At 34.7% G+C, this 72,089-nt stretch overlaps 2 protein-coding genes across 2 annotated transcripts; both read right to left on the bottom strand.

The window, feature by feature from the left end:
- Nucleotides 1-45,948: 45,948 nt before the first annotated feature.
- Nucleotides 45,949-53,270, bottom strand: LOC140888273 (uncharacterized). Its single transcript, XM_073295959.1, has 6 exons — nt 52,781-53,270; nt 49,025-49,564; nt 48,422-48,571; nt 47,606-47,710; nt 46,070-46,227; nt 45,949-46,014 (listed from the first exon to the last, which is right to left on the bottom strand). The coding sequence occupies exons 1-6, from the start codon at nt 53,268-53,270 to the stop codon at nt 45,949-45,951; spliced, it is 1,509 nt and encodes a 502-aa protein (XP_073152060.1).
- A 5,323-nt stretch (nt 53,271-58,593) lies between these two features.
- Nucleotides 58,594-59,508, bottom strand: LOC140888272 (uncharacterized). The gene is made up of 2 exons (XM_073295958.1): nt 59,059-59,508; nt 58,594-58,977 (listed from the first exon to the last, which is right to left on the bottom strand). The coding sequence occupies exons 1-2, from the start codon at nt 59,506-59,508 to the stop codon at nt 58,594-58,596; spliced, it is 834 nt and encodes a 277-aa protein (XP_073152059.1).
- Nucleotides 59,509-72,089: the final 12,581 nt, after the last annotated feature.

The following is a 72,089-nucleotide window of genomic DNA, read 5'->3' as shown; positions in this document are numbered from 1 at the left end:
GATGTACCAGGACCAAAGCCAAGATCACAATGGACAGCCGAGGAGAATACTGCGGCTATTTATAACGCTAATGCTCTTAATGCTATGTTTGTTTCTGTTGATATGAATATGTTTAATATAATTGGTACTTGTACTTGTGCTAGGGATGCTTGGGAGAAACTGCAAACCCACTGTGAAGGCTCGGCAAGTGTTAAGAAAACAAGGATGCGACTCATAACTTGAAAATTTGAGAAAATGAGAATGGAGGAATCTGAGACCATTATGGAATATAATGGTAGATTGAAGAGTCTTGCAAATGAAGCATCTTTTCTTGGTGATCCTATTTAAAACGAGAGACTTGTATCCAAAGTGCTTCGTTTTGTCCCCAAAAGATTTCACACCAAGGTTTGTGCTATAGATGAATCAAAAGATACATCTATAATGGGTTTGGATGAGTTAATTAGTTCTCTTCGCACCTATGAGATGGAGTTGGAAGCCGAAGATTACTCAAAAGGTAAGTCTATTGCCTTTCAAGTATCTAATGATGTTTACAATGATTTTTCAGAAGTTTAACAGGAAGTAAAGGAATCTGATCTTGAAGAGAATTCAATTGCTTTGATCTCGAAGAAGTTCACTGATTATCTCAAGGTAATGAAAGAAAAGAAGGATGTGAAAGGTACACAACCTTCAAAATTCCCTAAACTGCCTACTTCAGAGAAGCCTCAAAAACTTGATGCTACTCGGGGATCTCGACAAAGGTATGAAGGTAAGGTTCAGTCCCCAAGTAAAAATTTTGATAATGTTCAATGCAGGGAATATAAGGGATATGGCCACTATGCTTATGAATGCGCAAATCGCTTTCGGAAAGGTATGAATGTGTCTCTAAGTGATGATGATTCAGAAGAAGAACAAGAAAAGGTTGAACAGGCAGATCTCATATCTTTTACTGCTTTACTGGAAAGTAAGAAAAATTTTCAGATCAATCCACTCGGTTTTGGCTCCGGTGTTGCAACATTTGGATGCGACACAGTTCAAAAATCTATTTGTTTTGTTGCTTCTAACCTTGATAATTCCAGTAATCATGAAGAACAGGTAGCTGATCCTTATACTCTGGAAGGTATTTAAAAACTCTATGAAGAGTTATACTGTGATTGGAACAAGAGGAATCAGTTGAACACAACCCTCACAAAAGAGAATACTGAATTGAAAGCTGCTGTGACTAGATTGGAAGTTCTCATGAGTAAGAAAGATCTGAAATTAGGGTTGCTGAATTCTGAACTTGAAAGAGCAAAAACAACACTTGATAAATTTAATTCCAGTTCAGGAAAACTTGATTCCATTTTGACTATGAGTAAAAATGATAAGTTTGGTCTTGGTTTTAAAAAATTGTTTTTGAAACTGGTGAATCTTCCGAAACACCAGTGTTTGTGAAGGAAGGTAATGATTCCTTGAACCATCCTTCAACTGCTTCGAAAGGTAAGAAACCCATTGTTGAAAAGAATGTTTCTGTCCCTAAGCCAAAACAATGGAAGCTTCCTTTTGTATGTCACTATTGTCTCAAATCTGGTCATATCATGCCTTTTTGTCGAAAGCTGAAGAATGACTATGTGTTGTGGGAATCTAAGCAGGTGTTGCCCAACACCAAGAGCAACACTGATAGAAAGAGGCCCACTGTGAAGAAAGTTTGGATACAAAAGTCTTATGTTAGATGTTTTGTTATTTATACTTCCTTGAAAGCTAACACTGCAGGTAATTGGTATTTTGATAGTGGAAGCTTTCGGCACATGACAGGCTTGAAAAATCACCTCACTGATTACGTTGAACAAAATGGTGGTAGAGTGACCTATGGAGGTGGTGCAAAGGGAAGAATTGTTGGAAAAGGAACACTCAATGTGGAAGGGTTTCCAAAGCATCATAACGTCTTACATGTTGAAGGACTTAATGCAAACTTAATTTCAATAAGTCAACTGTGTGATGACGACTTGCATGTGAAGTTTAATAAGAATACTTGTGAAGTTTTTGATAATACTAATCGTTGTGTTATAACAAGTACAAGATCAGTGGATAATTGCTACCAACTTGGTGAGGAATTGACATGTAGACACTCAAAGGTTGATGGGTTTAGTCTATGGCACCAAAATCTTGGACATGTGAATTTCAAAACTTTAAAAAATCTGAGTAGGTTTGAAGCTGTCAAAGGTCTTCCAAATCTAAAGTCTGGTGTTCCATATGTGTAACGCCCCGTTTTTATCTTAAATGAGTTTATTTGAGTTAATCGGAGATTGCAGAGTTCTCGAGCCGGTTTGATTTTGATCAGGGTCCTTTTTGCAAATTTTGGAAATTTCAGGGACCAAAACGCAAATATTGATTTTTATATATTATCTACACTTAGAAATTGATTGGGAAATCTTCATCTTCCTCCCCAAACCGTGAAGCACCATTGAAGCTTGGGGAAACGCCTTTCATGCTTTTCCAATCTCGGTTTCCGGTCGATCCGTCCGTTAGAAATTATTTCTGAAGACAGATTATCGATCACGGCAACGAGAACTTTGTTATATCGTAAGTTCTCCTTCGATCCGACGCATTCTAGTTTTTGGATGTTGTTAGAATCATTCTAGATTCGAGTATGTTGTTCTCTACACTGTTCCGATCATTTATTATCTGTCGGTTTTGAAATAGAGCGACGTTCGGAATTGCTATTATTTTTGGAAGCCATTTTCAAAAGTTTGAGTTTTGAGATTTGTTGGGATGGCCTTGTTGTTGTGGTATTAGCATTGTTATGAGATTATATCGCTATTGAACTGCTGTCTGCGTTGTCGGTTTGTTCAGTTATAGCCGTTATGCTGCCGGTTTGAGTTTTAGAGATTTGAACCATTTTTGGGTTGTTGGACTTTTGCTTGAGTTGAACGTTGTTGTTGATCACTTTTTGTCTCCGTACAGATTCGTTTGGAGTTTGTGAAGCCAGTGTTAATCAGCCTTTTGATCGTCAAGAGATTGGACGAAAAACGGTAAAGAGATTCGCCTTGAACCATTGTTGTTGTTTAGATTGTATAGCTTTTGATACAAGCTTTTGTTGTAGCTTAGCCAGAGTTGGAGCTACTGCATTGAAAGGTAAAAGAAGTCATCGTGGCGGGATAGCATACTTGGGACTGTTGGTTCTCGAGTTTCCCTTTTTAAATCACATATTGTATCGATACTTGTTCTAGCATGTGGAACTTGTATTTGGTTGATTGATCGAGTTTTGTTATGTGGCTTATGTTTATGTTTCTGTTATGCATTCATCTTGAGCCTACTTTGATTTCAGCGGGCAGAACCGCCCTTTTTGTTTAGACGTTTGGGAACTATGATTGAGTGGCCTAGGTTGTAGTATTTCGCCTAGTGCTAGCATACTCATTATGGTTGCTCAAAGTCTAGAGGAGTGGGATATGTGGCACCAACTCGATTGGGAGAGTCGATGAGTCGTTACGTGATCTCATCCTCGGGATCCCAAAAGCAGAGCAGTACTCCCTTGTTTATCAGAATTGATATCCTTGTTTTAAAGACATGCATATCATTAGCTTCGACTTGAATATGTTGTTTGATAGCATGTTGTATATTCATTACTTGTTATGTTGTTTTTACTGGGAATGTCATTCTCACCGGTTTATCCGGCTGTTGCTTTATTTTGTATGTGTACTTGGCAACAGGTGGGGCAGGACCAAGTCAGTGAAGGCCTGGTTAGCAACAAGAGGGAGAGCTAGTAGTGAGACTCGGTTTAAAAGTCGTGTCAGCATGTCTACCTAGTTGTATTTGAACATGTTTAGATATCGAACTTCATTATGTTTATGTTGTATCGATTATGCGAGCTCCTCGATTTCATGTTATTTCCATATGCGTAGTTGATCGACTCTAGAACTTCATGTATTAATTGGAGATAGTATGTTTTGATGCATGATTGTATATTGAATGAGTGAGATTGAGTTTCAGCTAGCTTCTGCTGTTCTTTTTTTGCCCTTTTTCTGTCCTCGCTCAATCTACAAGATCTTGCGGATCGAGCGAGAGAAAACGTTCAGTCCTCTGTTTTAGGATTTTTGTGGCTCGCTCGATCCACAAGATCTTGCGGATCGAGCGAGGGCTGTTTTGCCTCGGACAGAGGCTTGAGATTTTTGGCTCGCTCGATCTGCAAGATCTTGCAGATCGAGCGGAGCACTGTTCATTTAAAAAAAAATTTATTGCTTTTAATCTTGGTTCTTGATTGCCTAATTGTTGTGTAATACCGAAATTAGTTGTTTAGAACCGAGGTCTCACATTAAGTGGTATCAGAGAGTTAAGATTCTTGGTCGAACTAGAGTGAGTGGGTAGATCGAGTCTGCGTGTATTGGCTCCTCGCATGTGTTTGAATTATTTTAACTGTGTACTTAATTCCATGCAAGCATGCTTTATTATTGAGAATTATTGAATTACATGGTTATGTGATTTAATTTATAAAGCATGATCTACTTGAGATATAACTGTTTCTGTTATCGATTGGTATCTGGTATTTCAAGCGGTTGTAAGGGCACTGATTGTAGCGATTGAGATATCTCGTGTCCTAACCTTTGATTATCAGATGGGTCCTCGTCGAGTGATAAACAGAAACACACCTCCAGTTATCCCTGCAACTAAGCAAGCTAGCAGTGAAGTTGATCAGTTGGATGCTTTAGCAACGCCTATGGAAACCTTGCTGAAGAGGTTTCAGTCTTTCAATCCGCCGTTGTTGTTAGGTTCAGAAAATCCAGTTGACTGTGAAAGTTGGTTGGATAATATTGATCAGCTGTTTGATTCCATTGATTACACAGATGACCGCAGAATCAGGTTAGTCATTCATCAGCTACGTGGGGTTGCTAAGAGCTGGTGGATCATGACAAAGAAAGCAATAGAGAATAGAGGTACGGAAGTTACTTGGACTCTTTTTAAATCTGAATTTTATAAGCGGTTTTTCCCTATCTCGTACCGTAAGGACAAGGGAGCAGAATTTGCCAATTTGAGACAAGGGAATCTGAACATCGAAGAGTACGTTGCCAAGTTTGATAGTCTGTTGCGTTTTGCACCACTAATTGCCGGAGATGAAGAAGCTAAGGCAGATCACTTCATAAATGGCTTGAATCCTGACATCTTCACTTTGGTGAACACTGCTAGGCCAGACAACTTTGCGGACGCCATGAATCACGCAAAGGGAGCAGAAGCAGGCTTGTGGAGGCAAAGAGGTAATCAGGTAGCACCTCAGCAGCAGAGGCAGTATCAGAACCAACCATCTCAGTATCAAAATCAGCCACCGGAGCATCAGAACCAGCAGCAAAGGTATGAAGGTGGAAACAGTGGGGGAAACAGAAAGGATCAGTACAAGGCAAGAGGTAAACAGTTCAAAAGTCAGGGGAACAGTTCGTCCAATTTCAGTGGTTCGAAGCAATTCGGTTCAGGACCGAGTTCTGGGTCATCATCCTTGTACTGCAGCAAGTGTGGAGGAAGACACTCACCGGATCAGTGTGTGGGAGTCTTTGGTAATTGTAACACCTGTCAGCAACCGGGACACTTCTCTAAAGTGTGCCCATAGCATAACAGAGATAGAGCTCAGAGTGGGAGTTTGTCTAGACCTGCAGCTCAGCCTGAGAGGCAGTCTTCTGCAGTGCACTCTTTCCAGCCTCAGCAACAGAATAGACAGGGAGGTAACTCTAGTGCAAATCAGCCTCCGAGACAGCAGGCACGAGTTTTTGCATTGACATAGGATCAGGCTCAGGCAGCACCTGACGATGTTATAGCAGGTAACTGTTCGATTTTTGGTTATTCTGCTCATGTCTTGATAGATACAGGTGCTTCCCATTCCTTTATCTCTGAGAAATTTGTGTTATTGCATGCTTTGCCTACTGAGTTGTTGCCTACAGTAGTAGCTGTTACTTCACCTTTGGGTGGAGGAATTGTTTCTGTCAGATTAGTCAGGAACTGTGAACTGTGTTTTGAAGGAAATTTGTTAGAATTCGACTGTATTGTACTTGGACTGTCAGATTTTGATTGTATTGTCGGTATAGATGCTATGACCAAGTACAGGGCAACAATCGATTGCTTTCTGAAGGTTGTCAGGTTCAGACCTGAAATGGCAGACGAGTGGAAATTCTTTGGTAAGGGTTCTCGATCTAGAATTCCTTTGATTTCAGTGTTATCTATGACTCGTTTGCTATAGAAAGGTGCAGAAGGATTTTTGGTGTATGCAGTTGATGTACTAAAATCTAGCCCAACTTTGGTAGATTTACCGGTGGTTAAAGAATATGCGGATGTATTCCCGGAAGATGTTCCTGGTTTGCCACCTATTCGAGAAATCGAATTCAGCATTGACTTAGTGCCAGGTACTCAACCTATTTCTAAATCTCTTTATCGTATGAAACTTATTGAATTGAGAGAGTTGAAGGAGCATTTTGAGGATTTGATTGCCAAGGGATACATCAGACCTAGTGTATCGCCTTGGGGTGCTCCTGTGCTTTTGTTCGGAAGAAGGATGGTTCTATGCGGCTCTGTATCGACTACCGCCAATTGAATCAGGCTACAGTTAAGAACATGTATCCTTTACCCCGAATAGATGACCTTTTTGATCAGCTGCAGGGTTCTTCTGTCTACTCTAAGATTGATCTGAGTTCAGGTTATCACCAGTTGAGAGTGCGAGAGAAAGACGTTCCTAAGACCGCATTCAGGACGAGGTATGGTCACTTTAAGTTTATAGTCATGCCATTCGGTTTGACTAAAGCTCCAGCAGTTTTTATGGGTTTGATGAACCGTAACTTTCAGTGTTATTTAGATGAGTTCGTCATTATCTTTATCGATGATATTCTTATCTACTCTAAGAACCGTACTGACCATGCAGAGTACTTGAGGACCGTACTGCAGATTTTGCGGGTTGAGCAGTTGTTTGCCAAGCTGTCTAAGTGTGAATTCTGGTTAGATCGAGTTGTCTTTCTCGGTCATATTATTTCTGAAGATGGGATTTCTGTCGATCCCAGCAAGATTGAAGCGGTTATGAATTGGCCTAGACCTACATCAGTACCTGAGATCCGAAGCTTCATGGGTCGATCCCAGCAAGATTGAAGCGGTTATTACCGTCGTTTCATCAAGGGTTTCTCGTCTATTGCCAATCCAATTACCCAGCTAACTCAGAAGAATGCGCCTTTTGTTTGGACTCCAGATTGTGAGGCTAGCTTTGTTGATCTGAAGAGGAGACTGACCAGTGCTCCAATTCTTCCATTCCGAAGGGTACTGGAGGTTTCACAGTCTATTGTGATGCTTCTAACCGAGGATTGGGTTGTGTTCTTATGCAGCATAAGCATGCGATAGCGTATGCATCGAGACAGCTGAAACCGCACGAGACCCGTTATCCGGTTCACGATCTTGAACTAGCTGCGATCGTCCTTGCACTGAAGATCTGGCGTCACTATCTTTATGGTGAGTATTTCGAGATCTTTTCTGACCATAAGAGCCTCAAGTACTTATTTTCGCAGGCAGAGCTGAATATGAGACAGAGAAGATGGTTAGATCTGTTGAAAGATTTTGACTGCGAAATCAAGTATTATCCCGGGAAGTCGAATGCAGTTGCAGATGCCTTGAGCCGAAAGCTTTGTTCTTTATCTCTTTCTACTATTGGTGTTTCTCAGTTGATCGATGATTGTTGCACTTCTGGTTTAGAGTTTGAAACAGATAGGGTGACTATCAGAGTGTTTGCTATTCAAGCCGAACCGGAGTTGTTTGTTGCAATCAGAGAAGCACAGAAGTCTAAGCCGAGCATTCAGGTTTAAGTAGAGAAAGTCAGATCTGGGCATCAGTCTGAATTCCAGGTTAGAGATGACGTCTTGTTTGTGAATAACCATCTTGTTGTGCCAGATATTGCGGAGTTGAGACAGCGTATTCTCCGAGAGGCTCATTGCAGTCGGTTTAGTATTCATCCTGGAGGTCGTAAGATGTACAACGATCTGAAGAGTCAGTTCTGGTGGAAGATAATGAAGAGCAACGTAGCGAAGTTTGTATCTCGGTGTTTGAACTGCCAGCAAGTAAAAGCAGAGCGGAAGCAACCAGGAGGTCTTTTGCACAGCCTATCTGTTCCTGAATGGAAATGGGATCACATTTCTATGGATTTCGTCACGAAGCTACCACGATCCGTTCGAGGATGCGATGCTATTTGGGTAGTGATCGACCGATTGACGAAGTCTTCTTGTTTTATTCCGTACAGGATGACGTATCGTCATGATCAGATGGCTGAGTTGTATGTTAGCAATGTTGTGAGATTGCATGGTGTGCCGAAGTCGATCGTTTCAGACAGAGATCCTAGATTCACTTCGCACTTCTGGCATAGTCTTCAGGAGGCACTTGGTACTCGATTGCATCTGAGTACAGCTTATCATCCTCAGACAGATGGACAGTCAAAGCGGACTATCCAGACGTTAGAGGATATGCTGTGAGCGGTGGTGCTAGAATTTGGCACTAGTTGGCAGGATTCTTTGCCTCTTGTCGAGTTTTCTTACAACAACAGCTTCCAAGCGAGTATCGGTATGACGCCTTTTGAGGCTTTGTACGGCAAGAAGTGCCGATCCCCACTGTTTTGGGATGATTTGTCCGAGTCACCAGATTTGGTGCCGGAAATGCTTCGAGATATGGCAGAGCAGGTTAAGATCATTCAGACCAGAATGAAGTCAGCTCAAGATAGACAGGCGAAGTATGTGAATGTCAGACATAGACCTCTGAGTTTCGAGCAGGGAGACCGTGTTTTTCTTAAGATTTCTCCGTTCAGAGGCACTGTCAGATTCGGTAAGAGAGGGAAGTTATCTCCGAGATTCATCGGTCCGTACGAGATTCTCGAGAAGATAGGCGATCTTGCCTACAGACTTGCACTTCCTCCGTCTTTATCTGGTATTCACGATGTTTTTCACGTCTCTATGCTGCGAAAGTATCATCCAGATCCTTCTCATATTCTTCAGCCTGACGAAGCCGAGTTAGACGAGACTCTGAGCTACTTTGAGCGACCGATTCAGATCCTTGATCGGAAGGAGAAGCAACTCAGAACCAAGTTGATTCTGTTAGTGAAAGTGCAGTGGAGCCATCACGGAGTCGAGGAAGCGACTTGGGAGACAGAGTCTGACATGAGACAGCGTTTTCCAGAGTTATTCGGATGACGTGAGTTCTTCTTACTGTCTTTAGTTCTTTATTCTATCTTATGAGTTGTGGTTCTCGTTGATTTCGAGGATGAAATCTTTTCTTAGTGGGGGAGAATTGTAACGCCCCGTTTTTATCTTAAATGAGTTTATTTGAGTTAATCGGAGATTGCAGAGTTCTCGAGCCGGTTTGATTTTGATCAGGGTCCTTTTTGCAAATTTTGGAAATTTCAGGGAACAAAACACAAATATTGATTTTTATATATTATCTACACTTAGAAATTGATTGGGAAATCTTCATCTTCCTCCCCAAACCGTGAAGCACCATTGAAGCTTGGGGAAACACCTTTCAAGCTTTTCCAATCTCGGTTTCCAGTCGATCCGTCCGTTAGAAATTATTTCTAAAGGCAGATTATCGATCATGGCAACGAGAACTTTGTTATATCGTAAGTTCTCCTTCGATCCGACGCATTCTAGTTTTTGAATGTTGTTAGAATCATTCTAGATTCGAGTATGTTGTTCTCTACAGTGTTCCGATCGTTTATTATCTGTCGGTTTTGAAATAGAGCGACGTTCGGAATTGTTATGATTTTTGGAAGCCATTTTCGAAAGTTTGAATTTTGAGATTTGTTGGGATGGCCTTGTTGTTTTGGTATTAGCATTGTTATGAGATTATATCGTTATTGAACTGCTGTCTGCGTTGTCGGTTTGTTCAGTTATAGCCGTTATGCTGCCGGTTTGAGTTTTAGAGATTTGAACCGTTTTTGGGTTGTTGGACTTTTGCTTGAGTTGAACGTTGTTGTTGATCACTTTTTGTCTCCGTACAGATTCGTTTGGAGTTTGTGAAGCCAGTGTTAATCAGCCTTTTGATCGTCAAGAGATTGGACGAAGAACGGTAAAGAGATTCACCTTGAACCGTTGTTGTTGTTTAGATTGTATAGCTTTTGATAAAATATTTTGTTGTAGCTTAGCCAGAGTTGGAGCTACTGCATTGAAAGGTAAAAGCAGTCATCGTGGCGGGATAGCATACTCGGGACTGTTGGTTCTCGAGTTTCCCTTTTTAAATCACATATTGTATCGATACTTGTTCTAGCATGTGGAACTTGTATTTGGTTGATTGATCGAGTTTTGTTATGTGGATTATGTTTATGTTTCTGTTATGCATTCATCTTGAGCCTACTTTGATTTCAACGGGCAGAACCGCCCTTTTTGTTTAGACGTTTGGGAACTATGATTGAGTGGCCTAGGTTGTAGTATTTCGCCTAGTGCTAGCATACTCATTATGGTTGCTCAAAGTCTAGAGGAGTGGGATACGTGGCACTACCTCGATTGGGAGAGTCGGTGAGTCGTTACGTGATCTCATCTTTGGGATCCCAAAAGCAGAGAAGTACTCCCTTGTTTATCAGAATTGATATCCTGGTTTTAAAGACATGCATATCATTAGCTTCGACTTGAATATGTTGTTTGATAGCATGTTGTATATTCATTACTTGTTATGTTGTTTTTACTGGGAATGTCATTCTCACCGGTTTATCCGGCTGTTGCTTTGTTTTGTATGTGTACTTGGAAACAGGTGGGGCAGGACCAAGTCAGCGAAGGCTTGGTTAGCAACAAGAGGGAGAGCTAGTAGTGAGACTCGGTTTAGAAGTCGTGTCAGCATGTCTACCTAGTTGTATTTGAACATGTTTAGATATTGAACTTCGTTATGTTTATGTTGTATCGATTATGCGAGCTCCTCGATTTCATGTTATTTCCATATAAGTAGTTGATCGACTCTATAACTTCATGTATTAATTGGAGATAGTATGTTTTGATGCATGATTGTATATTGAATGTGTGAGATTGAGTTTCAGCTAGCTTCTGCTATTCTTTTTTTGCCCTGTTTCTGTCCTCGCTCGATCTGCAAGATCTTGCGGATCGAGCGAGAGAAAACGTTCAGTCCTCTATTTTAGGATTTTTGTGGCTCGCTCGTTCCGCAAGATCTTGCGGATCGAGCGAGGGTTGTTTTGCCTCAGACAGAGGCTTGAGATTTTTGGCTCGCTCGATCTGCAAGATCTTGCAGATCGAGCGGAGCACTGTTCATTTTTAAAAAAAAAATTATTGCTTTTAATCTTGGTTCTTGATTGCCTAATTGTTGTGTAATACCGAGATTAGTTGTTTAGAACCGAGGTCTCACAATATGTTTGTGGTGCATGCCAAAAAGGTAAGCAAACCCGTGTTGCGCATCCCGTGTTACAACACTGTGGGACAACACGGTATCTTGAACTTTTGCACATGGATTTGATGGGTCCCATGGAAGTCGAAAGCTATGGAGGTAAAAGGTATTCCTTGGTATGTGTTGATGATTTTTCTCGTTTTACATGGGTAAGATTTCTTAGAGAAAAATCAGATACTTCTCATGTTTTTAAGAATTTTTTTTACCAAGATTACTAACCTACACACTTTGACTGTAGCAAGGATCAGAACTGATCATGGAAAGAAATTTGAGAACTCATCTTTTTCTTCTTCGTGTGATAAGAATGGCATCTCACACGAGTTCTCTGCCCCAAAAACTCCTCAACAAAATGGAATTGCCGAAAGGAAGAATAGAACGTTGCAGGAGATGGCTAGGGTGATGATGAGCTCAAAAAATATCTCCAAGAGATTTTGGGCAGAAGCATTAAACACAGCATGTCATATTTCCAATCGTGTATATCTGAGAAGTGGTTCTTCGATGACTTCCTATGAAATCCTCATGGGAAAGAGGCCAAATCTCACTTATTTTCATATCTTTGGCTGTGTATGCTATGTTTTGAATGATAGAAATCACCTAGCAAAATTTGATTTCAAAAGTGATAAGTGTTTGTTCCTTGGTTATTCTACTAATAGTCGTGCATATAGGATGTATAACCTTAGGACCAGAACAATTATGGAATCTATTAATGTTGTTTTTGATGATGGTGCAGATTACAAAGGAAAAACTGCTGAAGATGATATTGAAGGCTTGCTGGAAATTCCTCTTGAAAAACACAGTGTTGTCCCGGATGTTACAACACCAAACACAACACTGGTTCCTCCAGAAACTGTCCATGAGGAAAATTCCCAAAGTATTGAGGAAGCTGAGATGATTACTGAAAAGGACATTTCAAGAAAGATACAGAAGAATCATCCATCATCACAGATTATTGGAGATGTTCATGGAACAAGGCAAACCCGAGCTAAGGACAAAGTTGACTACCGCAAGTTGGTTGGGTTAGTATGCATGGGTTCCGTGTACTCATAGGTAATGCATTCATGTTTTATTTCCAATATTGAACCCAAGAATGTCAATGATGCTTTAAATGATGAATTTTGGGTAAATGTCATGCATGAAGAACTTGAGCAATTTGTCCGAAATGATGTGTGGTTTTTGGTTTCACCTCCTGATCATGGTAATGTCATTGGTACAAAATGGATTTTTAAAAATAAAACCGATTAATTAGGAAACATCATTAGGAACAAAGCAAGATTGGTTGCTCAAGGGTATACGCAGGTTGAGGGGGTTGATTTTGATAAGACCTTCGCTCCTGTTGCCCGCATTGAGTCAGTCCGACTATTGCTAGCTATTGCATGTCATATGGGTATAAAACTTTACCAAATGGATGTGAAGAGTGCGTTTTTGAATGGTATTTTAAATGAGGAAGTGTATGTGAAGCAACCCTAAGGCTTTGAGGATCCACACCACTTGGATCATGTTTACAAGTTGAAGAAGGCACTCTATGGCTTGAAGCAAGCTCCACGAGCATGGTATGTTAGGTTGACCGAGTATTTGCTCGAAATTGGCTTCAAACGAGGTGAGGTTGACAAAACCCTTATTATTCAAAAGGCCAAAGTGAAAAATTAGGAAAAGACAGTGTTGCGGCTGGTGTTGACAACACCATGTATCACAGCATGATAGGAAGTCTTTTGTACTTGACTGCAAGGCGTCCGGATATCATGTTCAGTGTGTGTTTATGTGCTAGGTACCAATCTAATCCAAAGGTAACCCATTTAAAAGCTGTTACGAGAATTTAGAAATATGTTTCGGGTACATTGGATTTGGGATTGTGGTATACGAGCGAAACCAACACTAATCTTGTAGGTTTTAGTGATGCTGATTGGGCTGGTGATGTGAATGATAGAAAGAGCACTACGGGTGAGTGTTTTTACCTTGGCAATAATTTGGTTTCATGGTATAGTCGTAAGCAAAATTGTGTGTCACTTTCGACTGCTGAATCTGAATATGTGGCTGCCGGAAGTTGTTGTTCACAACTTCTTTGGATGAACCAAATGATTGAAGATTATTGGTTTAAGAGTGAACCCCCCATTGTTTATTGTGATAATTCGAGTGCTATTGATATATCAAAGAATCCAGTTCAACACTCACGCACAAAACACATTGACATTCGTCATCACTTTATTCGAGATTTAGTAGAAAAAGGTATGATTCGAATGGAGTTTGTCGGAACCAATAACCAATTGGCAGACATATTTACTAAAGCATTAGATCATGAGAGATTCTCAACTCTTCGGAGGTCACTTAGCATGTGTGCATTATAATTCATTGCATGCGTTGTCAGCGGTGTTACAACACTACCGACAACACTGTTGTTTTTCTTGTCATGCATTTTTAGGATTTTAGGAATTCTGTACTCACTCTGTTTTGTGTAGTGTTTAAATCTCTGTTTCATTGATTCAATCAATGCCAAGTTTTTCTGCAAATTTTTTATTGAAACACACTGGCCCTTGTAAATCGAACTCTGACTAAACCACTAAGTAGTTGAGGGATGTACGTGTATTCCATGTTCTTGTCCCATGTGAAAAGTTGTTTCGAAAATTCAGTGTTCAGTTTTTTAAAGTTTGATGACCAATGTCATATATACAAGCTTTATAAATAATCGGAAGAAAATGGAAAAAGCTACCTAATTGAGTCCAATGAAGACTGTTCTTTTAGTGTGCAGGCTACCTGTAACGGCCGGAATTATTTAATTTTAATCTTAATCCGAGAATAATTAATTTGGGAATATTTGGAGTTTTGATTTAAATTCTAATATTCTGAAATTATTTAGGATTGAAATTGAATGAAATAAGAAATTGAGGACTGAATTGTAATTATTGATAACTTGAGGGGCCAAAGTGGAAAATCCTTATTTTGAGCTGGACACTTGTTATTCCTAAGCTTATTCACGTGTGATTCATCAACTTCTATCAAAAAATCAGAGGAAGAAAACGAGAGTGCAAGAGCAAAGAAACCAAGTTCATTCTTCATCTTCAAATTGAGATATCTTTTGATCCGGTTATCCGATTTCAATTCCGAAAGATGTTCTGGAATCCTCGCAATGAGACCTTCGAATTGATGTAAGTTTTCTCTTAGTTCATCAGGGTTTGGGAATTCGAAATTGACAAACATCAGATTTGTATATGGAATGGTGTTGATGAGCTTCTATACCTTGTTTTATTGAAGTTGGGTTGAGGAATGATTGTTGTATCATGTTCTTATGATTTCCCAGCTATTATTTGATGTATATGCTTGCTGATATGTTGAGGATTATGCTGTTTTTAATCCTATACAGCTGATGTGAATGTTAGATTGATTATAGTTGCGTTCGGGATTGCCGAGTTATACCGATATGCCGTCGAACTTAGGATTTGAAGTGATTTGCTATTGTTTCTTGGACTAAGATGTTGTTGGGTTATTAGCTGATGATTCCTTGGTTTGTATGCTGTGATTTCAGCGCATAAACAGGGCACGTAAACTCGAGAACGTCGACTTCAAAATCGATAGAAGAAGGAACAAGGTTTGAAGCTATTCTACATTCAAGTTGTATGGTTTTGAGCAGATTTTGAGTTAAGACTTATGGTTGATACTTGTACAGATTTTGACAAGCTAGAAGACATCCTAAACCTCACATTTGAAAGGTAAAAGTGGACTACTACTTGAATGAGATTGTAACTCGAGATGGTTTGTATCGAGTTCCCTAAATCACATACTTATTTGCTTAATTATTTTTCTATGCTCTTCTATGATTTATTGAATGAGTATTAGATGTTAATGAATGCTCTTGTGATGATATATATTGCATTCATCTTGAAAGACTTATTCTTTGATTTTGAAATGAACGGAAGCGTTCGAATAGACGATTTGAGGGATTATATATGTATGGCCTGGGTGGTTGACGTAGCCTAGCGTCTGAAATGCATATGTAGTGGCTTCAAAGTCTAGAGAAGTAAGTTAAGTAGCCCCACCTAGATTGGGAGAGTCGGTGGTTAGCTATGATATCTTCTTTTCGGGATCCCAACCGACGAGATAAGAGATGAACCTTTTTTTAAAACATGCATTGTCTTTATTTATATCATGAGTTTGATATATGTTTTATATGCATGTTTAGTTGCTTTTATTGGGAAATCTATTTCTCACCGGAGTTATCCGGCTATTGTTGTGTTGTATGTGTCATGACAATAGGCGGGAGTGAAACCGGGCAAAAGCGAACATGAAGAACAAGGGGATGAGAGAATAGCGTGATGATTCGAGTATAGATGATTTCTTGTGCTGTCAATGATAGTGTTGAGTCCAAACACATGAACTGGTTATAGCTATTTGTACCAAGACATATTGGCTATGAGTTTGATGTTTTAATATTGTATGCAAGACTTGTGATAATGTAAATAAGTTCTTAGAATTGGACTTGTTGTTGTATACACTATTCCATGTTGTTATGTGAGCCTATTTGGAGTTGATTTTATGGATTTATTATGATTCAATTCTATCCACTTATATCATGTTAGAATTCATGTTAGCTTATGATTTGGGATTGGCTTTGTATGAGTTGATAGTAGATGATAAATGCATGAAAGAACTCGTTTTTTACAGCAAAAGTTCTTCTGTTCTTTTTCTGGAAAATGCTCTCGCTCGATCGGAGAAATGTCACGGATCGAGCGAGGCCATTATTGCAGGGACAGAAAACTTGAAGATTATGGCTCGCTCGATCGGTGAATTGTTGCAGATCGAGCGAGGACACCATTTTGTTGCACTCGAGAGTTGGGCCTTTGTGCTCGCTCGATCGGTAACTTTTTACCGATCGAGCGAGGTGCTCTGTTTTTTTAAAAAAAAAAAAAATTTTACTTTGTTTAGTCTTTGATTCCTTGACTATTAATTATGATAATTTGATTAAATAAGAGATTAGAACTCGGATCTTCACAACAGGTGGTATCAGAGCAAGAAAGTTCTGGACTAAGATAGATAGCGAGTGGGGTAGATCGAGTTTTCTTCTTTACTTGTTTATTATGCTATGATTTATTACATGCTTGAATTACATGTTATAAATGCTAGCATGTTTTACTTTCAAGTATTTTATTACATGATGTTGTATTTATTTTATTTGAAAGTATGATTGATAATGATTAAAGATGCATGCTTATTGCACTATCTGACATGATACAAGCATGTGATCTGTTGTTTACGACATGATACCTGATTATCTGAGTCGATTGGAAGCATGTGCTATCTGAATACCTTGATTAATTATTTACGATTGAATCAGAACCGAGTCTTGATCAGAGGTAAGATGATCAGAGGATGACTGAAATATATTTGATGATTCTGGTATCCTAACCCTTTTGATAATCAGATATGTCTCGACGACCAGGCCGACCTCCTCTTAGACCACAGGTTCCTACTCCTAGGCCAGAGCAGACAGTGCATCCTCTGCCAGAACAAACAGTAGTACCTCTGACAGTGCCTCAAGCTACTGCAATTCCGAGTAATGAACAGGGAAGTACTTCTCGAGATATGACTGATATGTCAGCTACTCCGATGGAAACACTGCTCAAACGTTTTCAATCATACCATCCGCCTACACTGAAGGGTACTGAGAATGCAGTCGAATATGAAGGATGGCTTGATGATATGGAGATGTTGTTTGATTCACTCAACTATGGTGATGAGCGGAGAGTCAGACTGATTGGGCACCAAATGCATGAGGTTGCGAAGAGCTGGTGGTTTACGACTAAGAAGGCTCTGGAGCGTAGAGGAACAGTACTCACCTGGACAGTCTTCAAAACTGAATTTTATCAACGATTCTTTTCGGTGTCTTACCGCAAAGATAAGGGTGTAGAGTTTGCTAGTTTGAAGCAAGGAAATTTGAATATTGAAGACTATGTTGCAAAATTCTCTACATTGCTACGTTTTGCTCCACACGTTGCCGACAGTGATGAGGCTATGGCTGATCAGTTCATTAATGGACTAAATCCAGAGGTATTTACTTTGGTGAACACAAGGCGACCAAATACATTTGCTGATGCCTTGAACAGTGCCAAAGGAGCAGAAGCTGGTTTGATACAACAGCGAGGAGCTTTGTATTCTGTTCAACCTCCGAGACAGCCACAATTTTCAGCTTCAATCTCACAACAACCTCCTCGGTTTGAAAGTGGTGGCAGTAGCAGTGGCAAGAAGAAATTTTGGAAAGCTCGAGGAAAGCAGTTTAAGAGATCTAGGAGCAGTTCTTCGAGTTTGAGTGGGTCAAAACCGAAGTATGGCATGGTTTGTAACAGTTGTGGTGGAAGTTATCCGACTGATCAGTGCCGAGGCGTATTTGGGAGTTGCCATATATGCCATCAGCCAGGACATTTTGCGAGAGTGTGTCCTCAAAGGGGTTCCGGACAGTCACGAGGTACAGAGTCATCACGATCAGTGGCTCAACCTGGGAGGCAAGCCTCATCTGTCCATTTCTTCCAACCACCACACCCACAGCAACAACCAAGGCCAGGAGGGAGTCAGACAGGTAGCCAGACTTCGAGACAACAGGCTCATGTCCTTGCATTGACAGAGGAACAGGCACAGGGAGCACCGGATGATGTTATTGCAGGTAACTGTTCTCTTTATGGTTATCCTGCCTATGTATTGATAGATATAGGTGCATCCCATACATTTATCTCTGAACGATTTGTGTCATTACATGCTTTGCCTGTTGAATCTTTACCTGTTGTTATATCTGTCTCTTCTCCTTTGGGGAGAGGTCTTATATCAATTCAGACAGTTAAGAATTGTTTATTACAGTACGACGATAATGAAATAGAGATAGATTGTATTGTGCTTGGTTTGTCTAATTTTGACTGCATTATCGGAATTGATATGCTAACCAAATACAGAGCTACCGTGGACTATTTTCAGAAAGTGGTGAGGTTCAGACCTGAGATGGCTGGAGAATGGAAGTTTTATGGTAAGGGTTCTCGTGCTAAGATTCCTCTGATTTCTGTATTATCCATGACCCGACTTTTGCAGAAAGGAGCGGAGGGATTTATTGTTTAGGCAGTTGATGTTTTGAAAGCTAGCCCGAACCTGGCTGACTTGCCAGTGGTTAGTGAATTTGCGGACGTTTTTCCTGATGAGATTCCAGGACTACCTCCGTACCGTGGGATTGATTTTAACATAGAACTGATGCTAGGTACAACACCGATTTCGAAATCACCTTATCGAATGGCACCAGTTGAATTGAAAGAGTTGAAAGAGCAGTTGGAAGATTTACTGGCCAAGGGATACATTCGACCCAGTGTTTCTCCTTGGGGTGCTCCAGTGTTGTTTGTCAGAAAGAAAGATGGTTCAATGAGATTGTGCATTGACTACCGGCAACTGAACAAGGCAACGGTAAAGAACAAATACCCTTTGCCTCGTATTGATGATTTATTTGACCAGTTGCAGGGTTCTTTCGTGTATTCCAAGATCGATCTGAGATCTGGATACCATCAGCTGAGAGTTAGGGATTCTGATATTCCGAAAACCGCTTTCAGAACCAGGTATGGCCATTATGAGTTTATAGTTATGCCGTTTGGTCTGACGAATGCTCCAGCTGTGTTTATGGCTTCAATGAACCGTGTGTTTCAGAAATATCTCGATGACTTCGTGATTATTTTTATTGATGATATTCTGATATATTCGAAGAATTTGATTGATCATTCTGAGAATTTGAGAACTGTGTTGAAGACTCTGAGATCTGAGAAACTGTATGCTAAACTGTCGAAATGTGAGTTTTGGCTGAAACAGGTTGTTTTTCTTGGACATATTATATCCGGAAATGGTATAGCTGTTGATCCAAGTAAAGTTGAGGCAGTGATCAGTTGGTCGAGACCAACATCTGTTCCTGAGATACGTAGTTTCATGGGTTTGGCTGGGTATTATCGTCGATTCATTAAAGATTTTTCCAGTATTGCGAAGCCGATTACTCAGTTGACTCAGAAAAATGCTCCATTCATCTGGTCTGAAGCTTGTGAATCTAGTTTTCTTGAGTTGAAGAAACGACTGACCAGTGCACCAGTCTTGACGATTCCTTCAGGTACTGGTGGTTTCACTGTTTATTTTGATGCATCTCATCGAGGTTTGGGGTGTGTTTTGATGCAACGAGGACATGTGATTGCTTATGCCTCGAGACAGTTGAAGCCTCATGAGACCATATATCCGATTCATGATCTTGAATTGACCACCATTGTATTTGCTTTGAAGATTTGGCGATATTATCTGTACGGGGAACAGTTTGAAATCTATTCTGATCACAAGAGTCTGAAATATTTGTTTTCACAGTCAGAATTGAATATGAGACAGCGGAGGTGGCTTGATTTGCTCAAAGACTTTGATTGTGAGATTAAGTACTATCCGGGGAAATCAAATGCAGTAGCTGATGCATTGAGTCGAAAGGTATGTTCTTTGTCCTTATCGACGATTGGTGTATCAAATTTGATTGAAAACTATTGTCTATCTGGATTGGTATTTGATACGAATTATCAGCCTCTGCGACTTTATCAAATTCAAGTTGAACCAGCATTATTGTTGCAAATCAAAGAAGCTCATAAACTTGATCAGAGTGTGCAGAATTCAATTGAGAAAGTCCGGTCAGGGCATGTATCTGAATATCAAGTTCGAGATGATCTTCTTTATGTTCACAATCGCCTTGTAGTGCCTGATATTTCTGATGTGAGACAACAACTACTGAAAGAGGCGCATTGTAGTCGATATAGCATTCATCCTGGAGGGAGGAAGATGTACAATGATCTGAAGACTCGATATTGGTGGAAATCAATGAAGTCTGATATTACTGATTTTGTGTCTCGATGTCTTAATTGCCAATTGGTGAAGGCTGAAAGGAAGAAACCGCCTGGTTTGTTACAGAGTTTATTAGTGCCAGAATGGAAATGGGATCATATTTCCATGGACTTCGTGACGAAGTTACCTCGATCTTCCAGAGGTTGCGATGCTATCTAGGTGATTATCGACAGATTAACGAAGTCAGCGTGTTTTATTCCTTATCGTATGACATATCGACATGATCAGATGGCAGAACTTTATGTCCGAGAAATTGTCAGATTACATGGAGTGCCGAAGTCTATTGTATCAGATCGTGATCCTCGATTTACTTCTCATTTTTGGTACAGCTTACAGAATGCTTTGGGTACTCAGCTAAACTTGAGCACAGCGTATCATCCACAGACAGACGGATAGTCTGAGCATACCATTCAGACATTGGAGGACATGTTGAGAGCTGTAGTGCTTGATTTTGGCACTAGTTGGCAAGAATCACTACCACTTTGTGAATTCTCGTACAACAACAGCTATCAATCGAGTATTGAAATAGCTCCGTTTGAAGCTCTGTATGGTAGAAAATGTCGATCTCCTCTTTATTGGGATGATATCTCTGAAGTACCTGAGGTTGGACCTGATATGATTCGAGATATGACTGAACAAGTGAAGCTTATTCAGAAAAGAATGAAAACAGCTCAGGACAGACAATCGAAGTATGCCCATATTCGACGTCGACCTTTGTCTTTTGAACAGGGGTATCGTGTATTCTGAAGATATCTCCGTTCAGAGGCACCGTACGATTTGGCAAGAGAGAGAAGTTGTCTCCACGCTACATTGGTCCGTATGAAATTCTGGAGAAAATAGGCAATCTTGTCTATCGATTAGCTCTTCCTCCGGCTTTATCTAGAATACATGATGTCTTTCATGTATCGATGCTTCGAAAATATCTTGCTGATGAATCTCATGTGCTTCAATCTGATGAGGCTGAACTCGACGAGAGTTTGAGTTATTTCGAAAAACCAATTCAGATTCTTCATCGTAAGGAGAATCAACTTCGAACGAAGACTATTCCATTTGTGAAAGTTCAGTGGAGTCGTCATGGTATGGAAGAAGCTACTTGGGAGACAGAATCAGATATGCGACAACAATTTCCAGAGATGTTTCAATGATGTGAGTCTCCTTTAGTCTTTCTGTTCTTCCTATTATATGATATGTTGAAACTACTAGAGATTTCGAGGACGAAATCAAGTCTTAGTGGGGGAGAATTGTAACGGCCGAAATTATTTAATTTTAATCTTAATCCGAGAATAATTAATTTGGGAATATTTGGAGTTTTGATTTAAATTCTAATATTCTTAAATTATTTAGGATCGAAATTGAATGAAATAAGAAATTGAGGACTGAATTGCAATTATTGATAACTTGAGGGGCCAAAGTGCAAAATCCTTATTTTGAGATGGACACTTGTTATTCCTAAGCTTATTCACGTGTGATTCATCAACTTCTATCAGAAAATCAGAGGAAGAAAACGAGAGTGAAAGAGCAAAGAAACCAAGTTCATTCTTCATCTTCAAATTGAGATATCTTTTGATCCTGCTATTCGATTTCGATTTCGAAAGATGTTCTGTAATCCTCGCAATGAGACCTTCGAATTGATGTAAGTTTTCTCTTAGTTCATCAGGGTTTGGGAATTCAAAATTGACAGACATCAGATTTGTGTATGGAATGGTGTTGATGAGCTTCTATACCTTGTTTTATTGAAGTTGGGTTGATGAATGATTGTTGTATCATGTTCTTATGATTTCCCAGCTATTATTCGATGTATATGCTTGCTGATATGTTGAGGATTATGCTGTTTTTAATCCTATACAGCTGATGTGAATGTTAGATTGATTATAGTTGCGTTCGGGATTGCCGAGTTATACCGATATGCCGTCGAACTTAGGATTTGAAGTGATTTGCTATTGTTTCTTGAACTAAGATGTTGTTGGGTTATTAGCTGATGATTCCTTGGTTTTTATGTTGTGATTTCAGCGCATAAACAGGGCACGTAAACTCGAGAACGTCGACTTCGAAACCATTCAAGTTGTATGGTTTTGAGCATATTTTGAGTTAAGACTTATGGTTGATACTTGTACAGATTTTGACAAGCTAGAAGACATCCTAAACCTCACATTTGAAAGGTAAAAGTGGACTACTACTTGAATGGGATTGTAACTCAAGATGGTTTGTATCGAGTTCCCTAAATCACATACTTATTTGCTTAATTGCTTTTCTATGCTCTTCTATAATTTATTGAATGAGTATTAGATGTTAATGAATGCTCTTGTCATGATATATATTGCATTCATCTTGAAAGACTTATTCTTTGATTTTGAAATGAACGGAAGCATTCGAATAGACGATTTGAGGGATTATATATGTATGGCCTGGGTGGTTGACGTAGCCTAGCGTCTGAAATGCATATGTAGTGGCTTCAAAGTCTAGAGAAGTAAGTTAAGTAGCCCCATCTCGATTGGGAGAGTCGGTGGTTAGCTATGATATCTTCTTCTAGGGTTCCCAACCGACGAGATAAGAGATGAACCTTGTTTTAAAACATGCATTGTCTTTATTTATATCATGAGTTTGATATATGTTTTATATGCATGTTTAGTTGCTTTTATTGGGAAATCTATTTCTCACCGGAGTTATCCGGCTATTGTTGTGTTGTATGTGTCATGACAATAGGCGGGACTGGAACCTGGCAAAAGCGAACATGAAGAACAAGGGGATGAGAGAATAGCGTGATGATTCGAGTATAGATGGTTTCTTGTGCTGTCAATGATAGTGTTGAGTCCAAACACATGAACTGGTTATAGCTATTTGTACCAAGACATATTGGCTATGAGTTTGATGTTTTAATATTGTATGCAAGACTTGTGATAATGTAAATAAGTTCTTAGAATTGGACTTGTTGTTGTATACATTATTCCATGTTGTTATGTGAGCCTATTTGGAGTTGATTTTAAGGATTTATTATGATTCAATTCTATCCACTTATATCATGTTAGAATGCATGTTAGCTTATGATTTGGGATAGGCTTTGTATGAGTTGATGGTAGATGATAAATGCATGAGGGAACTCGTTTTTTACAGCAAAAGTTCTTCTGTTCTTTTTCTAGAAAATGCTCTCGCTCGATCGGAGAAATGTCACGGATCGAGCGAGGCCATTATTGCAGGGACAGAAAACTTGAAGATTATGGCTTGCTCGATCGGTGAATTGTTGCAGATCGAGCGAGGCCACCATTTTGTTGCACCCGAGAGTTGGGCCTTTGTGCTCGCTCGATCGGTAACTTTTTACCGATCGAGCAAGGTGCTCTGTTTTTTTTTAAAAAAAAATTACTTTGTTTAGTCTTTGATTTCTTGACTATTAATTATGTTTATTTGATTAAATGAGAGATTAGAACTCGGATCGTCACACTACCACTTCTGGAATTTTTCTGAAAACAAGGGTAATCAAGTGTGTAAGTCTCAAATGCTTTTTGAAAAACTATGGTATTGTTGATGATGTTGGCAACATAAGAGGCAACACTACACTTGTCAACATATTGTTTGCTTGTGATTGCATTCTTACTTTATGTTACATTCTGTTTAGGCATAAAATAGGCCATGCATATGCATTTTTGTTAATAGGGTTCTGTTTTTGGGTAAGTTTCGAAATAGTCGAATTTTGATGATTTACCCTATATACTAAAAATTGAATTTTTGTGATTGCCTTTTGTTTAAGTGGAGTTAGGCTGATGTGGAGGTAAGTCTGGATGATTTGATCTGAAATATCTATCTCGGATAATTGCCTTATTTATGGGATTTTATCTCTTAAATCTCGAATTTTAAAATTTTGGCCGTTTAGGAAAGTTACCATTGTAACTTGAGGGAGACCAGGGATCAGGGTAATTATGGGTTTGTTAGGAGAATATTACCGTTTATGATAAGGGTTCTATATATAAGTTTTCGTGATTATCAGGCATTATCATCTTCTCAATTTTCTTTATTCCCGATCAAGTCTTCTGCAAACCCTACATCCTTCTTTCTCTAAAATTTTTATTTGCCATGGCAGGCTTTGATCCATAGGATATTAGAAGCGAGATGGGTCATAAAGAACCCGATGTTACTGCCAGTGTTGCAACACCGGAGAACCCAACTTCCACCCCTTCTCTGCCAATCGTTCCAGTACCCATCCCGTTCCTCTTGTTGTTCTCATGCCAGGAGAACCAGGGAACGCAATTGATTTGAAGAATCCTCCTGATTTCTCCGTTTTGAATAGGGTCAATCCTCCTCCACTGATGGCTCGCCGATCAAAAAGGCAGGCAGGATACAACCCTGATTTAACCCAGTCTAAAAGGTTTTACAAGGGTCCTCGCATCTCCATGGCTAAAGAAGATCGCAGCTCCGGTGACGATTCTGATGATGATAACTACGAATTTGTGGAGAGGAAGAATCCCTCTAGTTTTGCCACTGCCTCTGCCTCTGCTCCTATTGTTGAATCTGCGTCTGAGAGTGATGATTCAAGCACCTCTGGTGATGCTCCGCCTAAGGATGCTCCTGAAAAAGCTGCACCTCAGGAACCTGCTGGTTCCGATGAAGATGCCACCTTGGCACAAATTTTGGAAAGCCTGAAGCAAGGAAAGGCTTCCTCGTCTGGTCCTCCCTTTGCTCATCTCTCCGATGATGAGCCTGATGCTGAGATGATGGAGGAATTTGATGCAAACAAAGCCCATCAAGATAATGATCCTTCTTCCTCTTCGTCTTCTGCCGACTCTGATGCTGACTCTTCCGATAAGAGTGCTGATATTGAAGATGAAGAATTCTCTGAAGATATTTCCAGCATGGATGCTGATGAAGGGCCTCTGGATCAGGAGATTGTGTCTACTGCTGATGCCTGTGTTGCTGTTGGTGCTGACAACACCACAGACAACACTGTTGATGAGGACTATGACATGGATGCTGCTCATTCCCTCATGTTTTATTCTGGTGATGTTGCCGTTGTTTGGCCTCTCCTCGCTCATAGAGGTTTACTGGATGAGAGGAACATTGATGTACTCTCCTAAGATAGGTACAATTTGATTGATTTTTTGAAGCTTCGACAGCTCTATTCTACTGTTGTTGTCATGATACCCTATTGTAAGAGGGTGATTCTGGAATTCTATGCCAACCTGACTGCTAGCATTGAAGATCCAGAATCTGCAAAATATGGCTTGGTGTATCTACGGGGTCGGCTGTTCGAGTTCACTCCAGCCGTGATCAACTCTCTCTATTCCACCCCAGACGTTGATGAAGGCAATCCTTTAGAGATCAATGAAATGATTACTGTTCTCACTGGTGGTATGGTCAAACAATTCTCTGACCATTTTTCTGCAGCTAAGCTCACCTCTTTTTATTTTGTGCTGCATAAGATAGCTGTGAGGAATTGGACTCCTTCATCCAACTCAACAGTCATCACAAGACCACAGGCGGTCATTTTGTATGCCATTGGGACTGGGAGTCCCTTCAATTTTGGGAAGATGGTATTTAAGACAGTGCTCCAGTTTGCTGATGGAGGACTCAAATCAACAAAGCTGCCATTCCCATCCTTGATCTACGGCATTTTGGAATCTCAGGCTTTCATCTGTAATATTACAGAAGATCTCACTGATCAACCTGAGATTTTGAAGTTAGCAGCTGGACTTCTCAAGGAAAATCGAGTTTTAAATTTTCCCTGGACTGCTACTCCTATTCCTGCTGCTGAAGCTGCTGGTGTTTCACCTGGTGTTACCAACACGGGAGACAACACTGAAGAAACAGTGCCTACTCCTACTACCCTGGAATTCACCACTGCCACTATTCAGCTGCTGATGACTCGTGCTGAAGAGAAAATTGCGCAAGCACATGAAGATATTGCGTTCTACAGCATGATCTTGGCTGATTGTCGGAGACAACTTGGCATTTCTGGCCAAACAGGGGGAGATAATAGTGCACAAGATGAAGTTGGTCCATCTGGGACTAAAGATGATGAGGATGAAGCCTCTGATCAAGATGGATCTGACAGTGATCAAATTTAGATTTTGCTTCTTCTCTCATCTTTGCTTTATTTGCTTCATTTCGATTTCAATATAATTGTTTTTGTTCGTTCTAGTTATGTGCTTTAAGTGCTCTTACATGCTTTAACTAGACTAACATCTTCAACCCCAATTATGCTCTGATATATGAATTAAAGAATCCCATGTGTTATTGTCCATGTTATCCACCATGTTACGACACGAGGGACAACACGTCAGGGGGAGACTTTAAAATTCAGGGGGAGAAGATTTTTAAACTCATGGGGAGTTCATGATTATTTCATACTTGTGCAATGTTTTGTCCAGAAAGCAAAAATAAGGAGATTGAAAGGAATTTTATTCCTTGATATTTTCGGCCCTTAATTAATTGGATATTATAAGATTTTGCTTTCTAGACAAGATAAAATATATGGTAAATATCCTATATATATATATCGATTATGTTAAAGATATATTTGCCAAGTTTAAATCATGTCTTGATAAGGTGATTATTTGATATAATATAATTCGATATTATCAAGATTTGATTTGCAAGATTTGATAGAGTTTATTTTCTACTAAAAGATAGTTGCTTATTCTTGTAGGACTCTATCTAAGGAAATCTTCAAGATTTGAATGCTAATCTATAAAAGGAGATTTCACGCACAAGATGAAAGGAAGCTTCAGACGTACAATTCTCTGCGCATACTCTGAAGAATTCTGTTGAAGAATTTGAAGAACTCTGAAGCAAGGTTTGTAGCCATCATTGTTGCATGTCCCCGTGTTGCCGTTCGTGTTGAAGACATCAGAGACAACACTGTGGGAACTGTGTTGTTGAAGATCTTTTCTGTCTCTTCAATTTAGGCTACGAGAGTTGCATCCAATTTCTTTTATACTCTGTTGTATTTTAGGATGCAAGTTTGATTTCTCAACTTGTTGAGAAATTTAGGATTTAATGACTTTTCGTAAAATTACTAGGATTGCTTTGTAAGACTGATCTTACGTTTACTAGTAATATTTAGCCCTAAGGCACCCACACGAGTTTCTATACTCGTGCAAAATTATTTACTTGTGTTTTATTTACGCTTTAAATTTCAACTGCACTGTGTTGTCTGTGGTGTTACAACACAAAGGACAACACTGCCTATTTTACATAACCAACCACGTACACCGTTTCTTTCAGTCATTCATAAAATGACTTTATAATGTTTTTACAATGCATTAACGAAAAAATTCGATCCATAAATGATCAATAACATAGTCTTAATGCAGCGAACAAAAAATGAATCTAATCAGCCTTTTTCTTCAATTCACCAGTCCCAAAACTGAATTTGTTCATCTTCATCTAGTTCTTTCACGTTCTTATCTGAGATGATTTTGGGTGGATGAGTGATATGAGTGTCACTCAATAAATGGAGGAAATTGTGAAGCCACGATTATATGCATGTACTTGAAGGCAAAAGTTGTAACTCTATCAGTCATATACAAGAAAATGTAACTGATGATATAATGATATTGAATTTCGAAATACAAAGGGGCAAGAACCAACTGAACATAAGGAAGGGTAACAGTCACAATGATGGAGAGTAGTGGCTGCTGAAATTGATGGATTATGCTGTCAAATTCGAAATTCATGCTGCTTGTAATAGCCAGAAATTTAACAGCCACAATAATGGAGAATGATGGTTGTTAATATGAGTTATTGGCCATGAATGGGAGGCCCTTCAGCTGCTTCTTACACCTATAAATAGTGGTTGATTCAGAAGGGAAACCACACCATTTTCGAGCAACAAAACTGAGTGCAACTCTGCTGATCTTTTCATTTTCGTGCATCAATTTCTGGTCATTTTTCGAGTGAACCAAGGGCTGCTGAAGTTGGGAGATTTCAGCAGAAACTCGAAGCCAGCAGCAACACTTTGAAGCTTGGATTTCGAGTACAAGGTCTGCCAGAAATCTTGGAATACGGCATCAGTTCAAAGAAAGCTTTCTGTTTTATTTCTGCTCACGTTTGAGGCTTACCATCAACATCAGTTTCTGCACGATTTTCTTACAAACCACTTAAGGTAAGAGGGTTTATATTTATATATGTTTTTAAAAACGTTCATGATCTTTTTTGTGAAAATTCAATCGTACATCGCCTGGTTCATATTTCTTTGAATTTCGTACATGTTTATTCCATGAAACTCCTTGTTATGCACTGTTAGAATTCGACTTATGAAATGGATAAGGAATTCCGAAAACATGATAAGATATGATATGGCCCTGATGCGGTGGGTTATAATAACCGTTTAAGGCCTCGCCCCCTTAGAGGAGTAAAAATTAGGGACTGATTAGTAGCCATGATTAACGAGATGAATAACAATGCTATGTCTAAGTTTATGTTTCAGTCATGATATGTGTTGATGCTCAGTTTCGAGTTTTGCATTGTCTTGATTTATGTTGCGACATGTGTTGGAACATGCTTCCTTTGAACTCCTATATATATGTATATTCGACATTTGCATGTACGATTGGCCCTCTCTTGCTGAGTGTTTCATCTCCCTTACTTCCCTTCCCAGATACCGAAGAGCAGTTAGATGATGATGAGCAACACGCATTCTGGGGTTGGTGATCAAGTCTAAAATTATGGAAATGCTAGCAGTCTTACTAGTTTTTTTATCTTTTATGTTTCTCTTCCGCTATTTTCATGTTTTGATATTGTAAATACATTTCTGGATTTGTAAAAGACTGGTTGAAGGCTATTTTTACACTACATGGCTTTTTGTTTTACGATTTAAAATTGTTAACAACGCCGATGCTGCGTTCCGATCTCGGGGCATGACAGAAATCATCCCATCTTTTAAAAATAATTTTAATAGTAGTCTTATGTACAGAAATATATATATCCAAACAGAATAAAACAGAACGAAAATTCGGTATTCATCAGTAATGATAGAAATCAGTTTTATGCACTAAACTGTATTATGAATCGTGGCTAATTGACATCAGTCCATTATATGTTAACCTCTAAAGGGTGAGGCTAGTATCAGTAATCAGTAATCAGTAATCAGTAATCAGTAATCAGTAATCAGTAATCAATAATTAATCAGTAATCGGTAGTATTTAGAATGTGTATTTCTACCACTAATTCCTACCAACTAATACAAAGTTGGCGACATTAACAGTAGACAGCAATGGATAGTTGGCCATTGGAGATATATGGAACTGATGCAAATCAATGCTGATAAGTTTGGATGGCAATTGTCGTTATTAATTTATCCTTCCTCAGTCGATTCATTAACCATTTTAATGTTTCGTGCGTGATTAACTAAATTGTGTCATCCAATAAGTTAAAATTTACATATATGATTTAGACCTAACAGCACTTCAATCTTTCCTGGCCCTAGCTAGAAATTTATGTATTTATTTATTAGCATTTGATATTCATGTTTTAATTTTTATTTTGGCACTGGAGAAAGGATTTGTTACAATTGGATTTGATCTCGTAGCGGATATATTGTCCTAAACTATCTTGATATCATTGAGTTATAAATTATAATTAGCCATAATTTTGAGGATAATGTCATGTCTAATAGAACGTTACACGCTTTACTAAATTAAGAAGTATCGCAAAACTCTTTTAAAATTTTTTTCTTTTCAACCTACAATTGTGTCTTGCTAAAAAAATATTTTAATGAAAATATTATTTCTTATTTTATTATTTATTGTAAAGTTTTTGGGCTATCAAAATTGAACTCGACCCGAGTCGACCAAATAAATATAGGATTAGGGTTGAGGTTTTTGAGTTCGGGTTAGATCGGGTTGGACATGAAATTTGACCCAAAAATTTTAATCCGCGGGTTGGGTTAGATTTGGGTCAACCCGAGATGACCCAATTCTTTAAAAAAATTATTTATAGAATTAATAAATATTAACTATATTTTCTGTTTGAAGGTAAATCATATATATTGTATCATAGATTTTCATCATATAATAATTATTTTATAAAATTTTAATTTTTAAAAATAATTGTTTATTTTGTGTAGTAATTATATTTTAAAATTATACAATTTAAATTTCAAAATTAAATTATATATAAACGAGATTCTGTTATTATATATTTAAATGAAAATATATTGATTATAGTTATGTGTATTTAATTAATTGTTAAAAAACAAAAAAAAAATAAAAAATCAAATCGAGTTGGTTTTGATTGATCGGGTTAGTTGGGTTAGACTTGGTTATTTTTTGGATTTCCAGGTTGATAAATTTTTTAGCAATACCTTGCCGTCAACCCAAGCTGAACTCATTCGACCCATCCAAATTGACACCTATTTTCACAAGATTTATATTGAGATAATTATACGAGAAAAATTTTTACTTTAGAATAATATTTATGATTTTATAATATTTTTACCTCGAACTTTTTTTGATGTACTTGGACAATCAAGTTGAGTTACATGAAAATAGTAAAATTCAATTTTTTTAAAAAGAATTATATATACCGATGTATGTCATCACTAAGAGATTACAATATTTCTCATCAAATATTTTTAAAAAAATTAAAATTCTTGTTTTCAAAAAACTCAATTTGATTGGCCAAGTATGAAAAAAAAAGTTTAAGTTTTAAATATTAAACTAAAATCATAAAACTTATTGATAAATTTAAAATTTATATAATATAATTAAAACTCGCAAGTGAATCTTGTAAAACTGTACGATAAATAATAAAAAAAGATAAAAAAATTATTTTTTCATTAAAGTAATTTTTAACAAGAGAAGTCATTGTAGTTTGAAAACAAATAATATTTAGAAGAGTTTTAGGATAGTTTTCTAATATAATAGAGCGTGTAACTTCTGTGTAATACTCTAAGTACATATACCATTTCCTAATTGGATTTTAGTTTGTCACAATACTTGTCATGTTTAAGATGTGGTTATGATCACATGTTTTAAATTTTTTATTTATTTAATAAATAACTAAATTAGGGTTTTGAATTATATTATCAATTGAATAAATAATAAAATTTTAATTTAATAATTATGAATGTTATATGTAATTGTTTTTATCTTAATATTATTTGTATGTGTAATGTATTTTAACAGTAATTTAGCAATACTTTGTCGTCAACCCAAGCTGAACTCATTCCACCCATCCGAATTGAGTCAATTGACACCTATTTTAACAGGATTTATATTGAGATAATTATACGAGAGAAATTTTTACTTTTAGAATAATATTTATGATTTTATTTTAATATTTTTACCTCGAACTTTTTTTGTCGTAATTGGCCAATCAAGTTGAGTTACTTGAAAATAGTAAAATTTATTTTTAAAAAAAAATTATATATACGGTTGTATGTCATCACTAAGAGATCAATATTTCTCATCAAATATTTTGAAAAAAAATTAAAATTTCTTGTTTTCAAAAAACTCAATTTGATCGGCCAAGTACGGAAAAAAAGTTTGAATTTAAAATATTAAACTAAAATCATAAATATTATTGAAAAATTGAAATTTTATAGAATATAATTAAGACTAGGGCTGGTATATCGAACCAAAATACCGAATTTTTGGGATATCGTACAGAAATATTTTCGATATATAGACAATTTTTTGGTATATTGAATTTTTTTCGGTATCTATACGGTATTAGTATGAATTTTTTTCATACCAAAATTTCAAAATTTTGATATTTGTATCGGTATGAATTTTTTGCATACTTATATTTTTTATACGGTATACCGAAAACTCACCCCTAATTAAGACTCTCAAGTGAATCTTGTAAAAATGTACAATAAATAATAAAAAAATATTTAAAAAAAATATTTTTTTTCATTAAAGTAATTTAATTTTAATAAGACAAGTCATTGTAGTTTGAAAAGAAATAATGTTTAGAAGAGTTTTAGGATGATTTTCTAATATAATAGAGCATGTAACCTCTAAGTAATGCTCTAAGTACGTATAGAATTTTCCTAATTGGATTTTAGTTTGTCCCAATACTTGTCATGTTTAAAAGGTGGCGTACCTTCTGAGCTAGCTCCACTCCTTATATGCCATAAATGTTTTATGTTATTGGTAACGTATATTATTATAAAATTTGAGGGCTTTATATTTTAATTTGTTTGATAAAAGTAGATATGTTTGTTTTTTAGGTTTTAATTAATATAACACAAATGGGCTTTATACATATTTTTTATTTGGGATATTTGGTTTATAAAAAAATAGATCACACATCAAAGTTATTTACTCTAGATTTTCTCAAACTTAATTATAACGTGTGTGAGAGAGAGAAAGTGAGTCATATCGACTATTGTGAGTTGAGATTTGATGATTTTATCAACAAGAGCTTTCAAGTAATTAACAAATTGAAATTGAAAAACAATATTAAAATGATTGTGCATATTTTATGTTGTTTCCATTTTCCATACGTAACAGATCGATCTAATCCTAGCTGATTTTAAAAAAGACTTTAATTGGCCGACAGTTTTGAATATGCAAGTGGATTACGCCAGTGTAATGATGTAAGAGAAGATGTAATAGGAAATGATTCGATGGAGGTGGAGTTCATATTATAATAAGGGTAGTGTTTGGATCAAGTAGACTTTGGTGTTTTAGCCAAATGGGTTAATTACGTACGTCACTTTTATGAAATTTTGAGATTATTATAAACCCTTTATGAAAAAAAAAAGATCAAATATCTCTTTATATTTTTTTAATTTTAAGCACATACGTCATCATGTTTTCAAATTTTAAGCACACAACCCCTTGTTCGTACGTATTTTTGGTTTTGTACATGCTGCCCATAGAGTACTACCCTATGAGCAACGTGTCCAGGGCGGTCCTAAGAAAAATGAAGCCCTGGGCAAAGTTTAAACTATGGGCGCTTTCATATTAACTTGAAAACTCATATATATATATATATATATATATATATATATATATATATAAATTCAAATAACATAATTAAAATAAACCAAAATACATAAATCAATAAAGTATACAAATGAAAGAAGGTTTACATAATTCTTTAAAATAATTTAATCAACAAAAAATATTATTTAAAATTGGCTCTTCTTATGTTTTTTGAAACAAAATCATCAATTGTGTCGTCATAAGATATATATTCAAATATGTTTTTTTTTTTTTATGCAGAGGATAGCCAAATCATTCAGTTTTTCTTGACTCATTGTGGTTCTCAAATAAGATTTCAATAATTTTAACTTGAAAAAACTTTTCTCAACTGATGCTACAGTCACAAGAATAATCAATAAAATTTGATACGCAACCACGATCATAGGAAAAATATTCATTTTCAGACCTGTAATCCTCAAATTTTCATAATCTATGTGAAATTACAACAAATATTAAAATCTTACCTTAAACCAAAATATGTGAACAAAAACATTAAATTAAAATAAGATTAAACAATATATCAAAATTCGAAAATAAAATAAAATTGAACAAGAGTCTTGTAATTCATACCGTGGATCGTTTTGTTGAATGTGTTTGTGTATTTTCGTAAATTTTGTACTTCTCTATTTTCTGAATTTTTAAACTATTGATAGTCAATTCACGTAATCGCACTCAGTCACAAACTAACAAAAGAGAAAAGTATTATCGAAACTCTCAAAATTAAAAACTCATACCTTTCTTTTATGTGAATCAATTTTATGTGAAAAATTAATATATAATATTTATATATAAATAAATATATATATATATATAATAATTTTTTTAAAAAAAAATTTTGGGCCCCACACATGGGTGGAGCCCTGGGCGCGTGCCCTGGCTGCCCGGGGCCAGGGCCGCCCCTGAACGTGTCCCCCCATGATTGGTCCAAATCAGTGGGTTCCATGTGGTGTCCACTGATTTGGACCAATCAAAACCCGTCACGCTACCCACAGCGCACTACCATGTGGGTAGCATCGACACTACCCGTACTTTTAGAAGTATGTATGCTCAAAATTTGAAAACACAAGGGTTTTTAGTTGTAGGGGGTTTTCAGCAATTTTATAATTTTTTAAGGGTAATGTGTACAATTACCCCTAGACAAATTTAAAGGTAAAAACTAAATTAGTTAAACTAAACTAGTTCAATCGAATTGAAATGACTATATCCACATACTAAACTGTTTTATCTAACAGCAAGACTAGTCAACCGAACCAAATATTGAACTCGACTGAAAATTCCTATGCCACAAAAGTACCAAGTCATATGTTCAAGACTAACTGACATTCTCTGAAAAGACATTAGTTTACCTCAAAATGATAGCTGGATATTGGATAAGGTTTTTCGTACACTACATAAATTCAAGTGCACCACATGTGTACTATTGTCGGATAATGATGACGTGGACAAGAAAAATATAAAGACTACCTTAAATGGAATGGATCTATTTTGAAATTCGTGACCATTGGAATCAGACTGCTATAAATAGATGGAATATCAGTTTTGTAGCTTCCCAGCAATTTACGAAGCAAAACAGTTCAAGTATCCAAGTGATCAAAAGCTAACTGATCAAGCCTTTAAATCACACTTAGTTTTTATACATGATCTTCGAGGATCAGTTGTGATGAGAGAATTCATTGTAAATAAATTGTATTTGTGACAATTAGTGTGAGAACCCAAAATTTCAATAGACTAAACTCGAAGTGGACTGATAGAAAGTGGACTGAATTTGGCAGACTAAATTAGAGGTAGACTGGAATCGAGGTAAACTGAACCGAGGTGAACTGAGTTAACCAGTTGACTAAAATCAGTCCAGTAGGCAGTAGTTAGGCTGAAATCCAGCTGCTCCAGATTTGTAACTTACGCATTAACTTAGAATTATAACAAATAATGGCATTTAAGGGGGAGCTTAACGGTCAGAATATTCCCTATAAATAGCACTCAGAATTTTGATTAAGTGTTACCCAAAAAATTCTGAGCAAATACACATGAAATTAGAGTGAGAGCAGCCTGTGATCAGCATTTGAGCAGAGGAGTCGGTTGGGCAGAGAAGATCAACCGAAATTCAGTTTAGCAATCTACGGTAAGTGGGCTTTCAGTTTTAAAGTTAATATTACGTTTTAAAGTTCTGTTCCAACGAGATTACATTTGTTTTCAAAGAATGAATCTTTGAAATCTGTGATTTTGATGCACTAATGCTTGTGAACTAGTGGTAAGAATATATACTCTGATAATTCTGTTTTGTTTCTGTTCTGTTCTGATTCCTCACCCTTTAGAGGATAAACATATAATAGGTTGATATCAGTTAGCCATGAAACTCATAAGTAAACTGGTGCATAATTTGATTCTGTGTTATGCTAAATATGTGATTTCAGTTCAGTTTTGTTATGTTCTCTATATATGTATAAGTCTGAAATGATTTAAAAGATGAGATATTTCCCCCATTTACTGAGTGACACTCATATCACCCACCCACCTGAACCACCCATCTTAGATAAGAACGAGGATGAGCTAGAAAAAGATGAGCAGAACTAATTCTAAGGCTGGTGAAAACTGATCAAGATCCTGATGTTTAGTTATGTTTAAAATAAGCTATTGCATTAGACTTTGATGTTTCAGTTTAGTTTATTATTTGATCAAGCATTGCAAAAGATGATGTATCTTTAGTTTATGAATGCAAAGACCGGTTATTCTTGAAATCTGTATTCTGAGACTTGTTGTTTAATTCGAAAATGTTAAATAACGTCGATGTCAACTAGACCCAGTTTCGGGACGTGACAATTAGTATACTGTTCCTTGTATAGTTCTTTTTTTTAAAAAAAAAAACCGCCGAAAGCGCGATGGGGTGGGGGGTGTTAGGCAGACCCCTACCTATATATAAACATAAAAAGATGATACAAAGGAAACCTAAAGGAAGAGGGAGACTAGGCCGAGACCTCCTAAAAAAGGCTATACAATGAAACTAAACACATCAAATCAGCTAGGGTATCAAAATAAAATACAAAAAACCGACCATAGAAACTGAATCAGTATATAAATACAAAAAAATCAGTGACAACTAAAATAAAGAGTCACCAAAAGGCATCCTGAGTAGCAAAAAAGATAGCTGGGTCGTTACATGCTATTGTAATTATCAAAATCTTCTAGTTGATATCATTTCAAGAGGAAAAAAGTGTGGGATAAGGTTATTCAAGTCTTCGAACATCTAGAAACAATCGTGTTATTTACATTTTTCATTCACCATTTTTATTTTCAGACTAAAGCCAGTTTAAGTGTGTTATCCGCACAAACCTTTTCTTAGCCAACTGACATTGACTCACGAGAATCATAGAATTCCAGTTTCTAACCCAACTAAATCGATTTAAAGAAAAATTTACTTGAGTGTTTATTCAACCCCCTTTCTAAACACTCATCTCGATCCTAACAAGTAGTATCAGAGCGGGAATGATTCTCGTTCTGAACATTATTTAAACCATGGCTTCATGCAGCAAGATCTTTATGTTCACCAGAGAAGATTTTGATGATTGTAAGAATAGAATACATGATCACTTAACTGCCCAAGATGACGACATGTGTTATGTCATCACAGATAGACCAATGAAGATTGCTAACTCCTCAAATTGTTGAAAAACCAAGATCAAAATGGATAAGTGAGGATAGAAAAAAAATCCAATCTGGACAATGTGGCTAAGGACATTCTTTACAAGACCATGAAAAAAAAATACATTGAGCGAAACAACATGTGAAAAATAGCAAAACAAATGTGGGAGAAACTGGTTCAATGATGCGAAGAAAATGATCAGACCAAGGGAAAAATGTTTATTGCCACACAGAATGTGAGAACCCAAACTTTTCAACCCAAAATTTTTAGCAGCAATACAAGAGGATAATCGATGGAATGTTCAAAAGGCACAGCAGCTAATTGAGGAGAAGTTGTAACAGCCATAGTAACAACCATAGTAATGGAGAATGATGGAGGATTGTAACAGCCACGGTAATGGAGAATAATGGCCATTAAGGAGAATAAATGGCTATGAAGGGGAGGTCTTTTAATTAACTGCCATTTTTCAGCCTGTAAATAAGTGGCCAAAGCTGAAGGGAAACCACACATTTTGAGCACCAAAACCAAGTGAGATTCTGCCCAAATTCGAGCACCAGCACAAGCACCAGCAGTTTAGGCTCAAATTTTTTCTCATTTTCGAGCACAAGTGCTGCCCATAAATCTCGAAGAACTCGGCATCGTTTCAAAGAAAGTTTATGTCCATTTTAGAAGCCTTTGAACAAAATTTCAAGAGCAAGATTCTTTCCATTCTTGAAGCCTTGGAATCTGTCCAAGTTTAGAAGCTAGCACCTGCAACAACCATCGAAGTTTTAGCAGCATATCTTAAGCCAAAATTCTGTCTGAAGTCAAGCAAGAAGAAGCCTGGAATTAAACCAAAGAGACTGCCTTGTTATGCACAAAACCGTGCAGCCTAGCATCTCCTAAGTTCTATCAAATTATGGTCTTTGCCAAATTTGAGATTTGCTTATGTTCGAGGCCTTCCAATAACGTTATTCCTACACGATCTTCTTAGAATCGAATAGAATGTAAGTGGGCTTTTATACCTATATTCTTGATATAAGTCTTTATATTTATATCTATTTTTGTGTGAGTTAAGTTTTACAAAATAAATTACATATGCTTTAGAAAACCCGATCGCCATGATATATTCATTTGACTTGATATGCTACCTTGAATTCGTTGGTTGTTTGATATTAGATATATTTGAAGCATGTTAAAAATATTTGAAATGCACTGTTAAGATTCAAGTTAAAAGTGGCTAAAAAAATTCCGATGATTTTATTTGATTTGGCCCTGATGCGGTGGGAAATAATAACCGTTCCTTTGGCCTCCCCCTAGAGGAGTAACATATAGGGGATTGATCAGTAAACCATGAAAAATTAGATGATTTTCAGTGCTATGTTTGTTTTGTGTTTTTTGTTAGATTCAACATGCTTATCCTATTTCGATATTATGGTTATGATCTGTATATGTATATATGTAAATATATCTTTGGTCTTTATTATGTTCGATCGGCCTCCACTTGCTGAGTATTTTCCAAAACACTCATCCACTTAATCTCCCTCCCCGGATAAGGATGAAGATGAATTAGATGACGAGGAACAAAATATGTTATGAGACTGGTGAGGATGGATCAGCTCAAGATGAAGCATGTCTAAATTTCGTTACTTTAAATTTTAGTTTCGCTTTCGCAATGTCGCACTTGTGTTTTTTTTTTTTTTGTAAAAATGGTTATGGTTTATGAAATAGACTGGTTTTTGACAAGATTTATAATACGAGGTGTAAAGATCAAGAAATTTGCGTGCATGCAATTTCAAATGCATTTACACCAAGAGTTAATTATGAGTAATTAACTAAATTAATGTTGGCATTAACTCAAGAAGTTGGAAAGCCAAAGGAAAAACCATGAAACCCCCACTATCAATGATCATTATGGCCATGATTAAAGACTTTTATGACCATTAAGAGTGTCCTTTCACCTTCTAATCTCCCTCACCTATAAATAGACCTCAAAGTTCATGGAATTAGATACACCAAACACAAGCTTTTCTCTCAATCTCTCCCAAAATTTAGTAGCTATAGTGGTCGAGACTCTGCCCAATTTTCGAAGCTAGAGTAGTTTGTATTCAAGGAAAGTAGTCGAGCAAGAGTGCTGTTGAAAGTCCTGATCGAGGTGTCATTCAATTTCGAGTTAGGGTTCTGAACAAAGATCCAATATACTTCAATTTTCGTGAGAATCAAGTAAATGGGCTTTCGGTTTTTAAGAAAATAAGCTTTTGCATGATAATGTCTGAACTTTTGAAAAACTCTGATTTTTTTTACTGTACTGATACTTGTGAACTAATGGTAGGAGTATATATTCCGAACATATCTGAATTCTGTTATTTCTGATTTCCGGCCTCACCCTTTAGAGGAATACCATATAAAGGACTTATATCAGTTAGCCACGAAATTCAATAAGTTAAATCAGTGCATGTTATGTATTCTATTTTTTGAAAATATAAGGATGTTCAGTTCAGTATGAATGCATAAGTCTGGAATTGTTTTTATGAGGCATATTCCCTCATTTACTGAGTGACACCCATATCACTCACCTACCTTGAACCACCCTCTCAAATAAGAACGAGGAAGAACTTGAGGACGATGAGCAGATCCAGTTTTGGGGATGGTGAAGATTGATTGAGTTACATGTTATTTAGTTTCTGTTTCAGTTTCATAAGCCGCTGCGTTTTAGTTAGTTGATGTTTTTAGTTATTTTTTTATTTCGCTGCGTTTGTCAGACAACGTATTGATCTGTATGATTTGAAGTTGTAAGAACAATGAAATTCCATGTTATGAATGAATAGACTGGTTTGTATTATGAAATCTGTACTTCTGAGGCTGGTTGTTTAATGTGAAAATGTTAAATAACGCCGATGTCAACTAGGTCCGATTTCAGGGCGTGACATGAGGCTTGTTGTTTCAATGTTAAATTGTTAAACAACGCCGATGTCAACAGGCCCGGTTCCGGGGCATGACAAAGAAGCTTGGCAAAATTAAAATGAATCCCAGTGAATCTATGATTTTGATTAGAGATTCAGTGGAATTGTAATCTAATTAGGTGCAATTGGAAAAGTTTCAGGATCAATTTGCCGCATGAAATAAGATTCTTTACTCAAAGAATAAGAGCAGTTCAAAGTCAGAAAATATCTTTGGTCGAGCAGTTGAATGCTTGATTCCTTGAGAATGAGTTCAGTTGTTATCAGCAACTTTCCTCTAGTCTTTCTCGTGTGTCAATGTTAATTAGCCAACAAATATATGTGCAGAAATAGGCCAACTAACAGATAGAACAAATATGTAAAATGGTTTGGCTGGAATGTAAAAAGACGCAGATATGTTTATAGATGTTCGAAGACTTAATTGTTCCTATGTCACACTTTCGTCGTCACAGAGAATGTTATATTAGAAGACTTTGATTTATAGAACGTCGTGTATACAACCCACTTCAATCGTATGACTTATCATTTTCCTATATCAAAACTCCTAGAACACAATACAAGTTAAGACAACTAGCCTTAACACCAGAGCAACAAGTGAAGTATAATCAGTTTGAATGAATTCAAATAGGTGAAAAACTCCTCTTCTCCAATCTGAGATAAACACTTGGGAGTTGTTTCTTCTCCCTTCGTGATCCTTGAAGATCTGATATATGACTTTTATGAGTGGGCTCTGGGAGCAGATATCCAACGTCTCAAAATTTATCCAGTGTGATTTTGTTCGAAAAATAGCCGACAATTATGCAGAATGTGCTACGTGTCTTTGTTATCTTTCCAAATATAGTACAGTTGCGTGAGTCTCTTTTGGACATTAACTAAATACGAAATCAACTGAATTTTCCATTTTGTCAAATGTCCAACAACAAAAGATGATTTTGTTATGATAGAGAGTTGATCTGATCTGAAAAATGAAATGGTTCGGAAAGATAAATCTGATCTGAATAACACTTGAACTGATCTGGATATCATATGGAAGTAGGATTGATCTAATAAGAGATTCCTTATAAATTTTGTTTATCCATAGCAATTTCCTTTAAGACCATATAATTATCTAAAATCAGTTAAGTCCTTTGGTCTTATCTCTGAGTCTAAGTCCATACGAGATCTGCTTGGGTAATTAATCGATCTGCTTTAAGAGGGTGTTTGGCTAAGCTTATTAAAAAGAGCTTATAGGCTCCTAGTGCTTAAAAGTTGTTTTACGAGCTTATAAGCTGTTAGAACTTATTTTAAAAATAAGTTGTTAAAGTGCTTGGGTAAACTTATTTTAAACAACTTAAAAATGTTGATATGTTTGGTATTATAAGATCTTTTTATTGTCAAAATTACCAAAAAGGGTATAATTCTATGAAAATAAAATTTTGAGTTATACACATACGAAAATAGTTTTAGAATAAACATATATTAAAAAATAAAATTGTTTTAATATTTTACTTTAGAAAAATTTATGTGATTTGTAATTTTTTAAAAAATAATATTTAATATTTAATGGGTGGAGGATATGATGGAGATTTATGAAAATATTCAAGGATATTTTAGAGAGATAGAATATTAAAATAAGATCTTTTTGAAAAAAGTACCCCCCCTTACTTTTTTAAAAACAGCTTATAAGCTGTCAAACAACTTATTTTGACAGCTTATAAGCTGTTTTTAAAAAAATTTGCCAAACAAAATTTGAGAGCTTAAAAGCTCTCAAACAACTTATAAACTGTTTGAAAGAGCTTTTAAGCTCTCCCAAACACCCTCTAAGTTAAATTTCATTTTTAAGTTGTTCCCTTTGTCATCGCTAAAACTTGTGTATGTATGAATTGACAGAGGATATGATATAAGACCGAATTTAAAATTTTCCGTTTCAAATTAGAAACCAATATTATTTTTGGTCTCAATTAGAGACCAATTTTGTTTTATCCCATCTCTAATCTATATATCTATATCTATATACCTATAAAAGTATGGATATTGGATAGTGTTTTCTAATTGTGAATTGACGCATTTAACCTCCCACTAAATTACCCACATTTTTCTCAACTAACTATTCCCACTAATATAATTACTTGCCATTAAAACATAATCTATATCTATATACCTATAAAAGTATGGATATTGGAGAGTGTTTTCTAATTGTGAATTGATGCATTTAACCTCCCACTAAATTACCCACATTTTTCTCAACTAACTATTCCCACTAATATAATTACTTGCCATTAAAACATAAAAAATCAATATTCTTTATAAATTTTTCCACCAATATAATTAATTCTTTATAAATTTTCCCACTAATATAATTAATTGTTATTAAAACATAAAAAATCAATATTGTTTATAAATTTTCCCACTAATATAATTAATTCTTTATAAATTTTCCCACTAACATAATTAATTGTCATTAAAACGTCAAAAAATCAATATTGTTTATAAAATCAACTTTTTATCCACACTTCTTTGTTTAAATATAAAACTTCTATAGTTACATTATATTTTTCATTTATTAAATAGTTAATAATTTATAATTAGTTATAATGATAACTAATTAGTGGCAATGATAATAAGTTGTCATATGTATATGCCGTGAAAATTTGAGAATTACTTTAAAATAAATTTCACATGAACCGTTGACAAACGTTAGAAATAGATTGATTTGTTTTTTCAAATCTAAAAGACATGAGAATTTATAGTGCTCCACTTGCAACTTTAATTTAATGGACAAATTAATTAACCGTGTATATTTAATTCCTGCTCATATTAATTATATGTTTATTTCAATCTACATTACAACTAGCTTGTTATTTTTGATTCTTATGTTATACACACTTTTATGTTTAAATATTAATTATTATTAGGTTGACTCACCAACTACTTATCCACATTTTCCTCAACTTAGAATTACCGCTAATTAATTATTATTATAACTAATAACTATCTATAAAATGAAAAAAAATAATTAAAAATCAAACTTAAAAAAATATATATATAAAAAGAAAAAAATAATTAAAAATAAAACTTTAAAAATGAATATGACACAGTATGAAGAATTAGATAGATTTTTTTTGAAATTTAGAAGACAAGAGAATTTATATTGCTCTACTTATCAACTTTAATTTCATGGACAAATTAATTAATCGTATATATTTACTTCCTCCTCATATTAATTATATGTTTATTTCAATCTGATTACAATTAGGTTTCTATTTTTGATTGCTATGTTATACACATGATTTATTAATAATTGTCTATGCATGTGAGTTTTTTGTGTTATTTCCGTAGGAGTTTTATTTAATTACATTACATTAATTATTTTTAATAGTTTATTAAGTTTATTCAACTAATATAAAATAGCCCCATAAATAACATTATTAATTTAATTCATTATTTAAATTGGAGTTCAGGAAAATTATTAAAAATAGAAATGTAAAGTTGAGTTATATTTATATTTGAGTTTGTAGTTATGTATACTTTTAATTTGAAATTATACTGATCTAATAATACATAATTAACTATGATAAAATGGAAAAATTGATAAACAATTAAACTTAAAACTAATGCGATATTTTCAATTTTTATTTTTATTTTCGCTTTTTATAATTTATTAAATAATTTTAATTTAATTTAAGTGATGTAAATGTCTTAACTTAATTTTAGTCAATAGAATATAAAGTAAATTTAATTTAGAATTTATTAAATGGAATCTGTAAAATAACAACATGATTGTAGTTAGAAGAGAATCACCTATATATATATATATTGTAATCATTATTTAAAATTATACAATTTAGAAGTCATGAAAAAATATGAATACTTTGGTTAATTTTTTTTATTAATATTCTAATTTATTGGTAATAAACCAAGTATCATGGTATATTAACAATATATTAAATTAAATTAATAAAAGGATTAGTTCAATATCCAATAGTTTCCACCTAAATAACAATAAGAACAAATAATTATCAACATTTAAAAATAAATTATTTATCTCACCTATATAAATGTACCAAAGAAATTAACAAGATCGTATATAATTTAACTTAATGTTATATGTTCAACTTTTTTTATAGACGTTCTTTATATTATATTAAAAATATGTTAGATTTACACCTTATTGTGTACGCCTTAGCTTAGACTCACCTAAAATTTCGCTCATTAAATAAAAAAATACTTATGATAAAAAATAAATATCTTGTTGGTCAAAAAAAAATTTAATTAATAAGTAAGGTGTAAACCAAAGTCTACACAAAAGTTTACATCTACCGTTACTCTTATATTAATTGGTTATCAACAATATACTTTGATACATATGATATCTCTATCTAAATTGTTGATTTATTATGTTTTGTTACTTTTTATTTTATTGTAATGGTGCGTGGATGGAAACATTTTTTTAAAATTTGTTTCAATCCATTTTGTTATATATGTGTTAATGCTCATTATATTATCGTTTTCTAATAACACAAGTTTAATAGATCGTATATAATTTAACTTAATGTTATATGTTCAACTTTTTTTATAGACGTTCTTTATATTATATTAAAAAATATTAGATTTACACCTTATTGTGTACGCCTTAGCTTAGACTCACCTAAAATTTCGCTCATTAAAAAAAAAAATACTTATGATAAAAAATAAATATCTTGTTGGTCAAAAAAAAAAATTAATTAATAAGTAAGGTGTAAACCAAGGTGTACACTAAAGTTTACATCTACCGTTACTCTTATATTAATTGGTTATCAACAATATACTTTGATACATATGATATCTCTATCTAAATTGTTGATTTATTATGTTTTGTTACTTTTTATTTTATTGTAATGGTGCGTGGATGGAAACATTTTTTTAAAATTTGTTTCAATCCATTTTGTTATATATGTGTTAATGCTCATTATATTATCGTTTTCTAATAACACAAGTTTAATAGAATAAATTTTTAACTATATATTTATTTTTAATGTATATTATATTTTTGTGTCAACGTGCATCGCACGTTCTTCTTGCTAGTTCCATTACAAATATGTAATTTTATTATTTCACGAATTAAATATTATTCTCTATTGCTAGGTTCACTATTTGTCACCTGTCAGTATAGCAACAATGTAATGATAATTAAGGCTTAAAATTATTAAAATTACACCGTAAAAAGCAACTTCCTTGGAATAAACATATAGCAAATACTTTTACAACTAGTACAAGTAACATTCAACTATCAAGGCCTCGATTTGCTTGGTTCTTATTGTTAATACAATGAGTTTCTCTTCCCGAAAATTCCTGGTCCATATGTCGAATACATCGCATCTATAAGGAGGGGGAATTGTGAGAGCACGAATGATGTCACGGGCAAGAAAGCCAATGCGGCCACTGGTACGAGAAAAAACATTGATTTGTGCCTTAATATAATATGTATAGCTATACCAAAAGCGATGACCATGAATGTTATGGAAGTGAACAGAGTAATAAGGCCAATGCATAATCTTGTAGGTAAAATATACAGAAAATCTTCTTCTGCATACCGGGAAGTAAGGATGGATAAGAACATGAGCAAGGATATAGCAGATGAGAACAAAGAAACAGAGTCAGCTAAAGCAAAAATAATGAACCAAGGGTCATCCCAAAAAATTGGTATGCCATTGTCATTATTAAGGCCACCTGGAACTGTGAAGGCTGCAGCAAACACGACCGTAGCAATCAATGCCGCCGCAAAGGTACATGAGCTGGCAGTGTCTTTCATCCATTTTTCCCCTTGAGATTTCAAATCTTGGTGCTTCTCGGTAAACAACATCTGAGGAGTTTTTCCATCTTTGTTTTTTGATGTTCTATGGGAAGGGGTGACAAAATTTTCCATTTCCTATTACAAAGTGAAGAATTTGTTAGCACAAAAAGATAATTTGTATCCTAAGCTAAATAACCAAGGACTAGGGGAAAAGATAATTAATATGGCTTAAGATTTTATTTTGACAGGCACATGTTAGAATCATTCGGTGTGCTTAGATGCCTAAAAATACATATAATGTTACTATAAAATATTGTAATGCAGATGTAACATGTACCTTAAACCATTGTAATTCATATTGCATCTGCAAAGCTGCACCAGAAACAAGATTAAGCTTATGTGCAGGGGCTTGCTCTCCACACATATGCATATAATTGTTACCAAAAGTGTCAACAGAGTCATAAAAAAAATGTTTTCCCTCCTTCATTTTATGGAAGAGATTGAAAACATTTTCTGAGCGTCCTCTTGCCGCGACATGAAATATATTGCCTTCATTTTTTGTATCCGCAATGTTAATCGTGGTTGGAAACATCTCCATTATCACCTCCACAACCTCATTTATGCCATTATGTGCAGCCAACAATAATGCCCTTTCATAGATAGATGACGGCAAAGATTCCAAGGCCTTGCAGACGCAATTGACAAGTTTCAGTGCTTGTTGGTGCATTACTTTCTTATCTCTGATGCTTTTCACATAAGGAACTGTATGTAATTCATTAGTGAAAATTGTCATAACCAAGAGAACTAAGGTGGAAAATAAGGTATGGGTGTGAAAACCCGGACCATGAAGAGGGATGAACAAGACCATGAATCTCACAACATTCCGAATTTAGATCATGTACAGGTGTGAACAAGACCATGAAGTTTAAAGTTTGAATTCGAAGTTCAGATTAATTCAAATTAGCCATTCTATATACTCCAACAAGATATAAAGCCAAGGAATGAATCTGATTTCAGTTTTAGAATGGAAAGGGTCAACAAATTAACATCATCATTTCTGCCATTATTTCAAGAAATAATGGTCATAATTCAGAAAACTTGAATGGAAAATCAAGGGTTGTTAAGGCTCTTCACCTATAAATACATCTTCACTCTTCATAAGGAAGAACACCCAAAAATCGAGAGAAAAAGCGTCTATAGCAGCCATGTTTTCCAGCATCAATGATCTTAATTTCGAGCAGCAACCAACGAGGTCGAGCCAAACGATGTAATTTAAGTATTCGAAAGCTGATATTAATCTTTGTTAAGCACTTTCAGCAAGTGAATTTATTATATTTTAAAAGCATGCATGTCCGTGTTTTAAATCGAATATAAACCAAATTATAATAATGGTTCGTCTTTTGAGTTGAGAATAGGGATTAAAATGGAACAAACCCTTAGGCTAGATTGGTATGTAGCGACAAAATAAGGTGCGAATATAATGAACTTTGGAATAAGAACCCATAGAATAACTATGAACTATATCTATACTATATATCTATATCTATACCTATATATTAAGTAAGAAGGTCTTATGGTCTCTTGGACCATATGGTATGCCAATAAATTAAAAATTAAAAAAAAATTGTTCCCTCTTCTATTTCAATTTTTTTCCCACCATTATGATTTAATTTTTTAAATTTAACTATTTCTTTTCTTTTCATCTCAAAATTTTTATACAATCATTTTAATTGAAAATTTTAATTGAAATATAATTTTATTATAAAAATAAATTATTTAGCACGCATTGCGTGCAACAAGTCGCTAGTTATATATTAAGCAAGAACACCTTATTTTGTCTCTTGGTAAGCTCAACCTCAAATTACAAAAATAAAAAATAAAAACCCATAAAAATGTCAAATTACAAAAAATGAATATCATATTAAAATCAAATACTTTAAAAATAAATGTTATATAATATACACACAACATATAATATTTATATATTACGTTACACACGTAGTGCATGTGCGTTACCGCTAGTAATGTGCTAGGAGTTAAGTAAATGTCAATAGTAACTTAAGAGAGGAGGGGGGGGGGGGGGGGGTGGGTAAATGTAATTAACGCAATAGAAAAAACAGAAAGATATTGAGATACTTACTTTTATAAATTATCTCAAACCAACTGTTCTTGCTTGCTTCATCGTTAGCACTTAGATTCACGATATCATCAATATTGTCACTAGCTGTTGCCGTCAAAATAATACCTAAAATATAAGGGAAAAAATCAGTAGAAAAATTTATATATCTAACTCAAGGGAGGTAGAATCGACAATATTCACTGTGATTTTGGTTCTTTAAATAATAAAATTTTATTCTCCTATGATACATATTTATTTCTCCCAGTTTTATTCAATTTACGGCGAGAAATGATATGGTGATAGATATTAGTAACGTATTTGGTATTGAATCAACTTTCCAGTTGAAAAGGAACTAAAACTACACAACCTAAATCATGTTAACTGACTAAGCTAGAAAATAGAATAAAATGGAAATTGAGATAAGTTACAATGTTACTCTTACAATTTTTCCACATGTTATTTTTGCATAGTACTTTAGATCAAAAAATGAAAAAAATAAAAATTCATCCATGTAATTTTGGATTTTGGTCCACTAAAATTTCAAATTTTAGAGTAGCTCCATACCAAAATTAATGTTTGAAAACTTAGTGAACCAAAACTAAAACCAAAACGTAAACAGATGTGGATGAAAAACTTACTTTTACTACAATTATTTATAAGATATCAAAATTAGTAGTTGTATTTATTTTTATGTAATAATATTACATTATACACACCATATAGTTGTTCGAAAAGTTTGATTGAAGAAGACAAGAAAATATAGCTAGCTTGTGCCTCGTATTGAACCCGCACACAAATTAAAAACTCATAAAAATTGGGGAAAAGACAAAAACTTACGTGAATAAATCCATTTTTGGCACCAACTGAATTTTGTTCCACTTTCGAATACAGAACCCGACCTAGCTAACTCGTACAATGCATCAGTCCCAGACTTATTTTTCAATCCTGCCAAATGTGGATACTCTTGCACCAATTTCAAGGCCACATCTGGCAGAAATTAAATTAAAATAGTTGAGATTACCAATTTGACATAGTAAATTAGCCTCCTAGCTCTTAGCAATTTCGGTGTTTTTTTTTTCTGCAGACTACTACTCCCACGGAAAAAGGAGGTGAACTCCGGTGAAAATTAGCCAAGTTTTAAAAGAAAGGGCAAATTGCATATATCACCACCTAGAAATCCCGAGTTTCTGAAGTTTTTTGAATTAATAACATCATGTGATTCCAAGTCTAAATTGTGGTAAAATGAGAAGAGTCTATAATTTCTTAATGGAATTCATATCAATAAATTAAGGTGGTGCTTGCAAGAGCTTATTTACATTCTTCTCACCTTGTATTGAGCTTGAAAATGCTTAAATTAAAATACTGAAAAATACTACATAGCACATTTAAATACCAACAATGAATTCCACACATTAAAAAAAAGAAAGAGGAAAAACTTACCAATGAATTGAGAAATTATGACCCTCAACAAGAGTGAAGCTCCCAACTGTCCGTCAAACGGGCTTTTGTCGATATGTCTTTGGTAGACCGACTCGAGCTCCTGTCCATTGGATGGTCTCTCCTCGGTATGTTTCTTGTGTATGCCTATCAAATATTCAAGGATCCCTTTATGGCAGTAGACTGCCGCTATGTGCACCGGTAAACAATCCTGTTTATTTGTAATATATAGCAATTCATGATTTCTAGTCACTAACATGACCACAGTTTCCCGATTTCCAATCATTGCAGCCCGGTGCAAAGCAGTGTTCCCGTAAGAGTTTCGTATAGCCAACGCATCATTTGGCATTGATTGTAGCAACTCTCTCACAAAAGCATTCGACTTTTTTCCTATGGTCACGGCTACCAGCAAAGACGTCTCATTAATTTCACTGATAATCGCAGTTTTTGCCTCTATATTTGTTTCCAGCAACCTCCTTGCTTCATTCCACTCCGCTTTTGTTATGGCCCTACGCAAGGGCAAGTACTTTGTGTAATCCGTGCCTGCACAAGCTAGTGCTTACTTAAACTGGACAAAATAATTTAAGTCATCAAATTGCATAAAGTCTTCACCGGACTCGGAAACAAGGTAGTGTTCGGCAATGCGCACTTAGAAAAAAAGTAAGCATTTCCAAAGAGTACTGCCCAAGTCTGAGCCCAATTAGATGTGATATATGTTAAGGCTTCAGGTTATATATAATTCGAGCTTTAATATTTGGATCGACTTGGCACTTCAGTATCATTGCGAGTTTGATCATTTAAATATATAGTCCAATTTCAGTTTTAGTTTGTGATAGCACGATGACAGGATATATTAGCAATGATTGGTGTGATTCCAGCGCTCTTCAGAAAATATCAACTGAAAATCAAAACAAGCGAAAACAGCGTACCCGGGAGTGTTTAGTTTTTGCATATTTAAAAATGATTTTTCTAGAGAGTATTTGGAAGTTGGTGAGAATTTAAAGTAAAGATTGTTTGGAAATATAAGTTTAAAGCTAATGCAAGCATAAGTTTGAGTTTTTAGACTATAATTGCCTCCAAGCTTAATTTTTATCTAAATAATAATCATACTCTTAAGCCATATAAAATTGATCTCTTTTAGTCATTTAAGTTTTGATACTTGATAAGCAAAAATTCTATAGCTTATTTGATATATTATTTTGTCGTATTCGTGCTTATCTCGCATTTTTATTTCGAGTTATGCGCCTAAATCGTCATACTTTTATGTGTTTGTAGGTTTGACTAAAAATTTGAGAAAGCTTAAATATTGATGAAAAAGTCAAACATGCGATGTCACGCCGGAACTTGGCCGAAAAATACAAAAAATCATAAGAAGCCAAGAAGATTGAACAAAATTTCATGCACGAACCCTGTGCATGCTCTGGAAGGGGGTCCGTGCATTTTAGAGAGAAAGAAAGATTCGAGACAGTAAAATACACGGACCCCGTGCACCTGCTGGAAGTGGGTCCGTGCATTTTGTGAAAATGAAGATTTAGCCCCAGAAAAATATCCGGACCCCGTGCCTTGTCTGGACCAACCTCCGTGCACATGTTAATGAAGAATTTTGAGGCAGAAGACGTCCGAACGTGTACACGGACCCGTGTCCGGGGTCCGTGTAATTACTGTTCACAACTTGAAGATAATAGCCGGAGGTTGACACGGATGTTGTCCAGGGTTCGTGCGCTTCAGAGATTTGGAAAAAAAATTATTGCAAAAATTTGAAAATTTCGAGACTTTTATTATTTTGGGCAATATTGAAGGCTTTTTGGAGAAATAATATAAATAGAATAAAGCTCTAATTGAAGGAGGACTTTTGACTTTTGAACTTTTGCCAGATTTCAGAACTGACGGCTGAGAGCTTGGAAGAGAAGAAGCGAAGAACACAAGCAAGACTAGCGCACCATCACTGAGATTTTCTTTATTCTTCTTCTTCTTTTTGATTTATTATGAATTCGAACATCAGATTTTTTACTATTTTTTATATTATGAAGTAGTCGTTTTTTGAACGGGGCCACGATAGGGCCAGACTATTGATTTTTGTTCATGGAATGAATTGATTTATTTTTGATTGATTTTATATTTATTGATTAATATTTGTGCATAATTCTTGCTTTTAATCTGGCCAATTAATTGTATGTCTGTTGTTCGATCTGGACTTGAAAAAGAAAATATTGAAATTAGCTTCAGAAATATTAATCACCACATGGTTAAACCGACTAGAATTAGTATATGGGTTCAGCGTGCGATTTTATGCGAAAGCCGAAATTCCATAGTTGCAAATGCGTTTTTGTTTAATTAAATTCAATTAGAAATTATTGGACTGTGAAATGAAAATAAGATTGTTAATTCTAGAAATAGATTAATAATTATTCTAGAGAATTTTCATCGTGAATATGAATAGTTCTTGCTTGATTAAATCCAACACGTGGCAATCATCAATGTCTAGTACCGTTGTGTGTTCTTTGTCATTTTCTTGAAATTTGAATCCATCTCAAATTTATTCTGCTATTTTAATTTAATTAAAATTTTTGCTTTAGAATAATTTATTTTATTTTAGTTTGTAGTTAATTCATAAAAATCCCTCATTTTATTTAGCCTAGATTAAATTGAATAATTTATATCTTAGTATTTAAACAATAATCTATGTGGGATCGACTTGGACTCAATCCAAATATATTATAACTTGACCTAGTTCACTTGCTAGAATTTTCCAACCGAAATCGTCGGTCAATACTCGCACCATAAAAAATGTATTTATATATTTTTTTATTATATTATGAATATTATATATATTAAAATTAAGTAATTTTTTTTATAACATGAATTCTTGAACACTATATAAAATTAATAAAATATGAAAATATAAAATTGAAAAAATTTGTATAAATACAACAAATAATTAAGTATAAAAAAAAATTGAAAATGTAAATTATATAAAAATGCAAAAATTATTTAGAAAATATATGATTGAAACTTTATAAATTCTATTAGAAACTTTTAAAAACTCATATGAGGAGAAAAAATTAGGTCAAATGAATGAAGGGTACGTATATAATTAATATAATAAATATTTTAAGGATATAAAAATGTCAAATTATAATTTAAAACATTAAACTGAAAAACAAATACCCTAGTTAAGAAAAAGCTGAGAACTGCTTCTTAGAAGCTCTTCCAAACACTACCTCTTGCTTCTAGCTTTTGACTAAAATTTATAAACACTCAAGGCAGTGGCGGAGCCACATATAGCTTCACCCGGGCTTAAGCCCGGGTGGCCCGAAATTTTTTTAAAATTTTATATATATTGATCTTGGGAAAATTTTAGATTAATTTGATATAGTAGCCCTGGTGATTCGATTCAAAAGTTTAAATAATTCTAGAATTTAAAATTTTAGCCCGGGTAGTTTAGGAATTATAGCTCCGCCATTGACTGAAGGTAGAGTTGACATTCACACATACTCAAAAACATTTTCATATAGCTAATTAAATCTAAGAAATCCTTTCTGCTCTCCAAAACACTCCCTCGGATGTTATGCATAATCTCAATTTTAGTAAATTGTTTCTACATGTCAATGAAAACACGAGTGCAATATTGTTGTTGAATGATTCTCGTCTCTATGCGGCCGGAGTAGGAAGGTAGTAGGCATAACAGAGTATTAATTAAATCAATCTCTCATTGTCATATGAAAGGAAAATATATTAATCAAATAATTAATAACTTACGAGTTCCATTGTTTTGCTGAGGAACATTAACATTGTTGGTTGTCTGAGATTGGAGTACTACTAAACCATCTTCATCTCCCGCCGTAGTATTTTGAACTCCTCCGACTGCTACTGCGTCTCCTTCGCCCTCTCGATTTTCAGAAGAATCAGATGCCTGGTTTTGATTGAAAATGTCGCGCAACTTCAGCCAAACTTCCTTGGAACTGCTCAATCCCACCATCATGGCAAGAGCATCGTTCCCGATGGAACCTAAAATCCATCCCTTGATAAGCTTGTCGGTTCTTTTCCAAAGTATATGCTCTGGGGATTCTTCAGACAGTGGTGGGATTTGGCCCTCTACGAAACTCATCAACCCCTGGCTTTCCAATAAACAAACCATTTGTTCTTTCCACATACCAAAATGAATGCTTCGGTCTTCGCCTCTAAGTAAGGGCCTCACCGATACAAAGTTCGCGACGTTAACAGTCGAGGGCAGTGGATAGTTGGCCATTGGAAATGGGAATTATGCAAAATATTGCTGCTAAGTTTCAATAGCAACGCAATTGTAATTTATCGAAGGTCTCTGCTTTTTATAAATGTTATAGTTTGCATGATTGATTAAATATTGTGTCATTACTCTACAGAGTTGAAAGTTTCATACTAATCGATGCCATAAAAAAACCCCATTATTATATATCGGGCAATTTGCTCAAAAATCCTCAAATGCAAACATGTTTTGCTTTAGGGTCCCTAGTCATAAGATGTGGTACAAAACAATACAAGATGTGGTATAAAACCATACAAGATGTGGTACAAATTAACAAAAAATGTGGTACAAAAAAGTGGATAGGAAGTTCAGAACAAAAAATGTTTGCATTGGAGATTTTTGAGCAATTTGTACTTATATATCCGTCTATATTAAAAAAAATAATAATAATAAACCATTATTATTATTTTGCGAGCTACGTGTTTATTCCTATTATTATTGGACATTCATATTCCAAAACTACAAGTTTTCTGAATAGTTGTCACGTATAATATATTAAAATTCGGAGTGGTGATTTCAGATACATAAAATAATATAAGGTTGACCTTTTCCTTTAAACCATGATTGGTTTAAGAACAAATTTTTTTTAGTTATTTTGAGAAAATATATACATGAAGTAACAAATTTTGTAATATGTAAAATTCAATCATTTTCCTTGGTTTACATTGCTTCCACGAAGGAACTTCAAGTATAAAATCATAGTCAAGGGAATATATATATAAATTTTCAGCTGCCCAACCATGTTTCCCCACTTCGTCCACAACCACCGGGTTTTAGTGATGTAAAAAAAAAACAAAACCACTAACCGGGTTTTAGTCGCGGACGAAGTGGGAAAACATAGTTAGGCAGCTGAAAAGTCCTCATATATCTATATCTATCTATATCTATATACCTATAAAAGTGTGGATAGAAGAACATGTTTTTTAATTGTGTATTGACGCATTTAGCATTCTATAAAAACTTCTATATATACATCATTACACCCACTAAATTACTCACTAATATAATTACTTGACATTAAAATATCAAAACTAAATTACCCACATTTTTCTCAACTAACTAACTATTTCCACTAATATAATTACATGTTATTAAAAAAATCAAAAATCTATATTGTTTATAAATTCTTGGTTAAATATTGTTTATTGTTATAAATTTAGTAGAGAAAGATTAGAGAATAAAATACAAGAGAGAATATAATAGAAAAGATGAGTGTGTAATATAAGAACTAAACACCTTTATTTATAGGGTAGAGGGATTAGTGTAAAAAAGAAAAATTACAATTAAATCAATCAATTATATTACATTTATATATAACACTCCCTCTTAGATAATTGATGGAGAGTTCAATGTTGCCTCTTTAAAACCTTGTCAGTAAAACCCAATGGGAAAAACCTGAACGAAGGAAAAAGAGTACAACAATTGATACTCCTCCTGATTTCAATCACCGAATATCTTTTAATTGATGCATCCCTATCTTTCGCCCCAATTTCTTGAATGTTGATGTCGGTAATGCCTTTGTAAATAAATCAGCTACATTGTCACTTGAACGGATATGTTGGACATCAATATCACCTTTCTGTTGAAGTTCGTGCGTGTAGAAAAACTTTGGTGAAATGTGTTTCGTTCGATCGCCTTTGATATACCCTCATTTTAGTTGTGCAATGCAAGCAACATTATCTTCAAAAATAGTCGTCGGGCTATTTTTCGTTGTTGGTAGTCCGCATGGTTCTTGAATATGTTGGGTTATAGATTTCAACCATATACATTCTCGACTTGATTCATGCATTGCAATGATCTCAGAGTGATTTGATGATGTCGCTATCAAAGTTTGCTTTGTTGACTTTCATAAAATAGCGGTGTCCCCTCGTGTAAACATATAACCCATTTGGGATTTGGCTTTATGCGGATATGAAAGATAGCCTGCATCTGCATATCCTATTAAAGAGAAATTTGATTTTTTCGAATAAAATAATCTCATGTCAGTTGTACCACGAAGGTAACGAAATATATGTTTTACACAATTTCAATGTCTTTGGGTTGGAGAAGAACTATATCTTGCTAGAAGGTTGACAGAAAATGATATATCTGGTCGAGTACAATTTGCAAGGTATGACAATGCACCAATTGCACTAAGATATGGTACTTCAGGACCAATGATATTTTCTCCATCTTCAAGTGGACGAAAAGGATCTTTATTAGTGTCACGTGATCGTACGACCATTGGTGATACTAATGGATGTGATTTGTCCATGTAAAAGCGTTTTAATATTTTCTCTGTGTATGAAGATTGATGAACAAATATTCCTTCTGATAAATGTTCGATTTGCAATCCGAGACAAAACTTTGTTTTTCCCAAATCTTTCATCTCAAATTCACTTTTTAAATAATTGGCAGTTTTAGTGAGCTCTTCGGGAGTTCCTATAAGATTTAAATCATTGACATACACTGCCACGATTGCAAAACCCTCATCCTTCTTTTTTGTAAAAACGCATGGGCAAATAGCATTATTTGTGTAACCTTCTTGTAGTAAATATTTGCTAAGGCGATTGTACCACATTCGCCCAGATTGTTTTAATCCATATAACGATTTTTGCAATTTAATTGAGAACATGGTCTTGGGATTTGTATCACTTGATTCTGATGGTTTAAATCCTTCAAGAATTGTCATGTATATGTCGCTATCAAGTGAACCATATAAATATGAAGTGACCACATCCATAAGTCGCATATCCAAATTTTCTGATACAGCCAAACTAATCAAGAATCAAAAAGTGGTGGTATCCATCACAGGTGAATATGTTTCCTCGTAATCGATTCCAGGTCTTTGAGAAAAACCTTGGGCTACAAGTCTGTCTTTGTATCTTACAATTTTGCCATTTTCATTTCTTTTTCGTACAAAAACCCATTTGTATCCTACGGGGATTACATTTTTGGGTGTTTGAACTACGGGTCCAAACACTTTACGTTTTTCTAGAGAATATAATTCCGCTGATATAGCTTCCTTTCATTTTGGCCAGTCATTTCTTTGTTGACAATCTTTAATAGATTGTGGTTCGGGATCATCAATACCTTGCATGATATCAAGAGCCATGTTAAGTGCGAACACATTATCGATGTTCGTATTTCTGCGATCCCATATTTTACGAGATATCAAATAATTTGTTGAAGTCTCAATATTTTCATGTGGTTGTGATTCTTCATGGATCAAGTTATCCACATCTGTTTCATTTTGATGTAAGGTTTCTTCTTCTGGAGTTTTCAAACCTTGTTTTTCTTGTACCTTTCTTTTTCTGGGTACTGTATCCTTTGAACCAATTGGTCGGCCACGCTTCTGGCGTATTTTAGATTCATTTGCGGGTAAAGTATTATATGGTCCTGTAGGGACATCGATCTTCACTGGGGTATTTTTTACTTGTATGTGTGACTTTGTTACATTTTTTGTATTAACAAAAGTATCAGGTAATTGATTTGCAATTCTTTGCAAGTGAATGATTCTTTCAACTTTTTGCTCACATTGATTGTTTCTGGGATCGTAATGAGATAATGTTTTCTCATTCCAAAAGATTTTTCGTTGTTCTTCAGGATACAATTTTGCTCCACCCAATGTTGGAAAATTTGTTTCATCAAAATGGCAATCTGCAAATCTTGCAGTAAACAAGTCGCCTGTTAAGGGTTCCAAATATCTAATGATAGACGGTGACTCATATCCCACATAAATTCCAAGTCTACGTTGGGGACCCATTTTGGTTCGTTGTGTAGGTGGGATAGGTACTTGTACCGCACAACCAAATACTGTAATGTGAGAAACTTCTGGTTCTTGACCATATGCAAGTTGCAATGGTGAATATTGGTGGTAATTAGTTGGTCTTACACGAATCAACGATGCAGCGTGTATGATAGCATGACCCCAGGCTGAAGATGGCTATTTTTTTTCATGAGTAGCGGTCTTGAAATTAATTGCAGTCGCTTAATAAAGGATTCTGCAAGACCATTTTGTGTATGGACATGGTCTACTGAATGCTCGACCAAAGTCCCTATTGACATACAAAAGTCATCAAATGCTTGTGATTTAAATTCAGCAGCATTATCAAGGCGAATTGCCTTAATTGAGTGGTCAGGGAATTGAGCTCGTAGTTTAATCATGTGCCCAAATAGCTTTGCAAAAGCTATATTTCGAGTTGCAAGCAAACTAACACGTGACCACCTAGTTGATGCATCAATCAATACCATAAAGTATCGAAATGGACCAAATGATGTGTGTATAGGCCCACAAATATCCCCATGAATTATTTCCAAAAATGTTGGAATTTCAACATCAATCTTCGTTGGAGAAGGCCTTATAATTAGTTTGCCTTGTGAACAAGCCACACATGAAAAGTCACCATTTAGGAGAACCTTTTGATTCTTTAAGGGATGTCCACGCGAATTATCTATTATTCTTCGCATCATTGAACTCCCAGGGTGACCAAGTCGGTCGTGCCATAATATGAAAGTTTTCTTGTCAACAAACTTCTTGTTTGTAACTGTATTTGCCTCAATTGCCTTTATTATTGCGCAATACATCCCAGAACAGAGTGCACGTAATTTTTATTTTATATGTTTTTTACCACATATCATAGATGTAATACAAAGGTATTCAACCTTGTTTACATTCAATGTTTCAATATGATATCCATTTCCGCGGATATATTTAAAGCTAAGCAAATTTCTACTGGATTTGCTAGCGTAGAGTGCATTTTCAATATATATAGAATTGTCTCATTTGGCAGAATGACTTTTTTCTTTCCATGACCTTCAATAATTTTTTATGCACCCGATATTGTTATAACATTATTTTCAGCTAATGTTAATTCCAAAAAATACCTTTTACTTTGAAGGATGGTGTGAGTTGTACCATTATCGGCTAGACATATGTCTTGGTATTCTCCCATTAATCTAAAAGAAATGCATAATAGATTAAGTTACAACTTCAATATTCATAAGAAAGAAATTATATTAAATAAAGTTTTCAAATCATTAACCACTATTACAACTGAAAATAAAATTGTACTGAATAAAACCAAAACCAAAAAGGCAAATCTGACTATTGTAGAAAAACAACATAGATAACCAAAAGCACTAATTTTAGGGACACGAAAGCATTGAAGGCAGAACTTGATCACTCTATTTTTCCTAGCACACCACCCCCAATCAAATGATCAATATTCCCGTCTGGTTGTGGAAAGAAATAAGAGACATCCAAGTGAGTTATATCAATAGGGCCATCATAATCAGCAAAATTTGTCTATATTTTTCCCTTTCCTTTGATCGAATTTTGGTAGAGATCCACAAGATGCTTTGGAGTACGACAGGTACGAGACCAATGCCCTTCCATTCCGCATTTGAAACACTTATCTTCATACTCTTTCATGTTTCTCCCTTTTTCTTCTTCATTATTCGGTTTCCACTGCTGGTGATTTGTTTTCTGTCTCTTTCCATCATGTTGCTGGTAATTTTTGTTTTGACCATGGCCACGCCCACGCCCATGACCACGCCCAGGTCCTCTTCTAATATGAGGATTTTGATTTGAGTTGGCATTCACTTCAGAGAATGATATTTCATTTGCTTCAGGAAATGGTGTAGAGCCAGTTGGGCGTAATTGATGATTTTTCAATAGTAATTCATTGTTCTATTCATCAACTAGTAGACAGGAAATAAGCTCAGAGTACTTTTTAAATCCACGCTCACGATATTGCTGCTGCAGGAGCACATTTGAAGCATGGAAGGTGGAGAAAGTTTTTTCAAGTAGATCTTGATCAGAAATATTTTCTCCACAAAGTTTGAGGTTTGAACAAATCTTGAATAATGCGGAGTTATAATCGCTTACAGATTTGAAATCTTGTAGGCGAAGATGGATCCACTCATAACGGGCTCTTGGGAGAACTACACTCCTCTGATAGTCAAACTTTTCTTTAAGATTTTTCCAAAATTCTTGTGGGTTCTTCACAGTGAGATACTCAGCTTTCAATCCATCATCGGGATGGTGGCGAAGAAAAAGAAGAGATTTTGCAAGATCCTGCGGGTATTCATTATTTTTTTCTTTTATTGTGTTTCCAAGATCCTTAGAAACAAGATGAACCTCAGCATCCAAAATCCATGACAAATAGTTTTTTCCAGTGATATCAAGAGCTTCAAATTCAAGTTTTGTAATGTTCGCCATTGCAACTGTTAAAAAGAAAACAAACGAATTTAAGGATAATAATAAATTATATATATAAATATAACAAGTTGAATATATACGTATAGAAAAAAGTACAAAATAAATAATTATGTTATTTATTAATTTATTAAAAAATGTTATAAAATTAGTTAACAAATAATTATATATACGTGCAATATATATATATATATATATATATATTTATATATATATATATATATATATATATATATATAATTATGTTAACAAGTATCTAATCACACTTATGGAATCATATTTATTAACTTTACTAAAAATGATAAATCTTCACATAAACAAATATCAATTAATGTCGAGTAAAAATAAATGCATAAAAAAAAATAATATCCCAATATAAGACACAAGCATAAGAGTGTATAAAAGTCAATATTCTTCGGGAATATTGATAAACTTAAGATTTTGGATAATATAGAATATTGAAAATATATATATATTTATATTGTATCCATAGATCTATCATGATTGCCAATAAAAATATGTTATGTTACTTCAAGAACATCAACATAAAATTAAAATTAATACTTCTTCAGGAGCATAATATGAACATAAAATATGAGATACTTTGAGAACATCAATATTAACTTTTAATATTGTGCTACTACCGGATCATTGAAGTTATTGGCAATAATAATAATAATAATAATAATAATAATAATAATAATAATAATAATAATAATAATAATAATAATAATGATGATAATAATAATTATAATAATAAAATAATAATAATAATAATAATAATAATAATAATAATAATAATAATAATAATAATAATAATAATAATAATAATAATAATAATAATAATAATAATAATAATATTTGTGCTATTTCGAGAGCATCAATATGAAAGTTACATATTGTGCTTTATCGAGAGCATCCACAAAAGATAACGAATGAAAATTATTTATGAGTTCTACCTTGAAGCTAGAGCATTTGATAGCGCTTAGTCGTGTCACGCCCAAATTAACTCAACTCAGATTAAACAATTAAACATGTAGTAGCGAGAGTAGGGATCGTTCCCACGAGAAAAGTGAAATTTATCTATGTTCTTAAAAATACTGGAAAGGGGATTTTGGAATTTTATCAACTACGATGCAAGAATTAAAAATAAGGAAGATCAATAAATTAACGAGACTTGGTATCGGTCGACTACACCCTTGAAATCATTCACTCGATCATCGATTTCCTAAAAATAATTAATTCACATCGAATATTCATCATTGGAAATTTAATTCCTGTTTCACCTTAAATTTAGTTAACTAGAAAACAGTATTCTAAATTAACTCTTACCAATAAATTAACCCGATAACAACAATCTAGATTTAAATCCACGGTAGCATTCAAACTAGTAAAACTGATGAATCTAAACAACACATACACCAGCGGTTGTATTTAATCTAGTCAACAGCAGAAAATATTAATCATAGTTGCTTCACAAATTAGATGGTTCAAACAATTACGGATTTGAATTCTAATTTAGCAGTAGATAGTACGAAAGAATTATCAGGTGATCAATCTAATAATAAAAAACACAAGCATGAAATAAACCAGAACAACTCTTGATACTCGATAAAAATCAAACAATGAAAATCTGAATCTCACAAAATAAATAAAATCAAGGGTTCGTCTTCCTCAACCAAGAATAAAAACTAGAAAGATTAAAATCTAAAAACAGAGAAGATAGAACCTAGCCGCCAGATGTTTTCTCTGTGTTCTTCAGCCGTCTCCAATCAATATCTCACTCTAAAATTCGAGTTATATCTTTTAATTAAGGCTAGAGCCCTTAATAATAAAAATTCCTAAATTACAGATTTTTTCCCAAACAGCACGTCTCGCTCGATCGGCAAGATGTTGCAGATCGAGCGAGCAAAAATTTCCGAACCTACAGTTTTCATACTTTTTTGGCCGCTCGATCTGCAAACTATTGCAGATCGAGCGAGCAACTTTTCTCCCAGCGAGCAGCGATTTTGAAAAATTCATATCCAGAGATCTAGCCGTCGGATTGAGCTGAAATTTGGACAGCAGCTTCAAAACATCTTGAATTTTATTCTGAACAGTGAAAATTGGATTTGAAGCACTACAAAATTAAAAATGATTTTTGGATCATTGCTGCTCCGTAATTCTTCTCTTGCGCAATAGCTTTTCCATCTTTTCCTCTCTTGTTGCGCAGCTTCATCTTTTGTTCTTCAATTTCTCTTTTTTCCAGTAAAATGCGACGTACTACACAATAAATCCAGGAGTATGTTATGCAGACATGATAAATAAAATAATAACACAATACTTAAATCAACTAAATAAATGCATGCTAAACGACAGTAAAACTTCATTAAAATATGCAACTAAAACACATATATCAAATACCCCCACACTTAATCCTTGCTCGCCCTCGAGCAAGTCATGCAAAACAAAATGAAACAAAACAAAAACATAAGCCACAATGAGTATACACATCATAGCCTCAGAGAAAACCACTTTCATCTAAAACAAGCTCATAGCTACTCTCAATCGTCAATGATACACCTTCAGTCGAATGCGAACGTGTGTGTGTGTCATGTTACCCCAGTTACATGCAACTTCAAAAGAAAAGTTTCAAAACTGTTCGCCGACCTATACAATTCAGTGTAAGTTTCACTTTTCAAGTGTCCATTCCTTCCAACGACCTCTATACATACCCACCTCCCTTGAGATAATGAATTACACACCTCCGGATTTTGCACCTGAAATTGCTTTAGCCCCAATAATTACCCGCAAACTTAGCTACAACTAAGACAGGATTAGAATTTCAATCCCCTCGTCTATAGCCCGGATGGAGCATCAACCCCATTTAATCCGCATACTTAGCCTTGAATTTAATCTTTTAGGATTAGGATTTCAATCCTCTCTAGGCCCGGATGGAGTTGTATAAAATTTATTTTTTTTTCTCTAGGTGCGCCCAAGATCATAAGTGTCTTACTAGAGTCTCATCAAAATTCATAGAACACAATCAAGATCCACAACCCACCTATTGTCGTGCAATGATCCAACAGACATCCACAAAATCTAATACATCACTACACTTCACTGGTTTAAACATGCGTGCTTAAAATATTCAACAAACAACCTCCAGTTTCTCATATCCAATGAAGAGTAAAAAAAATTTTCAAAAATTCATAATTTTTTTCAAAATTTCAAAATTTTTCAAATATCTCATCATAGCCTAGAAAGGCTAGAAATCATCATTTACTTATGCACACAAAACACACATGAAACAATTTATGAACTATATGCAAATACGAAACAAAAAACAAATGCAAGACAAAATACCAAATACTGAATTCACCACCCCCACACTTATCTAAAGCATTGCCCTCAATGCTCTAGCACTAAAAACACAACACACAACACAAATAACAAAATGATAACGAGATGAAAAATTAAAACAGAAGTCCCCTGGTTCAAGTGTTGGCGTTGTCGTCCTCTTTGGCCTCAGACTGAATAATGGGAGACTCCTAAAAAATTGGACAGCAGATGGGGCGGCTAGGCTCCTAAAAACAAAGAAAATAAAACAAAAAACAAAACAAAACAAAACAAAACAAAACAAAACAAAACAAAGTGAAATAAAGGAAAAAGACACTGGGTTGCCTCCCAGCCAGCGCTTGATTTTCAGTCATCGGCTTGACTCTCAGAAGCACTGCTCAAAGAGCGGCTGACACCCAAAATAAGTGTCATATGACACCACAAATGGGTCTTGGTTCCATAAGCCCTCAAGCTTGGCCAGATATAAACTGTTAAAACTCGTCACCACAACAACACTCCAAAGTAGCTGATAAACATGGGAAGAGAACGTCTCGGTGGGCTCTTGGAAGCTAACATCTTTTGACACTGGTACGAGTGGAAAGGAAGGATCTTGGGGATGTGTGTATGATAATACTATCGATGAGCTCATATCGATAGACTCTTGAACTACGTCATCCTCAAACTCAAGTGGTAACATATTTCCATCGTATGAAATTTCTTCCAGAACATCTTCCGACTGAGGTCCAATAAGAAGAGGAGACTCAAACACCTCTAAATCTTCAGTAGGAATTGATTCGCACTCCCAATTTTGGTTCTCTGAGTCATCATCATTAAACCAAATTGTGTTGGTCAAAGCTTGAGTATCTTGATTCACTTCATGTTCTCGGTATTCATGGACGAGTGATCTCTTGATATTCTCTATGTGCTCCACAAGGTGACATCTAGAATTTTATAGATCTTTTACAGTTTCCACAGTCGATGCCACAAGCTTGCTCATGATATCCTCTAGCGGATGTAAGATCAACTTCAAACAACTTCCCTCCTCCTTTTGAAGCTCAAATGGTTGGTCTGTAAAATCCGGGTATTGCGAGTGTGAATACCGGTAATAGTCAAACTCGGCCATATCATCCAACAGGTGTTTCATGGTATCATCATCTTGGCAAAATATTGAAATACCGGCTGTGAAAGCTCCATCAATTACCCATTTTCTTGTCACTGCATTCAAACCATCAAGAAAAATTGTAAGGAAAGAATAATTAGAAAATTCATGATACCGGAAGATGGTTTCCAAATCTTTAAATCTCTTCCATGCTGCGTAGAATGGCTCTCCGTGTTGATGGATAAAACATGCTAATACTTGTCGATTTGACATCTCGAAGTATCACACCGCCATAATCCCCCTTCGCCTATGCAAAATTCTTTCTATCTCTGGGTCGTATGGAAATTCTTCTTCTTCCGAAGATTCACCTGCACACACAAAAAAAAAACCAGAGTAGCACTAGGAGGAATAATAACAATAAAAAAAACAAAAAACACAAATAAATGAAACGCCTTTCCCCGGCAACGGCGCCAAAATTTGATAGCTCTTAGTCGTGTCACGCCCAAATTAACCCAACTGAGATTAAACAATTAAACATGTAGTAGCGAGAGTAGGGATCGTTCCCACGAGGAAAGTGAAATTTATCTGTGTTCTTAAAAATACAGGAAAGGGGATTTTGGAATTTTATCAACTACGATGCAAGAATTAAAAATAAGGAAGATCAATAAATTAACGAGACTTGGTATCGGTCTACTACACCTTTGAAATCATTCACTCGATCATCGATTTCCTAAAAATAATTAATTCACATCGAATATTCATCATTGGAAATTTAATTCATGTTTCACCTTAAATTTAGTTAACTAGAAAACAACATTCTAAATTAACCCTTACCAATAAATTAACCCGATAACAACAATCTAGATTTAAATCCACGGTAGCATTCAAACTAGTAAAACTGATGAATCTAGACAACACATACACCAGCGGTTGTATTTAATCTAGTCAATTGTTGTTCCTACGAGTTAACAAATTCAACAGTAGAAAATATTAATCATAGTTGCTTCACAAATTAGATGGTTCAAACAATTACGGATTTGAATTCTAAATTAGCAATAGATAGTACGAAAGAATTATCAGGTGATCAATCTAATAATCAAACACACAAGCATGAAATAAACCAGAACAACTCTTGATACTCAATAAAAATCAAACAATGAAAATCTGAATCTCACAAGATAAATAAAATCAAGGGTTCGTCTTCCTCAATCAAGAATAAAAACTAGAAAGATTAAAATCTAAAAACAGAGAAGATAGAACCTAGCCGCCAGATGTTTTCTCTGTGTTCTTCAACCGTCTTCAATCAATATCTCACTCTAAAATTCGAGATATATCTTTTAATTAAGGCTAGAGCCCTTAATAATAAAAATTCCTAAATTACAGATTTTTTCCCGAACAGCACGTCTCGCTCGATCGGCAAGATGTTGCAGATCGAGCGAGCAAAAATTTCCAAACCTACTGTTTTCATACTTTTTTGGCCGCTCCATCTGCAAAATGTTGCAGATCGAGCGAGCAACTTTTCTTCCAGCGAGCAGCGATTTTAAAAAATTCATATCCGGAGATCTAGCCGTCGGATTGAGCTAAAATTTGGACAGCAGCTTCAAAACATCTTGAATTTTATTTTGAACGTTAAAAAATTAAATTTGAAGCTATTTAAAATTAAAAATGATTTTTGGATCATTGCTGCTCCGTAATTTTTCTCTTGCGCAATAGCTTTTCCATCTTTTCCTCTCTTGTTGCGCAGCTTAATCTTTTGTTCTTCAATTTCTCTTTTTTCCAGTAAAATGCTACGTACTACTCAATAAATCCAGGATTATGTTATGCAGACATGATAAATAAAATAATAACAAAATACTTAAATCAACTAAATAAATGCATGCTAAACGACAGTAAAACTTCATTAAAATATGCAACTAAAACACACCTATCAGCACTCGTGCTGATAACGTGTTATAAATTTAGTAGAGAAAGATGAGATAATAAAAGACAAGAGAGAATATAATAGAAAAGATGAGTGTGTAATATATGAACTAAACACCTCTATTTAGACCTGGACAAGGGTCGGGTTGGGCCCGGACCTGGCCCGTGGTCAACGGGCCGGTTAACCGGGTCAACGGGTCCAACCCGGAACCGGGACCGGACCGGCCACTAGGTGGTCCGATCTCGGTTTTCCCTTTGGAAAACCATCAACCCGGCGGGTTGAACGGGTCTGACCCACCGGGTTGGAACCGTCCAACCCGGCGGGTTGGACAGGTGGCGCCCATGGGGGCGCCCAGATGATCCAATGGCCACTAGCAAGTGGCCGTTGGATCTCTCAACGGCCACGATTTTGTGGCCATTGAAACCTTGTCGGCCCGCCGGACCCACCGGGTCTACCGGAAGATTATTTTTTTAAAAAAAAAAACCTACTTTTTTATATATAAATACCCCCAACCTCCTTTCATTTTGTTTACACAATTCTCTCTTCATTCTCTTTATTCTCAATTCCTTTTAATTTCTTGAATTATCAAAAATATCAAGTTTCGATTATTGGTTTATTGTCAATTGTTGATTTATTTTCATATTTATACAATTACAAATGTCCGGAGCGGGATCAAGTCGTAGGGGTGACAAAGGAAAAGGAAAGGAAAAGAGCATCATACCACCCGAGGCCGAGTATCCTCAATTCAATGTCGATGGCTTTGATCTTGAATATTCCGATGATGAAATTCAAGAAATTCGACAAGAGGCGCAACAAAGACAACAAGTTGAACCCACCACCACCACGTCATCATGCAAGTCAAGAAAGTATGAACGATCCGGCGGCCTCTCAAAGACAAACTCGAGCGGTGCCTCGCCCGACATCCGATATCTTCACCAAACATTTCAACAAGGTGATGCTTTCCTCCGGTGATTTGCAAGCCAAATGCAAATATTATTCAAAATGTTACAAATTTAAACAAGGAGGTGGTTATGAAACTTTGACGCGGCATATCGAGAAAAATCATCTGGTGGAAATTGGTATTGACCATGGTCAAACTCAAATTCCGGCATTCTCTTCTCAATCGGATAATGAATCTCAACTATTTAAATATAACGAAGCTAGATTTAGAGAAGAAACGGCTAAATTTTGTGCGGTTGAACAACTTTCTTTTAGTTTTAGCGATAAATTATCTTTTGAAAATTGGCTTTCTACAAGTGCAAATCCTTCTATTAGACGTATTCCAAGAAATAGTCTCAAACGCACAAAGAAAAAGTTAGTCGTTGATCAAAAGAAAGAATTATTTAAGGAATTTTATAGTTTGAATAATAAATTTTCTTTGTGTTCCGATATTTGGAGTGATCATTGGCAAAGTTGTTCATATATGGGTATTACATGTCATTGGATTGATAATAATTGGAACATTCAAAAAAGGTTTCTTGCATATAGATGTTTCAATGAATCACATACGTCACAAAATATTTCGCAACTTATATTTGTTATTTTAGAATAATATGGTCTAACTACCAAAGTTTTTTCAATGTCTTTTGATAATGCTAGTGCAAATACTTCTAGTATTAGTGAGCTTATTGAAATATGTAAACCATCACTAGGTGGCAAATTTTTTCATATTAGATGCACATGTCATATTTTAAATTTGTGTGTTCAAGATGGGCTAAAAAGTTTAGACATACATATTCAACCAATTAGGAACGCTATTCATTATTTATGGACGCATCCTCAAGTTATGAAGCAATGGGGAAAATTTTGTAGAGTAAATAGTATGAAGCCTAAGCGGTTTGCACGAGATGTTCCAACTCGTTGGAATTCAACATATAAATTGTTATTATCCTCTTTTGAATATAAAGATTTATTATGTACATTTTTTCATCAATTTGTTCAAGCTCGTGATATTTATTTGTTTTCAAATCAATGGATCATATGCACTAGTATTTGTGAAATTTTCAAAGTTTTTAATGTTGCTAGTGACCAATTATCCGGTGTTTATTGCCCTACTTCACATTTAGTTTTAACACATTGTTGCAACATTGTTTGTATTTTTCATGAACATGTTAAATCTAATGATAGTGCTTTATCTCAATGTATTCTCGTCATGAAAGCAAAATGGGAAAAATATTTTTTGCTCATTCCTGAATTTTTTTTATGTGCTTTTGTTTTAGATCCTAGACTTAAATTAGATGGCTTAAATGACATGTTAACATTATATTATGAATCTTTGGAGCCTATTGCGGAAACGATTCTTTCTATCTCATTGATTTTGTTTAATATTAAAACTCATTTACATGATATTTATAATGAATATAACATCAAATATGGTGGACAAATTGTTTCACATGAAACACAATCCACTGCAACTAGTAATGTTACTTCTAAACTTACTAAAGCACAACTTTTATTAAGGGAACGGATGAAACGTCCACGAGGATCGTCAAGTTTCAGTCAGGAACTTGAGAATTATTTTACCACTACTTTTGATTTTAGTGATACAGATGAGGAAAACTTTGACATTTTGAGATGGTGGTCGCAAAAAACACAAATATATCCAATTTTGGCTATAATGGCAAAAGAAATTCTAGCTTGTCCGATTTCAACAATTGCAGTGGAGCAAGCATTTAGTATTGGAGGAAATACATTGGATGAGAGACGTTCTAGCTTAAGGCCGTAAAATTTGGAAGCCCAATGTTTGCTCAATGATTGGTCAAAAGCCGCTACTCGAACACAACATATTCAAAGTGATGAAGAAGACCAAGATGATACCGAAGGAACATCCGAAACTACGACGGGAGAAAATGCGAGTGAAGTAGAATAAAATGTAATAGATTTGTAATATAAGTCATAAGATGTTGAAATTCTAATATATTGTTTATTTAATAAATGTAATAGATTTTTATTATGGAGATATGAAATATTTGATTGATATTATTTAAAGAATATGTCTTATTAAAAATTTGTTTAAAAATTAAAAAAAAAATTGAAGTTGCTCACTTGCCCCTTCGAATTTATTTCAAAGGTTCAGCGCCCCAACACTGATTTTGAAGCGCTGGGGCGCCAGTGCTGATTTTTTAGCGTTGGGGCGCTGACCCTTCGAATTAAATTCGAAGGGGCAGCGCCCCAGCTCTGATTTGGAAGCCCTGGGGCGCTGCAAATTTTTTTTTTTTTTAAATTGCACGGGTTAGCCCGAACCCTGAACCGACGGTTAACCGGACCCGGACCGGAACCGCCGGTTCACCAACCCGGATCGGAACCGGCCATGGGCGGGCCGGTTAAGGGTTGGCTAAATGCCAACCTGGACCCGGCGGGTTCGACCCGGCCCGTGGCCAGGTCTACCTCTATTTATAGGGTAGAGGGATTAGTGTAGAAAAGAAAAATTACAATCAAATCAATCAACTATATTACATCTATATATAACATTTATAAATTTTTAGTTATTTATAACATCAAAGATCATTAATCATTAAACCATAAAAAATGAATATTGTTTATAAATTTTCGGTTAAATATTTTTTATAATTTTTCGGTTATTTATAACATAAAAAATAATTAATCATTAAACCATCAAATATCAATATTGTTTATAAATTTTCGGATAGAAGAACATGTTTTCTAATTGTGTATTGACGCATTTAGCCTTATACAAAAACTTCTATATATGCATCATTACACCCACTAAATTACCCACTAATATAATTACTTGTCATTAAAACATCAAAACTAAATTACACACATTTTTCTCAACTAACTAACTATTTCCACTAATATAATTACATGTCATTAAAACATAAAAAATCTATATTGTTTATTAATTCTCGGTTAAATATTGTTTAAAAAATTTCAGTTATTTATAACATCAAAGATCATTAATCATTAAACCATAAAAAATCAATATTGCTTATAAATTTTCGGTTAAATATTGTTTATAATTTTTTGGTTATTTATAACATAAAAAATAATTAATCATTAATCCATCAAAAATCAATATTGTTTATAAATTTTCGGATAAATATTGTTTATAAATTTGCAGTTATTTGCTTCTCTAATTGATAATTGATAATTATTCAAGATAACTTATTTCATTAAAACATCCTACTTTAAATATTAAGTATTATTAATTTGACACGCCAATTACTTACCCACATTTTCCTCAATTTACCATTGCAACTAATTAGTTATTATCATAATTAATAAACTATCTGTAAAATGAAAAAAATAACTAAAAATCAAACTTAAAATCAATATAACTTAAAATAATTTTTTGGTTTTTTTTAAATTTTTAAAATATTATTTAAAATTATCACATTTTCCTCAACTTTTTAGACATATTTCTTTTTAAAATCTTTTTATATTTATAATTAAAAATGAGTTGATATATGGCCTATTAGCATCATATGTTTATTTCAATCAAGGTTACAATTAGCTTTATATTTTTGGTTGCTATGTTATACTCATGATTAATAATTGGCTATGCATGTGATTTTTTTGTGTTATTTCCGTAGGAGTTTTATTTAATTACATTATAATTATTTTTAATAATTTATTAAGTTTATTCAACGAATGATAAAATAGCACCATTAATAACATTATTAATTTAATTCATATTTAAATTGGAGTCCAATAAAATTATTAAAAATAGAAAATTATAGTTGAGTTATATTCATGTATATATACTTTTAATTTGAAATTATACTGCTCTAATGATAAATAATTAACTATTAATAAAATGGTAAAATTGATAAACATATAAACTTAAAACTAATGCGATATTTTCAATGGTTTATTCTATTTTCGCATTTTATAATTTATTATATCATATTAATTTAATTTAAGTGATATAAATATACTAACTTAATTATACTCAATAGAATATATAGTTAATTTAATTTAGAATTTATTAAATGGAGTCCGTAAAATGGCATCATGATTGTAGTTAGAAGAATATCACCAATTATATTCTATAATCATTATCTAAAATTATACCATTTAGAAATCATGAAAAAATAATAAACCCGAGTATCATGGAATATTAAAAATTATATAAAATTAAATTAATAAAAATATTAGTCCAATATTTAATAGTTTCAACCTAAATAACATTAAAACCAATAATTATGAACATTTAAAAATAAATTATTTATCTTACCTATTTAAATGTACCAAATAAATTAACAAGATCGTAGATAATTTAACTTAATATTATATGTCCAAATTTTTTATAGACGTTCTTTATTATATTAATTGATTATGAACATTATACTTTGATACATCAGTAGTTGTCATTATATCTCTAATTAAATTGTTGATTTATTATGTTTTGTTACTTTCTGTTTTACTGTAATGGTATGTGGATGAATAAACATTTTTAAAAAATTTGTTTCAATCCATATTGTTCTTTATGTGTTATGCTTATTATATTATCGTTTGTTAATAACACAAGTTAAGAGATTGAATTTTAAACTATATATTTGTTTTTAATTCATATTATATTTAATTTGTATCAACGTGCATCACATGTTCTTTTTGCTAGTATATATATATATATATATATATATATATATATATATATATATATATATATATATATATATACGAATGTGATATTATGAGCACCCATGATGTGCACTTTTATGTGCACCGCTGACGTGGCATCTTCTACATCCAATAGGTGAATGTCACATCAGCAGGTGCACACATAAGTGAACATGATAGGTGCTCACCATATTAAAACTCATATATATATATATAGAGAGAGAAATTTTCAGCTGTCCAACCATGTTTTCCCATTTGGTCCGCGATCACTAAAACCCGATAGTGGGCTTTAGTGGTTTTTGTTTTTTTTCGCATCACTAAAACCCACTACCGGGTTTTAGTGGTCGCGGACCAAGTGAAAAAACATGGTTGGGTTGTGGGGCCTCGGGTTGCTAATCAAATCAAGGGGCAATTAATCACTAAACATGATTAATTAACAAAGGATCAAAGATAAATAGAACAACAAAAAAAAATTATTTTTCACCAAGGGGTGCGCTCGGTCGGTGAAAAACCACCGACCGAGCGCCCCTTTTTTGTCTCAAAACAGTAGGCTAAAGTCGGGGCTGCGCACGGTCTGCATAAAACAGCAGATCGGTCGCTGTCTGGGCAGAATCATGCCCTGTTCTTCTGTGACAAAACTTGATCCTTCAAACTCATTCCAAT

This window comes from Henckelia pumila, chromosome 3, assembly GCF_033568475.1.
Source record: "Henckelia pumila isolate YLH828 chromosome 3, ASM3356847v2, whole genome shotgun sequence".
Taxonomy (NCBI): Eukaryota; Viridiplantae; Streptophyta; class Magnoliopsida; order Lamiales; family Gesneriaceae; genus Henckelia; species Henckelia pumila.
Note: the sequence above shows the minus strand (reverse complement) of the source record. Positions and strands in the feature narration are given on the sequence as shown.

Excerpts from the sequence above, each read along its gene's own strand:
- LOC140888273 (XM_073295959.1), bottom strand. The coding sequence starts at position 53,270 with ATGGCCAACTATCCACTGCCCTCGACTGTTAACGTCGCGAACTTTGTA. Across the intron at positions 46,228-47,605 it reads GTTTGAGATAATTTATAAAA|TTCCTTATGTGAAAAGCATC; the intron begins GTAAGTATCTCA and ends AATTACATACAG. Across the intron at positions 46,015-46,069 it reads GCATAAATGAGGTTGTGGAG|GCAATATATTTCATGTCGCG; the intron begins GTGATAATGGAG and ends CAAAAAATGAAG.
- LOC140888272 (XM_073295958.1), bottom strand. The coding sequence starts at position 59,508 with ATGGCGAACATTACAAAACTTGAATTTGAAGCTCTTGATATCACTGGA. Across the intron at positions 58,978-59,058 it reads CCACCTTCCATGCTTCAAAT|AACAATGAATTACTATTGAA; the intron begins GTGCTCCTGCAG and ends GTTGATGAATAG.